At 46.8% G+C, this 72089-nt stretch overlaps 1 protein-coding gene across 3 annotated transcripts; it reads left to right on the forward strand.

The window, feature by feature from the left end:
- The first annotated feature begins 11592 nt into the window (after window positions 1–11592).
- On the forward strand, window positions 11593–37457 carry LOC137299856 (chitin-binding domain protein cbd-1-like). Of its 3 annotated transcripts, none has more exons than XM_067968806.1 (8): window positions 11593–11690; window positions 13471–13503; window positions 15311–15748; window positions 20436–21035; window positions 21252–21437; window positions 30201–30410; window positions 36012–36223; window positions 36901–37457. In XM_067968806.1, the coding sequence occupies exons 2-7, from the start codon at window positions 13485–13487 to the stop codon at window positions 36194–36196; spliced, it is 1638 nt and encodes a 545-aa protein (XP_067824907.1). In that variant the 5' UTR covers window positions 11593–11690; window positions 13471–13484; the 3' UTR covers window positions 36197–36223; window positions 36901–37457. The 3 variants fall into 3 exon arrangements, with proteins under 3 accessions (XP_067824907.1, XP_067824898.1, XP_067824917.1); XM_067968797.1 differs by lacking the exon at window positions 11593–11690 and adding an exon at window positions 11700–11830; XM_067968816.1 differs by lacking the exons at window positions 11593–11690; window positions 20436–21035 and adding an exon at window positions 11706–11830.
- The last annotated feature ends 34632 nt before the right edge of the window (window positions 37458–72089 follow it).

Below are 72089 nucleotides of genomic sequence, written 5' to 3' on the forward strand. Positions count from 1 at the left end.
GTGGTGTAGGAGAATCACTCTGCATCACAGAATCATAGAATCTTACAGCAGAGAAGGAGGCCATTTGGCCCATCGTGTCTGTTGCGGCTCTTTAGAAGAGCTATCCAAATTAGTCCCATTCCCCACTCCTTCTCGTAGCCCTGCAATATTTTTTTCCTTTTTAAGCATTTGTCCAATTCCCTTTTAAAAGTTACTATCGAATCAGCTTCCACCGCCCTTTCAGGCAGTGGATAACAGATCTGGATCTGGACTCTTGATCTGGACGTGCTTGATGAGACAACGTAGAAGATGCTTCACATCGTGGAGTAACTTCAGATATTCATACCTCATTCGAAGGGATGTCAGGTGCTGGTCTTGGCAAGACCGTTGATACTGGGCCAGTCTGGCTGTTATGTCCTTCAGGACTCGGCCAGCTAGCTTTGTCAGTGGTGGTAGGAACATAGGAACAGGAGTAGGCCATTCAGCCCCTCGTGCCTGCTCCACCATTTGATAAGATCATGGCTGATCTGTGATCTAACTCCATATACCTGCCTTTGGCCCATATCCCTTAATACCTTTGGTTGCCAAAAAGCTATCTATCTCAGATTTAAATTTAGCAATTGAGCTAGTATCAATTGCCTTTTGCGGAAGAGAGTTCCAAACTTCTACCACCCTTTGTGTGTAGAAATGTTTTCTAATCTCACTCCTGAAAGGTCTGGCTCTAATTTTTAGACTGTGCCCCCTACTCCTAGAATCCCCAACCAGCGGAAATAGTTTCTCTCTATCCGCCCTATCTGTTCCCCTTAATATCTTATAAACTTCGATCAGATCACCCCTTAACCTTCGAAACTCTAGAGAATACAACCCCAATTTGTGTAATCTCTCCTCGTAACTTAACCCTTGAAGTCCGGGTATCATTCTAGTAAACCTACGCTGCATTCCCTCCAAGGCCAATATGTCTTTCCGAAGGTGCGGTGCCTAGAACTGCTCACAGTACTCCATGTGCGGTCTAACCAGGGTTTTGTATAGCTGCAGCATAACTTCTGCCCCCTTGGACTCTAGTCCTCTAGATATAAAGGCCAGCATTCCATTAGCCTTCTTGATTATTTTCTGCACCTGTTCATGACACTTCAATGATCTATGTACCTGAACCCCTAAGTCCCTTTGGACATCCACTGTTTTTAACTTTTTACCATTTAGAAAGTACCCTGTTCTATCCTTTTTTGATCCAAAGTGGATGACCTCACATTTGCCTACATTGAATTCCATTTGCCACAGTTTTGCCCATTCACCTAATCTATCAATATCGCTTTGTAATTTTGTACTACTGAGCCACTGTTGATGGCGGACATTGAAGTCCCCCACCCAGAGTACATCCTATGACCTGGCTTCCCTCAGAGCTTCCTGCAACATGGAGGCATCCTGACTCATCAGTTTGTTGTTGTTGAGGGTGCATGGTAGGTGGTGATCAGCAGGAAGTCTCTTTGACCTTGTTTGACCTGAAGCCATGAGACTTTGTTCAGGCCAGAGTTGAGGACTCCCAGGGACACTCCCATCTGACTCTGCCCCCATTTCTGGTGAGTCTCTCCTGTCGGTGGGACAGGACATACCCAGAACAGACCTGGGGGGGTGGAGGAGGAGTTCGGGATGTTGACTGATTCTGTGAGTACGACTGTGTCAGACTGTTGCTTAACTAGTCTGTAGGACATCTCCCCCGACTGTGGCACCTGTCCCCAAGTATTGGTGGTCAATAGGACCTTCGACAGCCTCTGGCCCATTCCCAAAGCCTCTGCCCCTACCCCCTGCCCCTCCTCCTCCCCCATGCTCCCACCTTCCACCCACCAGCCTCCTCATTAGCCAGGTCACCTTCCTTGGTTCATCCCCATCTGGAGGGCTGGATGGGGAATTGTGACTAAATAATGGCCAATTTGATAAAATTGAGCCTCCCCTTCAGCATTCATTCTCAACCAGCCCTCAGCGACTGGAACACTGCTTGATTGCTCCTAGCGCATTATGGGGAGGCTCTTAATTTAACTAACGACTGGGGCCTAATGAGTCCTGTGCACAGTGTGTGGGTGGGCTTCCAGAAAGCTGCGTGCTGGGTGGGGAGTTGTCTCTCTCAGAGTCGAAATAATGGCCTACAGTCATTCAGAGAGATCGCTAGCACCTTAATACTGAAGAACACTTTGAATCTCTGTGGGTTGGCGAGAGAGGCTTTTAACACAGACATCAACATAAGCCAGTTGGAAGAAAGGATTCGCATTTATATAGCGCCTTTCATGACCTCAGGACGTCCCAAAGCGTTTTACAGCCAATGTAGTATTTTTGAAGTGCAGTCACTGTTGTGATGTAGGAAACACATCAGCCAATTTGCGCACAGTAAGATCCCACAAACAGCAATGAGATAATGACCAAATAATCTGTTTTTTTTAGTGTTGTTGGCTATGGGATAAATATTGGCCAGGACACCGTAGGAACATATGAACAGGAGGAGGCCATTTAGCCCCTCGAGCCTGTTCCGCCATTCAATGAGATCATGGCTAGGTCATGGGTTAGGTCACAGATCCCTCAACGCCTTCGGTTAACAAAAATCTATCAATCTCAGATTTAAAATTAACAATTGAGCTAGCATCAACTGTCGTTTGCGGAAGGGAGTTCCAAACTTCTACCACCCTTTGCGTGTAGAAGCTTTTTCTAACTTCACTCCTGAAAGTCCTGGCTCTAATTTTTAGGCTATGTCCCCTGGTCCTAGACCCCCCCAACCAGTGGAAATAGTTTCTCTCTATCTACCCTATCAGTTCCCCTTAATATCTTGAAAACTTCGATCAAATCAGGGGAGAACTCCCCTGCTCATCTTCGAGATAGCACCACGGGATCTTTTACGTCTACCCAAGAGGGCAGGCAGGGCCTCAGTTTAACATCTCATCCGAAAGACGGCGCCTCTGACAGTGCAGCACTCCCTCAGTACTGCACTGGGAGTGTCAGCCTAGGTTTTGTGCTCAAGCCTCTGGAGTGGGATATAGAAAGGTTACAGCACGGAAAAGGAGGCCGTTCGGCCCATTGAGTCCGCGCCGGCTCTATGCAAGAGCAATCCAGCTAGTCCCACTCCCCCGCCCTATCGCCGTCGCCCTGCAAATTATTTTCTTTCAAGTACTTGAACCCACGACTTGGACCCACGACCTTCTGACTCTGAAGAAGTTGAGCACCAGAAGTCCGTAAAGAAAGGAAGCCACAGTTTTGGGTGGTAGGACGGGGGTACAGAGATATAGGGACAGTGGGAGTCAACTTCCATCAAAAGTAGGCACTCACGTCACGTAAGGGAGCGACCGACACAACTGCGCATCAGAAGGTACCTACGGCAGAAATGGATCTGTAACAGCATCCTTCCTATAACACGGAGACCAGAGCTACTCACAGTTCTCTAGATGGGAATGAACCATTGTCCTGAATGGGCTCAGCATCATATCCCGGGATATGTACCGTGTTCCATACAACCCAAGATCCTTTTTATCTGATTTACCGCTGTCACATATTGTACAGAGGGTTTCAATGATCTGTACACCAATACCCTCATCTCCCTCTCTCGTGCTATATCCTGGCAACTAACACCATTCAGTTTATAGTTCTGATGTTTACTCCACCTCTCTACTCTCATCACTTTGCACTCGAACTTCATTTGCCATTTCTCAGCCCAACTTCTCAATCTATCCAGATCCTTCCGCACCTCATCGGACTGGAACATAGGAATCGTCGGACAAAAAAAGACCAATGTCCAACTAGTTCGCCTTCTATCATCCTGGTGATCACGAGACACCAATAATGGAGTTGATTAATCAGAACAATCAATCTCTATCAATTGGTTTACAACAGACCCAGACATGAGGTGAGGAAAAACCCCAGCGATGGAGAGCTTTAAGAATCATAGGTTCAAAATCACCTGTTCCTCCCAAGGATGCTACAATTACCACATGCCATGTCTCAAATTACTCATATACTGTATCCCAAAATATTATCTTCTGAAAGAGATCTATATCGTTTGCATTTGAATGAATCAACACTAACTGCTTCCAATGTCTCCCTAGGGAGCTTGTTCCATAGATTTACCACTCGCTCACTGAAATATTGTTCCCTGGGTTAGTTTTGAATTTACCTCCCTTCTCGCGCAGGCCGTGTCCTCTGTTTCTACTGTTCGGGACAAGGTGAAACAGCTTGTCATGGTCTACATTATCTAGTCCCCTTAGAATCCTAAAAACAGCAATCAGATCACCTCTCGACCTAATTTTCTTTTGTTGCAGGAACTCCCTCTTACCCGACGGGCTCTGTGCAGGTCCGCTCTTGGTTGTTTGCAAATCTCCCTCCATTCTGGTGGTGGCTATTGACAACATTGTCTCCGCCCTTACCCCCAGTTCATTGACGTACAAGGTGATTGATGTTCCAGCACTGATCCTCGGAGCACTCCCTGGTCACTTTCCACCCCCCACCCCGCCCCCAATCCACGACCCCCTCCATCGCCTTCCATTCAGCCAGTTAGTGACTCACGTCAGCGACTGCATTATGATCCTCTGCTTCTCTACTTCATGGACCAACCTGCCAACGTTCAGATAAACAGGCCCAGCCTTCCCCAGAGATGCCCCCTACTCCTACCTGTATTTCTGGTCCTTATAACAGTAACATACCAGGAAGTGGGGTCACATCTGGGGGGGGGCGGGGGGGGGAACGGGGAGGGGGGGAGGAATAGTTGCTCCAATCTGTGGGACAGAAACGAGCCGAGTCAGATCCGAGGGCCTCAAGCCGTGGCAAAAAGAGATGGCCGCCGCACCGCCTGCTAATAGGTTTTTTTTTTGTTGTTGCATAAATTTTTGTCTTGCCTGATGGGTCCCTGTGCGGGTCTGCACTCTGAGAAATGTTTGCAGGGGTCGGCCTCCTCTGCCGATCTCTGAACCCCAGTCGCCAGGGCCGTGACAGGCGGGTTGCGTCAGCCGCAGACACAAGCTGAGGCAGCTACCAGGATTATCAAATAGCGTTCGTGGGGACCTGGACGGAGCTTTCTTTTTCGATGCCTCAACAGATCAGGAGCTGCCATACTGCCCCCTCGCCCCCTTCGCCAGGCGACTCCAGGATCATCATCGCTTGCTGCACCAGACCAGACTTGATGGGCTGAATGGCCTGTTTCTGTACCGTAACGTTCTATGATTTGTTGCATTCGGGAGGACAACTGGTAATCAAGGCCAGAGAAGGACGCAGGAAGTGATTATGTCAGAAGGCCGTGGGTTCGAGCCCCAGCTCCAGAGACTTGAGCACACGAGCCAGGCTGATGCTCCCGGCGCAGTACTGAGGGAGTGCTGCACTGTCGGAGGTGCCGTTTCTCAGATGACGCGTTAATCCGAGCCCCCGTCTGCCCTCTCGGGTGGGTGTAAAAGATTTCAAGGCACTATTTGAAGAAGAGAAGAGAAGAGGAGTTCTCCCCGGTGTCCTGGTCAATATTTGTCCCTCAACCGACATCAATAAAACAGATTATCTGGTCATTTATCTTGTGGGATCTTGCTGTGCGCAAATTGTCTGCCCCATTTTCCTACATTTCAAAAGTACTTAATTGTCAGCGAAGTCCTGAGGTTGTGAAAGGCACTATAGAAATGCAAGATCCTTGTCTCTTTTTCTTATCTGGAACCTTCTTGCTCTATACAGTGAAGGAGCACTTACCCCAAGTTTCAGCTTGAAATTCAGTGCACCAGGACCAGAAGCAGTGACTCCAGGTAAACAGCAACGATGCACAAATCGTAGAATTATCCCATTGACATCCCAAAAGAAGTGGGAGAGGGAGGAGAAGGACAGAGGGACAGCTGTAGAGTCAGGTGGGATATTAAACAACAGCATCTGGTTTTATAAATTGAGGAGCTACTGAAGGATTCGGGTCACTGACGAGGTTGAAAAGAGTCAGGGGACGAGAGCTAATAAATGAAGGAGTGTCTGTTGTAAGAGGAGTACGCTAGTGTAGTGGTCATGTTACTGGATGAGTAATCCAGAGAACACATGTTCAAATTCTACCAGGGCATTTTGAGAATTTGAATTCATTTAAAAATAAATCTGGAAATAATTTTTTTTAAAAAGCCGGTATCAGTAAAAGTGACCGTGAAGCTGTCGGATTGTCATAAAATCCCAACTGGCTCACTAATATTTTGAAACATCCTTTCTCTGTCGGGGCCTGTGTGTGACTCCAGTCCCAAATCAACATGGTTGACTCTTAACTGCCCTCTGAAGTGGCCTAGCGAGACACTCCATTGTATCAAACCCCTTAAAGTAGTTCAATAAGAAGGCCCATCACCACCTTCTGAGGGCAACTGGGGATGGACGATAAATGCCGGCTTTGCCAGTGACGCCCACATCCTGAGAATTAATTAAAAAAAAGCTTGGGTTTTAAAAGCCAGTAGATTGTAGGAAGAGGGAACTTTAGTGAGGTTGTATGACTAATATTCAGCACAAAGATTAAGTAGTTAACGTACCTGTTACAATTCAGGAAACTTCCCAATAATCTTTATTTGCAATCTCCAAAGAAGTCCGCTTTCAGAGTCGAAAATCTGACCTTGTGATTTAAATAACATCCACAGTGAGCAGGTAGAGCATGCAAGGAAACCTCATACCACTTGTGTGTGCACTGAAAATAGCACAGGATACCACTATATACTGTATACAACTTTCTGAATTGGCAGAAACACAATGCTGACAGACCACATAGATCAGGCTAAAAAAACTACTAAAGAGTTTATTGTATTAATTAAAATTATACAGAAGCAAACAACGATGTATTAATGTTAAAGGGATCAAGGGATATGGGGATAAAGCGGGAACAGGGTCCTGAGTTAGATGATCAGCCATGATCATTTTGAATGGCGGAGCAGGCCTGAAGGGCCGAATGGCCTGCCCTTGCTCCTATTTTCTATGTTTCTATGTTTCTATTAGCAGATTGGGTAAGGAAACATTATTTATCTTTCACTGGTATGTTAATCTGTTCTCTGAGTCCAACATAATTGTTTTGAAATGATTAGAGTTTTTCTTATCAGATTGTTTTGAGATTATAAACCATACCCGGTCTCCGGGCACAATGACATTCTGACTCAGCACTGTGATAGAGATTAATGTGGTTGAATCACATGAGCTAAACCAATCACTAGCAGCTGTCACATTTATTTCCAGCCCGCGCAGACGATGGATGTCGAACTGTCAATCAAAATCAGATCACAGACATGCTGCCAGGAGGTGGCCATGTTTAATCAGCAGTGACAGGAAATTCCAGTGCTGTCACCTGGGTCACCTGCCCTTCCCCTCATCTCATCCATTATTGATTCAGATGATCTGACTTTCTGTTCCTTCAGTGAACCTGAGGGCCGTGTGTGTGTGTGTGGTGGGGGGGTCGGTGTGTGTGGGTGTGTGGGTGTGTGTGTGGGTCTGTGTGTGGGTCTGTGTGTGGGTGTGTGTGTGGGTGTGGGTCTGTGTGTGGGTCTGTGTGTGGGTGTGTGTGTGGGTGTGCGTCTGTGTGTGGGTCTGTGTGTGGGTGTGTGTGTGTGTGTGGTGGGGGGGTCGGTGTGTGTGGGTGTGTGTGTGGGTGTGGGTCTGTGTGTGGGTCTGTGTGTGGGTGTGTGTGTGGGTGTGGTGGGGGGGTCGGTGTGTGTGGGTGTGTGTGTGTGTGTGTGGGTGTGTGTGGTGGGGGGGTCGGTGTGTGTGGGTGTGTGGGTGTGTGTGTGTGTGGGTCTGTGTGTGGGTCTGTGTGTGGGTGTGTGTGTGTGTGGGTGTGTGTGGGTGTGTGTGGTGGGGGGGTCGGTGTGTGTGGGTGTGTGGGTGTGTGTGTGTGTGGGTCTGTGTGTGGGTCTGTGTGTGGGTGTGTGTGTGTGTGTGGGTGTGTGTGTGTGTGGGTCTGTGTGTGGGTCTGTGTGTGGGTGTGTGTGTGTGTGGGTGACGGAGGAATAGACAATTCCCATTTTAAACATTCCAGTGCCTGGACTAAGGAACCAATCCTTATGAAAAGTGAATTTCTTGTTAATATAAACTAGGATCTGTCACAGTATCCATTCATTTCATGGGCAGAGTGCGACATTTAAGAAACCAACACTTGTTTGTACACTCATTCGACACTGCCCTGAAGGACCTTTTAGTATTTTTAGTCCCATTGTTCGTGAAATAGTCCTATTGAAAGATTAACAAAGGTTAATCCTTTCCCAGCACCTCTTTCATTTCCAGGGCGACTCTGTTAAATTGTTTGTTTGTTTGTTGAACAAGATATGAGCTGTGTCACTTTGCACAATGGTTACCTGCTGTACACACAGGCATTGTGTTCTACAATGCCCCACTGACTAGCAGCGCTGCCGGATACTCTGATGTGAGGCCAGTTCTGTAATTCGAATATCCCTCCCAACGCTGCAGGCATCTTGAGAACCTGCACCGCCCAGAAGTGTGCAAGTACAGCTGCCAAATTAATTAGTTTAAACTCATATACAGTTCTCTCTACACTGTCCCATCAAACACTCCCAGGACAGATACAGCATGGGTTAGATACAGAGTAAAGCTCCCTCTACACTGTCCCATCAAACACTCCCAGGACAGATACAGCATGGGTTAGATACAGAGTAAAGCTCCCTCTACACTGTCCCATCAAACACTCCCAGAGCCGGTATGGAATGGGTTAGATACAGAGTAAAGTTCCCTCTACACTGTCCCATCAAACACTCTCAGGACAGGTACAGCATGGGTTAGATACAGAGTAAAGCTCCCTCTACACTGTCCCATCAAACACTCCCAGGGCAGGTACAGCACGGGTTAGATACAGAGTAAAGCTCCCTCTACACTGTCCCATCAAACACTCCCAGGGCAGGTACAGGGTTAGATACAGAGTAAAGCTCCCTCTACACTGTCCCATCAAACACTCCCAGGGCAGGTACAGCACGGGTTAGATGCAGAGTAAAGCTCCCTCTACACTGTCCCATCAAACACTCCCAGGGCAGGTACAGCACGGGTTAGATACAGAGTAAAGCTCCCTCTACACTGTCCCATCAAACACTCCCAGGGCAGGTACAGGGTTAGATACAGAGTAAAGCTCCCTCTACACTGTCCCATCAAACACTCCCAGGGCAGGTACAGCACGGGTTAGATACAGAGTAAAGCTCCCTCTACACTGTCCCATCAAACACTCCCAGGGCAGGTACAGCACGGGTTAGATACAGAGTAAAGCTCCCTCTACACTGTCCCATCAAACACTCCCAGAGCCGGTATGGAATGGGTTAGATACAGAGTAAAGCTCCCTCTACACTGTCCCATCAAACACTCCCAGAGCCGGTATGGAATGGGTTAAATACAGAGTAAAGTTCCCTGAACAGAGAAACTGTTTGCACCAGTGGATGGCCGATAACCAAAGGACACGGATTAAGATTTGATTGGACAGGTGGATGAAGGAGAAAGATGTGAGGTGAACGTGATTGGGAGTATTTGTTTGTGTGCGGGGTAAATGCCGGAACGGACTCCTTGGGTCAAATGGCCTGTTTCCGTGTTGTAAATTCTATGAAAAATAAAACATTGTTTTGATCAATTCTGAGTCTAATCCTTTATCGTCATTGCAAGTTAGCCGAAATCATGCTGTGAGCTGGCCCTGAATTCTCTCTCTGGAGTATTCTGACGCCAGTGTTCTATTATTGTCTGGATCTCGATGTCCTTGGCATTACAGACTTTTCTCCATTCCCCAAGTCATAAAAGCTGATTGGGCGTAGGAGTGAACTCTTTACCACAGATTGGTAAGTCATTTGTCCACGGTTAGATGATAACATGTGACTAGTTTGATTCTTACATTGTTGAAAATTGAAACCTTCTTATAATCTCTGCCCTTCTGGGAGTTTGTAAGGGTAATCTGGGTGAGCAGTGGGCGTCGCTGGCAAGGCCGGCATTTATTGCCCATCCCTATTGCCCTTGAGAAGGTGGTGGTGAGCCGCCTTCTTGAATTGCTGATAGCACTTTGATACACTAATTGTCTTGCTAGGACACGTCAGAGGGCAGTTAAGAGACAATCACGTTGGTGTGGGGCTGGAGATACATATAGGCCAGACCGGGTAAGGACGGCAGGTTCCCTTCCCTAAAGGACATTAGTGAACCAGTTGGGTTTTTACAACAATCCGAAAGCTCAATGGTCACTTTCACTGAGACCGGCTTTTTATTTCCTGATGATCTTTTTTTTGAAACTGAATTCAAAATTCTCAAACCGCCATGGTGGGATTTAAACTCGCTTTCTCTGGAGAGTGAGAGAGAGAGAGAGAAAGAGAGAGGGAGGAGGCATACAGAGAGAGAGAGAGAGAAAGAGAGAGAGAGAGAGAGAGGGGGCAAACAGAGAGAGAGAGAGGGGGCATACAGAGAGAGAGAGAGAGCGAGGGCATACACAAAGAGAGAGAGAGAGAGAGTTAGAAAGAGAGAGAAAGAGAGAGAGAGAGGGCATACACAAAGAGAGAGAGAGAGAGATAGAAAGAGAGAGAAAGAGAGAGAGCGAGGGCATACACAAAGAGAGAGAGAGAGAAAGAGAAAGAGAGAGGGGGCATACAAAGAGAGAAAGAGAAAGAGAGAGAGAGAAAGAGGGGGGCATACAGAGAGAGAGAGAAAGAGAGGGGGGCATACAGAGAGAGAGAGAGAAAGAGAGAGAGAGAGAGAGGGCAAACAGAGAGAGAGAGAGAGGGGGCATAGAGAGAGAGAGAGTGAGCGAGGGCATACACAAAAAGAGAGCGAGAGAGAGAGATAGAAAGAGGGGGGCATACACAGAGAGGAAGAGAAAGAGAGAGAGAGAAAGAGGGGGGCATACAGAGAGAGAGAAAGAGAGAAAGAGAGAGGGGGCATACAGAGAGAGAGAGAGAAAGGCATACACAAAGAGAGAGAGAGAGAGGGGGAGTCATACAGAGAGAGAGAAAGAGAGAGATAGAGAGGGAGGCAGAGAGAGAGAGGCAGAGAGAGGGGGGCATACAAAGCGAAAGAGAGGGGGCATACAGTGAGAGAGAGAAAGAGAGCGAGGGGGGGCATACAGAGAGAGAGAAAGAGAGGGTGGCATACAGAGAGAGAGAGAAAGAGAGAGAGAAAGAAAGAGAGCGAGAGAGAGAGAGGGAGAGAAAGAGAGAGGGGGCATACAGAGAGAGAGAAAGAGAGAGGGGGGCATACAGAGAGAGAGAGAAAGAGAGAGGGGACATACAGAGAGAGAGAAAGACATAGAGAGAAGGGCATACACAAAGAGAGAGAGCGAGAGAGAGGTGGGGTCATACAGAGAGAAAGAGAGAGAGAGAGAGGCAGGAGGGGGGGGCATACAAAGAGAAAGAGAGGGGGGCATACAGTGAGAGAGAGAGAGAAAGAGAGCGAGGGGGGCATACAGAGAGAAAGAGAGAAAGAGGGAGAAAGAAAGAGAGAGAGAAAAAGAGAGAGAGAGAGACTAGGCAAGAGTTGAGAGAAGGGTCGTCCTTCAGAAAACAACATAAGACATCTTATGATCATAAGCTGTTGCATCACTTGGCCAAAGGCAGACACCAGTAACTGAACAGTGTCGCAGATGCCAAGTCTATCGGCCCAATTCACTTCTTAATTCCTAACAATTAATCTCTTCCATCGTAAATCATTTACCTTTACCCCTCGGCAAAGGAGACGCCACAGAAATCTAAGCCTGTAATTCGAGTGAGACTCTGCGCACTGCTACTTGGCTCCTGGTAAGTTGGAACCTTCTTTGCATATTAATAAACTTTTCTCAGAAATTGATGTCCCCAATAAATACCCAAGAGACAGACAGATAAAGCAGTGATCAGCACGGAAAGCACACTGAGGATGGGAGTGCTGAGCTCGTGTTCAGGTGAGCCACTTCTCAATCTTTTTCTCCCTGTTGTACTTTTTAATTTTTCAATGTTTTGGGCAATGGTTCCTCTTCCTCTTCCTTCCCCTTCAGTGGCTCTGAGTAACAAACTAGTTAATAACACAGAGGTAGAGGAGGTCGGCAACGTGTCCACATTTGATCAACTTTGAGCAATTTGAAAACTCTGCTGCCTGTATCCTAACTCGCACCAAGTCCCGTTCACCCATCACCCCTGGGCTCGCTGACCTACATTGGCTTCTGGTCCGGGAATGCCTCGATTTTAAAACTCGTCTTTGTTTTCAAATCCCTCCATGCCCTCGCTCCTCCCTATCTCTGTAACCCCCTCCAGCCCCACAACCCTCCGAGATCTCTGCGCTCCTCTAATTCTTGCCCCTTGCACATCCACGATTTTAATCCCACCACCATTGGCGGCCGTGTCTTCAGCTGCCTGGGCACCAAGCTCTGGAATTCCCTCCCTAAACCTCTCCGCCTTTAAGACGCTCCTTAAAACCTACCTCTTTGACCAAGCTTTTGGTCACCTGTCCTAATATCTCCTTATGTGGCTCGGTGTCAAATTTTGTTTGATAATCGCTCGTGTGCAGCGCCTTGGGACAGTTTACTACGTTAAAGGCGCTATATAAATGCAAGTTGTTGCTGTTGTTGTTGTTTCACAGAGCAGGAGAGATGAGAAGGCAGAAAACTAAGCAAGGGAAAATGTATGAAAGGAACTGAGCAAGGGGAAGGTGATGGATGAGTGAGGGTAGGGAATGGAGATGTTAGTTGCCACTAAGTAGTTGCATCTTAGGAAGGATGTCAAGGCGTTAGAGAGGGTGCAGAGGAGATTTACTAGAGTGGTGCCAGGGATGAGGGACTTCTGTTATGTGGAGAGACTGGAAGAAGGTGGGGTTGTTCTCCATAGAACAGAGAAGGTTAAGGGGAGATTTAATTGAGGTGTTCAAAATCATGAAGGGTTTTGATCGAGTAAATAAGGAGAAACTTTTTCCAGTGGCAGGAGGGTCGGTAACCAGAGGACACAGATTTAAGGCGATTGGCAAAACAGCCAGAGGGGAGATGAGGAGAAATCTTTTTATGCACCGAGTTATTATGATCTGGAATTCATTCCCTGAAAGGGCGGTGGAAGCAGATTCAATAGTAACTTTCAAAATGGAATTGGATAAATACTTGATGGGGAGAAATTTGGAGGGCTGTGGGGAAAGAGCAGGGGAGTGGGACTAATTGGATAGCTCTTCCAAAGAGCCGGCACAGGCAAAATGGGCCGAGTGGTCTCCTGCTGTGCTATAAGACTTGACGATCGTATGTTTCTATGATTCTATATGTTGCGCACTCAAATGCCAGGAGATTGAAAAACAAAAAAGAGGGGACCTGGAGGCCTATGCTAAGGAAGGGAACTGTCTACAATGGAATCACACAGCCTCTGTTTAAGAATATGGACTAGAATGGGGGGTAAAATTATAGATTCTTCTGAAGAGATAGAAGGGGAAAAATGGGAGGGGGAACGTCAAAGGGTATGTTAAAAGTGACTAAACGGTAACTTAGATGGACAGAAATGAAGAATATAAAATCCTTGTGTCGAACCCCTGTCACATGTTGATACTAATTCTCATTTCCATTTATTTCAGGGTCTCTGGTCTTGATGCTACTGGGACAGCTGGGTGAGTTGTTGTGATCTTCACCTATAAGATGTCAGTGTATCTGTTAGCTCCAAACCATAGAGAGAATCCAATTCTGCTCACCGCACCTAAAACACTTGTGGGACTCGAGTACTGGGTTCACAGTCAGATAGAAAGAAAGACCTTGCATTTATTTCGAGCCTTTCACAACCTCAGGAGGTCCCAAAGGGCTTTACAACCGATGAAGTACTGTTTTGAATTGCAGTCGCAATTGTAATGTAGGAAACGCGGCAGCCAATTTGCGCATGGCAAGATCCCACAAACAGCAATGTGATAATAACCAGGTTATCTGTTTTAGTGATGTTGGTTGAGGGCAGGACACTGGGGAGAACTCCCCTGCTCTCCTTCGAAATAGTGCCATGGGATCTTTTACATCCACCTGAGGGGGCAGACTATTACAGGAAGTAAAATGTGTTCAAAAGTTTTTGAACGTGCAATGTCTGGTAAATGTAGAGCTGAGTATGTTTCAGGAAATATTAAAGATATCGATTATAACATCTTGTACAATTTTAAGAAAAAAATTAATTTGATGTGGGCGTCACTGGCAAGGACAGCATTTATTGCCTATGGTACAACTGAGGGGCTTGCTAGGTCACTTCAGATGGCAGACAAGAGTCAACCACCTTGGTATGGGACTGGAGTCACGTATATTGGCCAGACTGGGTAAGGGCGGCAGGTTTATTTCCCTAAAGGACATTAATGAACCGGTTGGGTTTTTTATGACAATCCGACAACTCCACTGTCACTTTTACTTTTTATTTTTATTTCCAAACTGAATTCAAACCCTCAAACTGCCGCAGTGGGATTTGAACTCACGCTCTCTGGATCATTAGTCCAGAGACACAAGGGTTACGGAACCAAGGCAGGCAGATGGAGTTAAGATGCAGATCAACCATGATCTAATTGAATGGTAGAACAGGCTTGAAGGGCTGAATGGCCCACACCTATGTTCCCATATCCCATAACCCCAACTCTACTGTACCCCTGATTGTATTGTCCTACTGCTGTCTGTCAGACTCACTGACCAAACCCATCATCATGCAGAGAACTAAAGATACAGATTCAAGGGTGTACAGGCCGGAGTCATTTACTATTCCACGGTCAGTGTTTGAATCCTTCAAATACTTCATAACAAAAAAAAAACAGCAGCCGGACAAGTCAATCGCGTCACGAGTCTCTCTCTTTTTAGCCTAAATGTGGTAGAATTGGATCAAGTGCTCCAGTTTCAGAGGACACAGATTTAAGATAATTGGCAAAAAAGTCAGAGGTGAGATGAGGAGAAATTTTTTTACGCAGCCTGAAAGGGCGGTGGAAGCAGATTCAATAATAACTTTCAAAAGGGAATTGGATAAATACTTGAAAAGGAAAAATTTGCAGGGCTACAGGGAAAGAGCAGGGGGAGTGGGACTAATTGGATAGCTCTTTCAAAGAGCCGGCACAGGCAGGACGGGCCGAATGGCCTCCTCCTGTGCTGTATCATTCCATGATTCGAGGTGAATTAGGGAGTTACCTTTATTTGATGGTTGCTGTCGTTTATTTTTAAAAACCCTAAAAGCTTGTGGCTGGGATTATGGGAATATCACGACAAGGTCCGCGATTGGTGGAGGTGCAAAGTGAAATTAGCTGAGGTTTCGACTGTTCCGTCTTCACCTTATCAATCCAGGAACGATGGGTGACAGGACTAGAGCTAAAACGTGGGGAAATAATTAAATTAGGGAATTCCGAATAATGAAGAGGTTTGTTTGGGCTGTTTGATGTCTGTATTGCTGATATTGAGACTCTCTTGTAGGGTCCTGTGCACCAGTTGTGACCTTTTGCAATGGCAAAGAAGTTGGGATATATGCAGATCCAAAGGACGTTGCCAGTTTCTATCAGTGCCTGGGGAATGTAACTGTCTACAGCACCTGCCAAAATAACCTGATCTTCGATTCAGGGCTGGCATGGTGCGTCAGTCCGCCAACTGCCCTACCACCACAGAGCATAGCAGCAACACCGCCGGCTCCAGCAGAAACACTGCAGGCTCCAGCAGCCGCATCGCAGGCTCCAGCAGCCGCGACGCAGGCTCCAGCAGCCACGACGCAGGCTCCAGCAGCCACGACGCAGGCTCCAGCAGCCACGACGCAGGCTCCAGCAGCCACGACGCAGGCTCCAGCAGCCACGACGCAGGCTCCAGCAGCCACAACGCAGGCTCCAGCAGCCGCCTCGCACACACCAGTAGATCTGTCAGGTAAGAAATGAAGAGATAAGCAACAGTATTATATTTATAATCAGGGTCTATCTTTTAGGGAAAAAAAATTGCTTTTTTAAATTCCTTGTATTTATATGTCTCCTCACCTTATCACATCACCAAATGGTGAATTACCTTTTGGAGTGCATGTAAGTATAGGTGTACCAGGTCGAATTGCCATAGTAATCTTTTCTTAATAGAAAATATATATCCACATATTAAAGACTCATTCTGCATTAGCTGCAAAAGTACAAGGTCAGACCTGGGGTACTGCAGACCTGACTTTATTAACCATTCATGAGAAGAGATAAGAAATATAGGAGTCAGTCAAGAAAATATAAGGGAGTCACCAGTATGACTAAACTATAAATTACTTTTATAAAGAACATCGGAAGAGATGAGACATCAAAGGCTACAGAGAGTGCAATGATGAGCACTCATCTGTGGAATGTCCAGAGTGTAATAAACAAGCTAAGACATTAATGGACATTTGCAACAAATAGCAGCAGCTAACCTTACCACTAAACGAGCTTTCACATAAACAGCATACACGCACAACCTAGTGACATATTGTACCCACGTTTGTCCGTGTGATTTAAACTATAAGAAACACAACACACTGGAGGCTCCTTTGGGGACTTTTTGATCTAGTCTTGCTGAGACGAGCATAAACAGTCAAGATGACAGGCTTGCGACCTCCTGAGGAGTCCTTTGCACGGGAGTTATAATCGATACCTAGCTCACATGCACTGCAGAAGTTTCAGTGTTTCCTAGTCCTCGAACTTGTAATAGGGGGTAAGTATGAATGCTAATATCCTGTAATACCTCCACATAAGGACAATAGGGATATATGACAATAGCATATATAAACCCAACAGTGCAGGCTGGCAGATATCCTGTGCCAGAAAAGTCCCACAAACAGCAACCAGATGAACGGCTGGTTACTCTGTTCTTTTTTGGTGGTATTTGTGGAGAGAGGAGAGTTGTCTTGGACAGTGGGAGAACTCCCTGCAGTTGTACCTGACCAATCAGAATGATGGGACCTCAGTTTAAAACTCACCTGAGGGGCCAGCACCTCGAATGGCACAGCACCCCCTCAGGTGTTGTGCTGGAATACCAGTCCAGTTGATGTATTCGAGTGCTGGCACGGGGCTGCTCCCATCTCAGGCACCCAATTATTTTTGGAATTTTGATCAATGTGAAAGTTTTTAAATATGACATGTGGTGTTCCTCAGGGATCTGTTCTGGGGCCTCAGCTTTTCACCATGTACATTAATAACTTGGATGAAGGAATAGAGAGCTGTATGTCCAAGTTTGCAAATGACACTAAGTTGGGAGACACAATTAGTTGCGTAGATGGGAGCAGGAAGTTGCAAAGGGATATTGATAGATTAAATCAGTGGGCAAAACTGTGGCAAATGGAGTTCGATGTGGGGAAGGGTGAAGTCATCCACTCTGGATCCAAAAAGACAAATTGGAGTATTTTCTAAATGGTGAGAAACTAGCAGCTGTGGAGCAGTAAAGGGATCTGGGAGTCCAAGTATACAAATTACTAAAAGTTAGCGCACAGGTACAAAAAGCAATCAAAAAGCCTAATGCAATGTTGGCTTTTATCTCAAGTAGACTGGAATACAAAGGGAAGGAAGTGATTCTTCAGTTGTACAGAGCCTTGGTCGTCGCTGGGTCAAAATCCTAGAACTCTCCACCTAACGGCACTGTGGGAGAACCTTCACCACATGGACTGCAGCGGTTCAGGAAGGCGGCTCACCACCACCTTCTCAAGGGCAATTAGGGATGGGCAATAAATGCTGGCCTTGCCAGCGACGCCCACATCCCATGAATGAATAAAAAAAAGACCCCATCTGGAGTACTGTGTTCAGTTTTGGGCACCGCGCCTCAGGAAGGATATATTGGCCTTGGAGGGGGTGCAGCACAGATTCTCCAGAATAATGCCAGGGTTTAAAGGGTTAAATTACGAGGACAGGTTGCATAAACTTGGCTTGTATTCCCTTGAGTTTAGAAGATTGAAGGATGATCTGATTGAGGTGTTTAAAACATCAAAGGGATTCGATAGGGTCGATACAGAGAAACTATTTCCTCTGGTGGGGGGAATCCAGAACAAGGAGGCACAATCTTAAAATTAGAGCCAGGCCGTTCAGGGGTGAAATCAGGAAGCACTTCTTCACACAAAGGGTGGTGGAAATCTGGAACTCTCTCCCCCGAAAGGCTGAGGATACTGGGGGTCAATTGAAATTTTCATGACTAAGATGGATAGATTTTTGTTAGGTGAGGGTATCAAGGATATGGAACAAAGGAGGGTAAATGGAGTCAAGGGACAGATCACCAATGATCTAATTGAAGGGTGGAAGAGGCTCGAGGGGCTGAATGGCCTGTTCCTGTTCCTATGTTTGCCTTGAGGACTAATCTCATTTGCCTGCCCTATCCCTTTAATAGTTTTTCCTTTACAAGTATTCATCTAAATCCCTCTTAAATATTGCGATTGATTCAGCTACAAAAGTAATTTGTGTCGGAGAAGAGTCACGAGGCTGATGCTTGGTGTCAAGTGTCTGAGTTCCCAGGAAAGCCTGCAGAGATTTGGACCTTTCAGCCTGGAAAGGAGGTGGTGTATTGAGGAATATAAGATAGTTAAGGGAATGGAAAAGGTAAGCCTGGAATATTACTCTAAATTAAGCAGTGAGAGTGGACGAGGGGATGCAGATTCAAACTAGGTAAATTTAGGACTGATGTCAATAAATTCTTCTTCATACAAAGAGTGATCAATAGTAAACGAGTAGTAATCAAGGGATATGAGGATAAGGCAGGAAAGTGGAGTTGAGTTCGAAGATCAGCCATGATCTTATTGAATGGCGGAGCAGGCTCGAGGGGCCGAATGGCCTACACCTGCTCCACTTCTTATGTTCTAATCTAATAGACTTCCACAAAAAGCAGTGGAGGCAAAATCCCTGGAATGAGAGAGGAAACAATTGGGTGCTGAAATGGGCGGGACTTTAAGGTCTTTCAGGATGGATGAACTAAATGAGCCGAATGATCTCCCTCATCTTGTGATAAGAGCATAAGAAATAGGAGCAGGAGTAGGCCACACGGCCCCTCGAGCCTGCTCCGCCATTCAATCAGATCAACTCCACTTCCCTGCCTGATCTCCACATCCCTTGATTCCCCAGAGTCCAAAAATCTATCGAATATACTCAACGACAGAGCATCCACAGAATTCCAAAGATTCACAACCCTCTGAGTGAAGAAATTCCTCCTCATCTCAGTCTTGAATGGCCGACTCCTTATCCTGAGACTGTGCCCCCTAGTTCTAGACTCTCCAGCCGGGGGAAACAACCTCTCAGCATCCACCCTGTCAAGCCCCCACATGATCTTATATCTTTCAATGAGATCACCTCTCATTCTTCTAAACTCTCTGGATAAGGGCCCATTCTGCTCAACGTTGATCTGGTGACTATGGACAGTTCACCTCTGACCATCCTTCCCTTGTTCTCATCGGCCACAGAATAGATGCTTCAGGCGATTGAGCTGAAAGGGTCGAATTCTAAACCAATGCACCAGCTACCCCACCCAAGCTCGGCTTTATTATGTAAAGCTCTGACGGAGGGGTCGTCGACCTGAATCGTTAACTCTGTTTCTCTCTCCACAGATGCTGCCTGACCTGCTGAGTATTTCCCAGCCTTCTCTGTTTTTATTTTGTTTTATTTTATTGACGTACATTCTGGAGAACCAGGACACTTTTATATCAGCAGTAATATATGAACTTAGCAATTCCTTCTATTATTTATTGACAGTCTTCAGGTAAACTCTGAATATATTAGGGGTGAAATTGACCAGTAGCGATAGTGTGAAATGATCGGGGCACTAGTGCCGCAGTGCGGCCGCCCTGGACTTCTGCTGTTGACCCCGGCAAAGGCGGGGTAAGGGAGAAGTCTCTTTGCTGGCTGACCTTTGGCTGGTGTCCCGTGACACTAGGAGCGCATCTAAGGCTCACGCTGCCTTGGAAAGTCCGACCTACGTGGCCTGGCTGTGGGAGGGGTTGGTAGTGCCAGATTCTGCCCCTCCACCGCGCCCCCCCCCCCCCCGCCTCCCCCCAAAATAGAAAAAGCTGTTGAGGTTAAATCAATTGAAAATTTCCAAAACTGAGATCGATAGATTTTTTTTTTTTGGGCAAGGCTATCCAGGGTTACGGAACGGAAGTGGGTAGATGGAGTTAAGATACAGATCAGCCATGATGTAATTGAATGGCGTAACAGGCTCGAGGGGCTGAATGGCCTACTCCTGTTCCCATGTTCCCCAGAAACTAAGTTTAGTTGCCACAAGCGGGCCACTTACAAAACGAATTGGGAGCCCCCTCTTCAGGGACGCAGAGCCTCGAACCTGCCCTGGACTCCCAGGTGGTCCCTACAAGAAAAAAAGAAGGAACTTGCATTTCTATAGCGCCTCTCACGACCTCAGTCCCAAAGCACTTTACAGCCAATGAAATACCTTTGAAAGGAAAAAAATTGCAGGGCTACGGGGATAGGGTGGGGGAGTGGGATTAGCTGGATTGCTCTTACATAGAGCCGGCACGGACTTGATGGGCCGAATGGCCTCCTTTCGTGCTGTAACAGCCATTGAGTTTGTTCAGGACATTCCCCCTGTGCTTTGCTGACACTATATGATTCTCTTGTAGGGAGTTTGTTCTTTTGCAGTGGGAGACCTAATGGATTCTATGAAGACCCACAGGACGTCGCCAGTTATTATTTCTGCTGGCTTGAAGAAACAAGCCACATCACCTGCACGCAGAATTTAGTCTTCAGCACGAGGATTGTTGCGTGTGTCCATCCAATGCCAGTCACCCCACCAACAATCATAGTCCCAACAGCAACAACAAGGGAGACTCCTGTATTGACAAGTGAGTCCCTTATAACAACAAGGGAGAACCCAATAACAACAATGGCGACCCCAATAACAACAATGGCGACCCCAATAACAACAAGGGAGACTCCAATAACAACAAGGGAGACCCCAATAACAACAAGGGAGAACCCAACAACAAGGGAGACCCCAATAACAACAAGGGAGACCCCAATAACAACAAGGGAGACCCCAATAACAACAAGGGAGACTCCTGTAATGACAAGTGAGTCCCTTACAACAACAAGAACGACCCCAACAGCAACAACGGTGACCCCTACAACAGTAAAGGAAACCCCTACAATGACAAAGAAGACCATTACATCTACAATGAAGGACCCTTCAAAGACTGTACAGATCACAACAGTCTCCCCAGGTAAAAGGAGAAAAAAATGTTTAGTGATGAATTTATACCAAGAAAACCGTTCCATCTGCTCTGGTCTTATGCAGAAAATGTACCATTTATCACTCAGCAATAGAACACTTGTCATCTTGAAATGCAGCTTTGGATGTCTGACAAAGACACCAGCTCATTGAGTTTGTTGAGGGTGTTTCCTGTGTGTGTTTGGCTGATACTGTGATTCTCTTGTAGGACCCAGCGATGTGGATCCAGACTTCTGCCTTAGGAAGGAAACTGGACATTTTCAGGACCCATTAGACAGGTCTGGCTTCTACCAGTGCGTGTTTGGACAAACCTTCCATTTGTCATGTCCTGATCAATTGGTTTTCAATCCGGGAGCAGGAATGTGTGACTGGCCAGAGAATGTTCCAATTCAAGGTAAATGGAGATACTGGTTAAAGAGGATTAATACTGAATTTATAAATAAATTCTGTTATTCAGAAAAAAGGGAACTAGATGTACACTTGAAAAGGAAAAATTTGAAGGGTTACAGGGAAAGAGCGGGGGAGTGGGACTAATTGGAAAACTCTTTCAAAGAGCCGGCACAGGCAGGATGGGCTGAATGGCCTCCTTCTGTGCTGTATGATTCTATATTCTAAGTTTTTCACCCACATTAATTGTTAACAAATGAACTCATGTAGGAAATTACATCTAGAAAAAAATGTAATCATATTTCATTGGCTGTAAATGAGTTGGGACATCCTGAGGTTGTGAAAGGCACTATATATATATATAAAAAAAACTTGTAATTATACAACGCCTTCATGACCTCAGGACGTCCCAATGTGTTTTACAACCAACGAAGTACCTTTTTGAAGTGTAGTCATTCTTGTAATGTAGGAAACGTGGCAGCCAATTTGTGCACAGCAAGGTCCCATAAACAGCACTGTGATAATGACCAGATAATTTGTTTTTTAGTGAATAGTTGAAGGATAAGTATTGGCCCAGGACACTGGGGAGAACTCCCCCTGCTCCTCTTCGAAATAGTACCATGGAACCTTTTACATCCACCTGAGAAGGTAGATGGGGCCTTGGTTTAACATCTCATCCGAAAGACGGCACCTCCGACAGTGCAGAACTCCCTCAGTACTGCACTGAAGAGTCAGGTTAGATGCAATTACTTTCCTTTCCTAATTTGGGATTATAAATCTCCAACAGGCTCCCCCAGCAGGCTGGTACTGCCCGGTGTAGCACAGACCAGTAAGTCACGGACTTGATTCCTGATCTGTGCTGAGTTAGGAATTCAGGAGAGACTTCTTTACTTAGAGAGTGGTTAGAATGTGGAACTCACTACCACATGGAGTAGTTGAGGTGAATAGCATCGATGCATTTAAGGGGAAGCTGGATAAGTAGATGAGGGAGAAAGGAATAGAAGGATATGCTGATAGGTTTAGATGAAGTAGGGAGGGAGAAGGCTCGTGTGGAACATAAACACTGGCATAGACCAGTTGGGCCGAATGGCCTGTTCCTGTGCTGTAAATACCATGTAATTCAGAGACTTTGGCCTCAAACTTCCTTGGGTCTTTAGGGAGATCAGAGAGATGATGGAGTGAGACTTCGGTCTGTCAGGCAATTTAAATATTCATGAGTGGGTGGGCAGGGGGCACTGACCCCAAGTAAAATGGGTGCAGGACAGAGGGGGAAGGAAACTTGCTGTTGCAGTGTTTAAAGGGCTGCAGCAACTTAAACACAGGAAGATAGGAAGTAGGCCAATCAGCTCCTTGAGCCTGCTCCACCATTCCATCAGATCATGGCTGCTCCGTTCCTCGACTCCATTTACTTGCCTTTGCTCCAGTGTCTGAAGCTTCGTGGAAGGAACACAGGTCGAGCAGTTCTGTCTTTGGATTCAGCACTGGATTCACTGGATTCTGTCACATGTTCAGCACCACTGGATAGCTACCTTTCTTTTTCTGAGGACTTGAAAGCCACGGTTGCCCCAGAGATTTCATGGCAAGCCCCGATAACCCCAGCCGAATCCCTGCTAGGACCATGGCCAAGTGTTGATCCTTTAATTTCTCAGATGCAGACCCTGGAGGTGTTGACTGGGACCGACGAGGATGCGAAGGGAATTCTGGCTGGGAGTCATGGGAGAAAGCCAAGAAAGCAACAACTCATCCAGGGCTTGTTTGGTGAATCTATGTTTCCCAAAGCTCTCCACCAGTGGGGGCTTTCCTCGTCTCATGTCTGGGTCTGCACCCTTAGAGAGGGTGTAGGAAGGATTTACTAGACTGGTTACAGGGATGAGGGACTTCAGTTACGTGGATAGACTGGAGAATCTGGGCTTGTTCTCCTTAGAACAGAGAAGGTTGAGAGGAGATTTGATAGACGTGTTCAAAATCATGACGGGTTTAGATAAATTAAATCAAGAGAAACTGTTCCCATTGGTGGAAGGGTCGACAACCAGAGGACACAGATTTGAGGTGATTGGCAAAAGAACCAAAGGCAGCATGAGGATAAACTTTTTTACTCAGCGAGTAGTTATGATCTGGAATGTGCTGCCTGAAAGGGCGGTGGAAGCAGATTCAATCGTGGATTTCAAAAAGGAATTGGATAAATACTTGAAGGGAAAAAATTTGCAGGGCTATGGGGGAAAAAGTGGGGGAGTGGACTAACTGGATTACTGTAACGATTCTATGATTCTATGAATTGAAGTTTCCTGAACATAGGAATTGCTAGTGGAAGAAAGACCAAGGTGCATCTAGTGCACCTTCCACCATCCTGGTAGTTCCATGATACAACAATAATGGAGTTGTTGACTATTTGCAGTAATCAATCTCTAACAATTTTTAAAAATTCATTCACGGGATGTGGGCGTCGCTGGCGAGGCCGGCATTTATTGCCCATCCCTAATTGCCCTTGAGAAGGTGGTGGTGAGCCGCCTTCTTGAACCGCTGCAGTCCGTGTGGTGAAGGTTCTCCCACAGTGCTGTTAGGAAGGGAGTTCCAGGATTTTGACCCAGCGACGATGAAGGAACGGCGATATATTGCCAAGTCGGGATGGTGTGTGACTTGGAGGGGAACGTGCAGGTGGTGTTGTTCCCATGTGCCTGCTGCTCTTGTCCTTCTAGGTGGTAGAGGTCGCAGGTTTGGGAGGTGCTGTCGAAGAAGCCTTGGCGAGTTGCTGCAGTGCATCCTGTGGATGGTACACACTGCAGCCACAGTGCGCCGGTGGTGAAGGGAGTGAATGTTTAGGGTGGTGGATGGGGTGCCAATCAAGCGGGCTGCTTTGTCCTGGATGGTGTCGAGCTTCTTGAGTGTTGTTGGAGCTGCACTCATCCAGGCAAGTGGAGAGTATTCCATCACACTATTTAGCCACAGCATTTATATGGCTGGTCCAGTTAAGTTTCTGGTCAATGATGACCCCCAGGATGTTGATTGTGGGGGATTCGGTGATGGTAATGCCGTTGAATGTCAAGGGGAGGTGGTTAGATTCTCTCTTGTTGGAGATGGTCATTGCCTGGCACTTATCTGGCGCGAATGTTACTTGCCACTTATGAGCCCAAGCGTGGATGTTGTCCAGGTCTTGCTGCATGCGGGCTCGGACTGTTTCATTATTTGAGGGGTTGCGAATGGAACTGAACACTGTGCAATCATCAGCGAACATCCCCTTTTCTGACCTTATGATGGAGGGAAGGTCATTGATGAAGCAGCTGAAGATGGTTGGGCCTAGGACACTGCCCTGAGGAACTCCTGCAGCAATGCTCTGGGGCTGAGATGATTGTAATTAGTCTATAACAGGCCCAGACATGACGTGAGCAAAACTCCAGTGGTGGAGAGATTGGGGAACCATAGGTCCAAAGTCACCTGTTCCTCCCAACATGCTATGCTTACTACAAGTCGTGCCTCAAATTAAAGGGCGTGGTGAATGATGCGGAGGGAGGTGGTAATGGCTCTGAGTCTCCCACACCCAGGATGCCTGTGCAATGCTGTGAGAAGGTCAATGATCTGACCTGGGTTTGGGGGGTGGGGGGGCGAGGCAAGAGAACTGCCACCTCCCCCTATTAACTTTGGTATAATGGGTCCCCCTCCACATCTCACCCTCATTTCGTGAATGGAATGCAACATCAACACGCAGCGAACACCGTGGCTCTCCCGCACTCTCACTCTTCCACCTGGTACCTGCGTTTGGATCTCCTCTCACAAGCCTCCCATGAACGCAGCCCCCTATTATCTTCAAGCCTTCACGTTCCAAGGGTCCTTCCAGCGCTTGTCCTCCCTGTAACACCTGGGATTTAGTGAGAAGCTAGGCTTCTCCTAACATGGGTTTTCTTATTCCAGGTGAAGATGGCACACGGTGCCCTTGAGAGGGAGGTCACCAGGGGCGGGGAGATCCCCAACACTAGCTCAGTCCCTGTGACGTGCTGGGGAGGGCATCCTGCACTGGCCGTAGGAGATAGAGAAGGGCCTGAGCCAGCTGTAGGTGCTTGTATGTAAGGGGTTGCCAGCTCTTAATCCAGGAACATAGTCTACCAACCAGCAGGGATACCCTGGAGAGTTCTTATGCACTCTCTGTGTGGTCTATGTCATTCTAAACTCTTTTCCTCTTGTTCTGCAGATCAATCACAGCATGGTAATCAGAGAAGGAGGAGGAGGAGGAGGAGGAGGAGAAGGAGGAGGAGGAGGAGGAGACTATCCCTTTGCTTCACACCCTGCATCACTTGCCCTCACTTTCACCCTCACCAGCTCAGGGACATTCACCCAGGGGGGAGAATGGCAGAGTGCGGATGAGGAATTTACACCGGGAGAGTCGCAGAGCCGGAGGGAGATGAAGGAAGGAGGCATGGAAGAGGACTCGCATAGGCTGAGGAGACGGTTGACCTTGGATGAGGAGCCAGCACACTCAAATCTCATGGGCCTTGCTCTGAAACGAAGGAGGTTTGATGAGCATCCCAGCTATGTGCATCTCCCAGGACATGCAACAGATGGCAGGGGTCACAATGCAGTCCACTGCCCTCTTATGTGGCAACATCGGGGAAGCCTTTTCCTCACTAAAGACGTCAATGGAGCCCGTGGCACCTCCACTGAAGTTTGTGGCCTTCGTCCACCTGCCCTCTTACCAGAGTGGCCCAGGAGAGGTTGGAAGGATGGACTGCTGGCCTTGGGGCCCTGGGTGGATAGGCTGGAGAGAACATTGCCTTCCGGCTCCCAGACACAGGAGTGGGTTACAAGACGCCACTCTGGGGGCTTTCAGGATCCAGAGGCAACCATTGGATCAGCCCTTCTCGCTGATCCCTGGCGCCTGGAACCTGGGCCCAGTACCAGCGATGTGGTAGAAGTCGGCTCTCTCTCAAGGTAGCTGTATGTGTGCCAACACTCCCACCAAGCCCCTCAGATGCCTACTGAAGTTGCACATAGGAGGCAGGGTCAGATTGCTCAGGCATCTGCGGTAGAGTCGCAGCCCACCACAGGAAACTTTCCAGGACTTTCGTTGCCATGGGATGAGGGTCACCTCAGTCCCAAGACACTTACCCTCAGGTTGCACCTAGAAGAAGCACTAGGACATGGAAGCACATCTAGAAACCCAGCTGAAGCACGGTAATAAGAGGTAGTGATGTTGAATGGGACTCCACAGCCAGTTATTGAAGTGATGGTGCTGTCTGAATTAACTCTGTTGGTCAATTGTCCCCTGAGTTACTGAGTCCTAAAGACAAATGTTTGCGCGTGAAAGGTTTGGATTACCCATGAACGCTGTGGAGCTGTAGACAGGGAAGAGGTGTCTGACTTATCTGCCACATGGAGGGTAAACACCGGTAGATCCGGATGGGCTGAGTGGCCCATTTCCATATTGTAACCTCTATGTAATTAGGGTTTTCTCTGGCAGCTATGACTGTAGGCTCCTTCAAGTCAGATCCTCCAGTAGTCGGCCTCTCGGTCTCTCTGCCACCGTTGCGGTCAGGCCTTCCTTCCCTCTAGTTCTATTTCCAGATCTTTAAGGGGAGTGAAGTTGTGCAGTGCACAGCAAGTGACGGCAATGCAAGAGTGTACTACAGTGCCCCCTCCAGCTCTATCAAGACAAGGAACCATCCCTTCAGTACGCCAATAGTCCTCACTATGACAACTCTGGTGACTGAATGTCTCTCTGAGTGGTGATATTCAGCTGCTGAGGTGGGCATTCAAAAGTGGAGTCATCAGTTGGGAGACGCATCAATTTGTTGATGCTGGTCACATATCAGTTGGGCATTGAGGGAGCGGAATTCTTTCCTGTTAAGGAAATTCAAGGATCATCTACTGTTCCCTGACCTTTGGGGAGTCCAGCAACTGAACAGCCCTCTCATGCTGCCGTCATAGTGTCATAAGTTCATAAGAAATAGGAGCAGGAGTAGGCCATACGGCCGCTCGAGCCTGCTCCGCCATTCAATCAGATCATGGCTGATCTTCGACCTCAACTCCACTTTCCTCCCCGATCCCCATATCCCTCAATTCCCCTGGAGTTCAAAAATCTATCGATCTCAGCCTTGAATATATTCAATGACTCAGCATCCACAACTTTCTGGGGTAGGAAATTCCAAAGATTCACAACCCTCTGAGTGAAGAAATTCCTCCTCATCTCAGTCTTAAATGGCCGACCCCTTATCCCGAGACTACGCCCTCTAGTTCTAGACTCTCCAGCCAGGGGAAACAACCTCTCAGCATCTACCCTTTCAAGCCTCCTCAGAATCTTATACGTTTCAATGAGATCACCTCTCATTCTTCTAAACTCCAGAGAGTATAGACCCATTCTACTCAAGCTCTCCTCATAGCACAACCCTCTCATCCCAGGAATTAATCTAGTGAACCTCCGTTGCACCGCCTCTAAGGCAAGTGTATCCTTCCTTAGATAAGGACACCAAAACTGTGCACAGAACTCCAGGTGAGGTCTCACCAAAGCCCTGCGTCCTTTGAAAATACATGAAGTCCCCAGATTTCCTAAAGAGATCATCCATCAGCTGAGGTACATAGGACTGGATTGCACCCTGGCATAAGTCCCCAGGAAAGGGGGATCACCAATCAGAAATGGACTGGATAGAGCCAGCGGCATAAAGTTTGAGAGGGGTACTCACCTTGACTGCCATGGGCGGAGCTGTTGGGCGGAAGGTTGGGTTTTAGAAGCTGGCACAGGTCATCCAGAGCTTATTTGGTGAATTGAAGTTTCCTGAACATAGGAATCGCCAGATGAGAAAAGACCAATGTCCATCTAGTTCACCGTCTACCATCCTGGCAGTCCCATGATACAACGATGATGGAGTTATTGACTAATCAGAACAATCAATCTCCATCAATTAGTCCACAATAAACCCAGACATGAGGTGAGGAAAAACCCCAGCGATGGAGAGATTTGGGAACCATAGGTCCAAAATCACCTGTTCCTCCCACTTATCACATGACATGTCTCCAATTATTCATATACTGTATCCCAAAATATTATTTTCTGAAAGAGATCTAATTTGTATTTGAATGAATCAATACTATCTGCTTCCACCGTCTGTTACATAGATCGACCACCCGCTCATTGAAATAATATTTCTGCATTTTTCTACATTAAATTTCCATCTGCCACCTGTCTGCCCAATTCCCAAGTATACTCAAATCCTCCTGTAACTTATCCTGATCAGCTTCGGAGTCTCCCACCTTCGTTAGCTTTGTATCACCTGCAATTTTAGCCACTGTGCTTGGGACTCCTAGCTCCAGATCATTTATGAAGATATTATGGAAAAGTGGTCCCCAAACAGACCCCCGCAGGACCCCACATATGAGTCTGTTAAAAATTTAGAGTTAGACCATTCAGGGGTGATGCCAGGAAGCACTTCACAAAGAGGTGGGGGCAATCTGGACATCTAGATTCATAGAATCATAGAATCATAGAAGTTACAACATGGAAACAGGCCCTTTGGCCCAACATGTCCATGTCGCCCAGTTTATACAACTAAGCTAGTCCCAATTGCCTGCACTTGGCCCATATCCCTCTATACCCATCTTACCCATGTAACTGTCCAAATGCTTTTTAAAAGACAAAATTGTACCCGCCTCGACTACTGCCTCTGGCAGCTCGTTCCAGACACTCACCACCCTTTGAGTGAAAAAATTGCCCCTCTGGATCCTTTTGTATCTCTCCCCTCTCACCTTAAATCTGTGCCCCCTCGTTATAGAGCTTAAGAAATAGAGAAACAAGGTGCCTCCTTTGGGTTTTCTACAGACCAACCAGACCATCACTGGTGGTAGCATATTGGACTATCCAGCCTGTCCTACTCTTATATATTGACCTTGGAGGGGGTACAGTGCAGATACACCAGGCCTTAAAGGGTTAAATTATGAGGGCTAGTTGTATAAACTTGGCTTATATCCTCTTGAGTTGAGGAGTGATCTAATTGAGATGTTTAAAATGATAAAGGGATTTGATAGGGTAAAATCATAGAATCATAGAAAGGTTACAGCACAGAAGGAGGCCATTCGGCCCATCGAGTCCACGCCGGCTCCATGCAAGAGCAATCCAGCTCGTCCCACTCCCCCGCCCTATCCCCGTAGCCCTGCAAATTTTTTCCTTTCAAGTACTTATCCAGTTCCCTTTCGAAGGCCATGATTGAATCTGCCTCCACCGTCCCCTCGGGCAGTGCATTCCAGATCCTAACCACTCGCTGCGTAAAAAAGTTTTTCCTCATGTCACCTTTGATTCTTTTGCCAATCACCTTAAATCGGTGCCCTCTGGACCTTGACCCTTCCACCAATGGGAACAGTATCAGTACAGTGGGCAGATACTGAGAAATGATTTCCTCTCTTGAGGAAATGAAGAACAAGAGGGAATAATCTTAAGTTAGAGCTAGGCCATTCAGGAGAAATGGAATAAAATGAGGGAGCACTTTTTCACACAAAGCATAGGAGCAATCTGGAACTCTCTTCTCCATAGGGCTGTAGATGCCGGGGTCAGATGGAGCTTTCAAGACTGATATTGATCGATTTTTGTTGGGTCAGGGTATCGAGGGATATGGAGCAAAGGCGGGTAAATGGAGTTGAGGTCCAGATCAGCCATGATTTAATTGAATGGTGGAACAGACTCGAGGGGCTGAATGGCCTCTTCCCGTTCCTGTGTTCCTAATCTTCTTTTAAAATGCAAGTTTCTGCAGCTTGAACAATTGAGTTTGTTGCTGATATTGTGATTCTCTTGCAGGCACTTTTAATTCAACATTCTGCAAAGAGAAAGTTGACGGAAACTATGCCAATCCCATCAATCCCAGCACGTTCTACCAGTGCTCCGCAGGAATGGCTCACCACGTGGCATGCCAGACCAGTTTGGTTTACGATGAAATAGCGAATGCTTGTGTCTGGCCGTATAGTACCCCAACAACAGCACTGCCGCAGATAACGGGAACTACCAATGGTAACTGGGGAAGTAGGAGGGGGGTGGGGGTGGGATACAGGAAATGTTCAATGTCCTACCTCACCGTCACCTCTCTTGACCCCTCCACTGCCTTTGATTTAACACACTGCTTGTCCGATATCCGGTACTGGATGAGCAGAAATTTCCTCCAACTAGATATTGGGAAGACCGAAGTCATTGTCTTCGGTCCCCGCCACAAACTCCGTTCCCCTGCCACCGACTCCATCCCTCTCCCTGGCCACTGTCTGAGGCTGAACCAGACCGTTCTCAACCTTGGTGTCCTATTTGACCCTGAGATAAGCTTCCGACCACATATCCGCTCAATCACCAAGACCGCCTACTTCCAGCTCCGCAACATTGCCCGTCTCCACTCCTTCCTCAGCTCATCTGCTGCTGAAACCCCCACCATGTCTTTGTTAGCTCCAGGCTGGACTATTCCAATGTTCTCCTAGCCGGCCTCCCATCTTCCACCCTCTATAAATTTGAACTCATCCAAAACTCTGCTGCCCGTATCCTAACTTGCATCAAATCCCGTTCACCTATCACCCCTGTGCTCGCTGACCTACACTGGCTCCCGGTCCGGGAACGCCTCGATTTTAAAATTCTCATCCTTGTTTTCAAATCCCTCCATGGCCTCGCCCCTCCCTATCTCTGTAACCCCCTCCAGCCCCACAACCCTCAGAGATCTCTGCGCTCCTCCAATTGTTGCCACTTGTCATAGAGTCATAGAGTCGTAGAGTTATACAGCACGGATAGAGGCCCTTCGGCCCATCGTGTCCGCGCCGGCCATCAAGCCCAGTCTAATCTAATCCCATATTCCAGCATTTGGTCCGTAGCCTTGTATGCTATGGCATTTCAAGTGCTCATCCAAATGCTTCTTGAATGTTGTGAGGGTTCCTGCCTCCACAACCCTCTCAGGCAGTGAGTTCCAGACTCCAACCACCCTCTGGGTGAAAAAGTTCTTTCTCAAATCCCCTCTAAACCTCCCGCCTTTTACCTTGAATCTATGCCCCCTTGTTATAGAACCCTCAATGAAGGGAAAAAGCTCCTGAGCATCCATCCTATCTATGCCCCTCATAATTTTGTACACCTCAATCATGTCCCCCCTCAGCCTCCTCTGCTCCAAGGAAAACAAACCCAATCTTCCCAGTCTCTCTTCATAGCTGAAGTGCTCCAGCCCTGGTAACATCCTGGTGAATCTCCTCTGCACCCTCTCCAAAGCGATCACATCCTTCCTGTAGTGCGGCGACCAGAACTGCACACAGTACTCCAGCTGTGGCCTAACCAGTGTTTTATACAGCTCCATCATAACCTCCTTGCTCTTATATTCTATGCCTCGGCTAATAAAGGCAAGTATCCCATATGCCTTCTTTACCACCTTATCTACCTGTTCCGCCGCCTTCAGGGATCTGTGAACTTGCACACCAAGATCCCTCTGACCCTCTGTCTTGCCTAGGGTCCTCCCATTCATTGTGTATTCCCTTGCCTTGTTAGTCCCTCCAAAGTGCATCACCTCGCACTTTTCTGGGTTAAATTCCATTTGCCACTGTTCCGCCCATCTGACCAACCCATCTATATCGTCCTGCAGACTGAGGCTATCCTCCTCACTATTTACCACCCTACCAATTTTTGTATCATCAGCGAACTTACTGATCATACCTTTTACATTCATATCCAAGTCGTTAATGTAGACCACAAACAGCAAGGGCCCCAGCACAGATCCCTGTGGTACCCCACTGGCCACAGGCTTCCAGTCACAAAAACAACCTTCGACCATCACCCTCTGCCTTCTGCCACTAAGCCAGTTTTGTATCCAAAGTGCCAAGGCACCCTGGACTCCATGGGCTCGTACCTTCTTGACTAGTCTCCTGTGCGGGACTTTATCGAAGGCCTTACTGAAATCCATGTATACCACATCCACTGCGTTACCCTCATCCACACGCCTAGTCACCCCCTCAAAAAATTCAATCAAATTAGTCAGACATGATCTTCCCTTGACAAAGCCATGTTGACTATCCCTGATTAATCCTTGCTTCTCCAAGTGGAGACTAATTTTGTCCTTCAGAATTTTTTCCAATAATTTTCCTACCACTGATGTTAGGCTCACTGGCCTGTAGTTCCCCGGTTTTTCCCTACTCCCCTTCTTGAATAATGGTACTACATTAGCGGTTCTCCAGTCCTCTGGCACATCCCCTGTGGCCAGAGAGGTTCTGAATATATGTGTTAGAGCCCCCGCAATCTCCTCCTTTGCCTCACATAGTAGCCTGGGATACATTTCGTCCGGGCCTGGGGATTTATCCATTTTTAGGCCTGCTAAAACCGCCAATACCTCCTCCCGCTCGATGTTAATATGTTCGAGTATATCACAGTCCCCCTGTCGTATTTCTCTGTCTACGTCGTCCTTCTCCATAGTGAAAACAGATGCAAAAAATTCATTTAGAACCCCTCCTACATCTTCCGGCTCCACACACAGATTGCCATTTTTGTCCCTAATGGGCCCTATTTTTTCCCTAGTTATCCTCTTACCCTTAATATACTTATAAAACATCTTAGGATTTTCCTTTATTTTGCTCGCCAGTGTTATTTCATGGCCCCTCCTTGATCTCCTAATTTCCTTTTTAAGTATCCCCCTGCACTTTTTGTACTCCTCTAGGGCTTCCTCCGTCCTTAGCCTTTTGTATCTGCCAAAAGCCCTCCTTTTTTTCCTAATCCATTCTCGTATATCCCCTGACATCCAAGGTTCCCTGGAGTTCTTGGAACCACCCTTGACCTTTACGGGAACATGTTGCCATTGTATGGTCTCAATCTCCCTTCTGAAAGACTCCCATTGCTCCGATGCGGATTTTCCTACAAGCAGCTGATCCCAGTCCATTTTGGCCAGATCCTGCCTTATCCTATTAAAATCGGCCTTCCCCCAATTTAGAACCTTTATTTCCGGCCCCTCCTTGTCCTTTTCCATGACCACCTTAAATCTCACCGAATTATGGTCACTGTCACCAAAGTGCTCACCTACTAGCACTTCTTCCACTTGGCCGGCCACATTCCCTAGAATTAGGTCCAGTACCGCCCCCTCTCTTGTAGGACTTTCTACATGCTGGCTCAAAAAGCTCTCCTGGATGCACATTAAGAATTTTGTACCCTCTAAGCCTTTTACACTCTGAGTATCCCAGTTAATATTGGGGAAGTTGAAATCCCCCACTATTATTACCCTATTATTTGCACAATTTTCTGAGATTTGCCTACATATCTGTTCCTCTATCTCCCCCTGACTGTTTGCGTGTCGATAGTACACTCCCATCAAAGTGCTTGCCCCCTTTTTGTTTTTAAGCTCCACCCATATGGCCTCATTTGAGGAACCTGCTAATATATCATCCCTCCTTATGGCAGTAATTGATTCTTTAATTAATATTGCGACCCCCCCTCCTCTTATACCTCCCCCTCTGTCTCGCCTGAAGATTCTGTACCCCTGAATATTGAGCTGCCAGTCTTGCCCCTCCCTCAACCATGTCTCTGTGACAGCAACAATATCATACTCCCATGTGTTTATCAACACCTTCAGTTCATCCACCTTATTTGCAAGACTCCTTGCATTAAAATAGATGCCATCCAGCCTTGCTCTTACATATTTGCCCTGTCTTCCAAGCTGACTTGTTATTTTCTCAATATTTGGCTGCACATCACCCCCTATTGTAGCTCCACTCTGTATCCCATCTCCCTGCCAAGTTAGTTTAAACCCCCCCCCAACAGTGCTAGCAAACCTCCCCGCAAGGATATTTGTCCCGCTCTGGTTCAGATGCAACCCGTCCGACTTGTACAAGTCCCACCTTCCCCAAAAGCAGGCCCAGTGATCCAGGAAACTGAAACCCTCCCTCCTGCACCAACTCTTTAGCCACGCATTCATCTGTTCTATCCTCCTATTTCTATACTCACTAGCCCGTGGCACTGGGAGTAATCCAGAGATTACAACCTTTGAGGTCCTGCTCTTTAATCTGCTACCTAGCTCCCTAAATTCTTGATGCAGGACCTCATCTCCTTTCCTACCTATGTCGTTGGTCCCATTGTGGACCACGACCTCTGCCTGCTCACCCTCTCCCTTGAGAATGCCCTGAAGCCGCTCAGTGACATCCATGACCCTGGCACCAGGGAGGCAACAAACCATCCTGGAGTCACGTTTACGGCCACAGAAACGCCTGTCTGTTCCCCTTACGATAGAATCCCCTACCACTATAGCTCTTCCACTCTTTTTCCTCCCAGCCTGTGCAGCAGAGCTACCCCTGGTGCCAGGAAGTTGGCTGCTGCTGCCTTCCCCTGATAAGTCATCCCCCTCAACAATATCCAAAGCGGTATATTTGTTTGAGAGGGGGACGGCCACAGGGGACCCCTGCACTGCCTGCCTGCTCCTCTTACTCTGCCTGGAGGTCACCCACTTACTTCCTGCCTGTACAACCTTTACCTGCGGTGTGACCATCTCACTAAACGTGCTATCCACGACGTTCTCAGCATCGCGAATGCTCCTTAATGAATCCATCCGCAGCTCCAGTGCCGCAATGCGGTTTGTCAGTAGCTGCAGCTGGATACATTTCCCGCACACATGGTCGTCAGGGACACCGGAAGGGTCCCTGATTTCCCACATACAGCAGGAAGAGGATAACACGAGGCTGGGCTGTCCTGACATGACTTACCCTTTAACTAATTAATTCAAATTAAATGAATCCCACCAATTTCACTTCAATTAAAAGGTATACTCAAGGGCCCTTGCTGAACAGCAGTCCCCCACTACACAACAGAGACCCGAGAATCCACAAACTCTAACCTTAGACAAATTCAGCAGGAAAATACTCACCAACCTTATTTATCTTGTGCATCCCCGATTTTAATCGCTCCACCATTGGCGGCCGTGCCTTCAGCTGCCTAGGCCCTAAGCTCTGGAATTCCCTCCCTAAACCTCTCCCCCTCTCCACCTCTCCTCCATTAGTACACTCCTTAAAACCTACCTCTTTGACCAAGCTTTTGGTCACCTGTCCTAATATCTCCTTATGTGGCTCGGTGTCAAATTTTGTCTGATAATCGCTCCTGTGAAGCGCCCTGGGATATAAACGTGAGTTGTTGTTGTTGTTGTAGTATTAACAAACTCACTCATGTTCCGTAATCCAATCAAGAACTACCGAATTGACGAGCAGATTGCATCGCGAAAGAAACCACAGCTCATCAGAATTCCGCATTTCCAGCCATTTCCACCTTCTCAAGGGCAATTGGAGATGGGCAATAAATGCTGGCCTCGCCAGCTACGCCCACATCTCATGAACGAATAAAAATAACGATTCTATAATTCGCTCCATTAATGCTTTAATACAGTAAGTCAGGCTCATCATAGTATCATAGTAGGTTACAGTACAGAAGGAGACCATTCGGCCCCATCGTGCCTGGTGCCAGATCTACTCTGGTTCAAAACTCCTGTAGTTTTGGATCTGAGTGTCTAAGAATCTGTCTGGGAACGTAAAACAACGAAGATTTAACTTCTGATCATGTAGGCTACCTGACACAGATGGCTTTGTTTGGGTGTTTCCGGTGTATGTTTGTGATGTTGTGACTCTCTTGTAGGCTCCACCACTAGGAAACCAAATATCTGCTGTGGGAAAGATGATGGATTATATCCGAATCCAAAGGATGAGTCTAGTTTCCTCCAGTGTGCATCAGAAATAACCTTCTATATGTCATGCCCCACTGAATTGGTTTTCAACCCACTAGTGAATGTGTGTGACAGGCCAACGAATGACTCTAAGTAGCAGCATAAAGCACAGTGGACCTCCACGGTGAGTTCATTGACTGTAATTGTCAACCTTTGAACACCATGTCTCTTTAATAACGAGACTGTTACGTGGAGTTTGTATCTTTGGTTGAAACTGGGCAGCAATGACAGTCCTGGATTCGAAACAGTAATCGGGAGCTCTCAACCAGTTAATGAGCCTCATAGTCCAAGCAGTCCTGCTTCTGATCTCTATTCTGTAGTGAGTTGAGCTCAGTGGGTAGCATTCTCGCCTCTGAGTCAGAAGGTCGTGGGTTCAAGTCCCACTCCAGAGACTTGAGCACAAAATCTAAACTGACAGTCCCAGTGCAGTACTGAGGGATACCACAACGGGGTTAGAAGATTATCCCTCCCACTGTCGGAGGTGCCGTCTTTCAGATGAGACGTTAAACCGAGGCCCCATCCGCCTCCCATGGGGTGGAGGTAGATGATGTTACGGAGGTGAAAATAGTCAATCTTTGTGATGGAGGAGAAATTCCAGGAGAGCATAGAGGGATTAATAGTATAAATGGGATTAATAGTATAAGAGGGATTAATAGTATAAGAGGAGAAAATAAAATTGGGAATATATGGCGTATTGAAGAATAAAAACGTTGGTTTTGATGTTCAGTTTTGGATAACCAGATGTAGCTTGTTCTGTGGCGTTTCTGTCTGTAGATTACTGATATTCTGATTCTCCTTTAGAGCCCAGTGTTGTGACTCCAATTTTCTACAGTCGGAAATCAGATAGATCACATCCAAACCCATCCGCTGGAGCTCTTGAGGGGTACCACTGCTAACATAGAGTATACCAGCTCCCGTAGGATTCTCCAGTAGGGAAAGGAGTCTCTGGTAAGGCTCCCAGACTCTATCGTGGATGCAGCTTCTAGAACCTTCTCTTCAGAAGTTGTGATTGGTCAGTTCACTCTATGTCTAATTGGATCTGACTCTGGGGTCTTGGTGTCGGGGGTCTGAAAGGTTGATTGAAATCTCAACATTAATTTTGATAGGCTGGAGAGTGTGAAGTGAGGGATAACCTTCGAACCCATTGTGGTTACCTCAGTAAACAGCACAGCTTCCAATTTAGTGGATTGAGATCTATAAATAACCTTTCTGTTGGGGAATTAAGGCTGCATCTCTATGTGCTGTGTTTTGGGTAACACTACGGGAGCTGTAATCAGGTCTGATAATTGATGATATGTCTCTGTGATTGTAAACTGATTAATCTGAAAATTATATTCAAATAAAAGATTGGTGATTGATTTGTGTGATGTAATGTGCTTCATTTCAACTCATTGAGGATACAACCGACTTATCTCAGCACCTCCTGACATAGAAACCACAGCACAGAAACAGGCTTTTCACTCAACTGGTGTTTATACTCCACACGAGCCTCCTCCCACTCTAATTACCTCTATCACCCTGCTCCCATATCCCTCTAATCCAGTCTCCCTCATGTATGCATCAAAGCTCCCCTTAAAGGCGCCAATGGTAACGGCTTCAATCACTGTCACAGCGAGTTCCATATTCTCAATACCCAATCACGGTGCGGAACTCCTCAATACCCAATCACGGTGCGGAACTCCTCAATACCCAATCACGGTGCGGAACTCCTCAGTACCCAATCACGGTGCGGAACTCCTCAATACCCAATCACGGTGCGGAACTCCTCAATACCCAATCACGGTGCGGAACTCCTCAATACCCAATCACGGTGCGGAACTCCTCAATACCCAATCACGGTGCGGAACTCCTCAATACCCAATCACAGTGCGGAACTCCTCAATACCCAATCACAGTGCGGAACTCCTCAATACCCAATCACGGTGTGGAACTCCTCAATACCCAATCACAGTGCGGAACTCCTCAATACCCAATCACGGTGTGGAACTCCTCATTACCCAATCACGGTGCGGAACTCCTCAATACCCAATCACAGTGCGGAACTCCTCAATACCCAATCACGGTGTGGAACTCCTCAATACCCAATCACAGTGCGGAACTCCTCAATACCCAATCACGGTGCGGAACTCCTCAATACCCAATCACGGTGCGGAACTCCTCAGTACCCAATCACGGTGTGGAACTCCTCAATACCCAATCACAGTGCGGAACTCCTCAATACCCAATCACAGTGCGGAACTCCTCAATACCCAATCACGGTGCGGAACTCCTCAATACCCAATCACGGTGCGGAACTCCTCAATATCCAATCACGGTGCGGAACTCCTCAATACCCAATCACGGTGTGGAACTCCTCAATACCCAATCACGGTGCGGAACTCCTCAATACCCAATCACAGTGCGGAACTCCTCAATACCCAATCACAGTGCGGAACTCCTCAATACCCAATCACAGTGCGGAACTCCTCAATACCCAATCACGGTGCGGAACTCCTCAATACCCAATCACAGTGCGGAACTCCTCAATACCCAATCACGGTGCGGAACTCCTCAGTACCCAATCACAGTGCGGAACTCCTCAATACCCAATCACAGTGCGGAACTCCTCAATACCCAATCACGGTGTGGAACTCCTCAATACCCAATCACAGTGCGGAACTCCTCAATACCCAATCACGGTGCGGAACTCCTCAATACCCAATCACGGTGCGGAACTCCTCAATACCCAATCACGGTGCGGAACTCCTCAATACCCAATCACGGTGTGGAACTCCTCAATACCCAATCACGGTGCGGAACTCCTCAATACCCAATCACGGTGTGGAACTCCTCAATATCCAATCACGGTGCGGAACTCCTCAATACCCAATCACAGTGCGGAACTCCTCAATACCCAATCACGGTGCGGAACTCCTCAGTACCCAATCACGGTGTGGAACTCCTCAATACCCAATCACGGTGTGGAACTCCTCAATACCCAATCACAGTGCGGAACTCCTCAATACCCAATCACGGTGCGGAACTCCTCAATACCCAATCACAGTGTGGAACTCCTCAATACCCAATCACGGTGTGGAACTCCTCAATACCCAATCACGGTGCGGAACTCCTCAATACCCAATCACAGTGTGGAACTCCTCAATACCCAATCACAGTGTGGAACTCCTCAATACCCAATCACGGTGCGGAACTCCTCAGTACCCAATCACAGTGTGGGGCCCCTAGGTACCCCCATTGTGGTGCAGGACCCCGAGGTAGCCCCATTGTGGTGCAGGACCCCTAGGTAGCCCCATTGTGGTGCAGGACCCCCTAGGTACCCCCATTGTGGTGCAGGACCCCTAGGTACCCCCATTGTGGTGCAGGACCCCCTAGGTACCCCCATTGTGGTGCAGGCTCCTGCCATTCACATATTAATCAAGGGGCCTCCCCCTTGACACGATGGGCCGAAGGGCCTCTATCCGTGCTGTATAACTCTATAACTATTGGCACAGACAGTGATGGAGGTCCCAGACGGGCGACTCCTGACGCTTATGGTGGGTTGTGCCCCCTCACCCAGTGTGGAATATTTAACCCAGCGATGATGAAGGAACAGATGATCCTGGTAAGTTCTCAGCACAGAATACTAAAGAATTAATAATCAATTCTGATACATCCTAGGCTTTTAAAAGAGGTGGCTGCAGAGATAGTATTTGCATTGGTTGTGATCTTCCAGAATTCGCTAGATTGTAGATTGGTCCCAGTGGATTGGAAGGAAGCAAATGTGACCCCGCTATTCAGGAAAGGAGGGAGAGAGAAAACAGGGAACTACAGGCCAGTTAGCCTGACATCATTCGTCGGGAAAACGCTAGAATCCATTACTAAGGACATAGGAACAGGGCACTTAGAAAATCATAATATGATTAGGCAGAGTCAACATGGTTTTATGAAAGGGAAACAGTGTTGAACAAACCTATTAGTGCTTTTTGAGGATGTGACTAGCAGGGTAGATAAAGGGGAATCAGTGGATGTATATTTGGATTTTCAAAAGGCATTTGATAAGGTGCCAGACAAAAGGTTGTTACACAAGATTAGGGCTCATGGGATTGGGGGTAATATATTACCATGGATAGAGGATTGGTTAATGGACAGAAAACAAAGAGTAGGAATAAACGGGTCATTCTCAGGTTGGCAGGCTGTAACTAGTGGGGTGCTTGGGCCCCAGCTATTTACAATCCATATTGATGACTTAGGTGAAGGGACCGAGTGTAATGTAGCCAAGTTTGCTGACGATACAAAGCTAGGTGGGAAAGTAAGCAATGAGGAGGACGCAAAGAGTCTGCAAAGGGATATAGACAGGTTAAATGAGTGGGAGAGAAGGTGGCAGATGGAGTTTAATGTGGGGAAATGTGAGGTTATTCACTTTGGTGGGAAGAATAGAAAAGCAGAATATTTTTTAAAAAGTGAGAGACTAAGAAATGTTGGTAGTCAGAGGGATTTGGGTGTCCTTGTACACAAATCACAACAAGTTAACATGCAGGTACAGCAAGCAAATAGGAAGGCAAATGGAATGTCAGCCTTTATTGCAAGGGGGTTGGAGTATAAGAGTAAGGAAGTCTTGCTGCAATTGTGCAGGGCTTTGGTGAGACCTCACCTGGAGCACTGTGTACAGTTTTGGTCTCCTTATCTAAGGAAGGATATACTTGCCATACAGGCAGTGCAACGAAGGTTCACTAGATTAATTCCTGGGATGAGAAGGTTGTCTTATGAGGAGAGGTTGAGTAAAATGGGCCTATACTCTGGAGTTTAGAAGAATGAGAGGTCATCTCATTGAAACCGAGTAATTATAGGTCAGTCAGTCTAACCTCAGTTGTGGGCAAATTATTGGAATCAATTCTGAGGGACAGGATAAACCGTCACTTAGAGAGGCACAGAGTAATCAAGGACAGTCTGCGCGGATTTGTTAAGGGAAGGTCGTGTCTGACTAACTTGATTGAATTCTTTGAGGGGGCAACAAGGAAGGTCGATGAGGGTAGTGCATTTGATGTAGTGTACATGGATTTTAGCAAGGCTTTTGACAAGGTCCCACATGGCAGACTGGTCAAAAAAGTACAAGCCCATGGGATCCAAGGGAAAGTGACAAGTTGGATCCAAAATTGGCTCAGTGGCAGGTGGCAAAGGGTAATGGTTGACGGGTGTATTTGTGACTGGAAGGCTGTTTCCAGTGGGGTTCCGCAGGGCTCAGTACTCGGTCCCTTGCTTTTTGTGATATATATTAATGATTTGGACTTAAATGTAGGGGCATGATTAACAAGTTTGCAGATGATACAAAAATTAGCCGTGTGGTTGATAGTGAGGAGGAAAGCTGTAGACTGCAGGAAGATATCAATGGACTGGTCAGGTGGGCAGAAAAGTGGCAAATGGAGTTCAATCCAGAGAAGTGTGAGGTAATGCATTTGGGGAGAGTAAACAAGGCAAGGGAGTACACAATAAATGGGAGGATACTGAAGGGTGTAGAGGAAGTGAGGGACCTTGGAGTGCATGTCCACAGATCCCTGAAGGTAGCAGGATGGGTAGATAAGGTGATTAAGAAGGCATGATTAAGAAACTTTCTTTTATTAGACGAGGCATAGAATATAAGAGCAGGAAGATTATGCTGGAACTGTATAAAACACTGGTTAGGCCACAGCTTGAGTACTGTGTACAGTTCTGGTCACCACATTACAGGAAAGATGTATTTGTACTAGAGAGGGTACAAAGGAGATTTACGAGGGTGTTGCCAGGACTGGAGAATTTTAGCTATGAGGAAAGACTGAATAGGCTGGGGTTGTTTTCTTTGGAACAGAGTAAGGTGAGGGGTGATTTAATTGAAGTGAATAAAATTATGAGGGGCCTAGATAGAGTGGATAGGGAGGACCTATTTCCCTTAGCGGAGGGGTCAATAACCAGGGGGCATAGATTTAAAGTGATTGGTGGAAGGATTAGAGGGGAGCGGAGGAAAAACATTTTGACCCAGAGGGTGGTGGGGGTCTGGAACTCACTGCCTGAAAGGGCAGAAACCCTCATCATCATATTTAAAAATTACCTGGACAGGCATCTGAAAGTGTCATAACCTACAGGGCTACGGACCAAGGCTGGAAAGTGGGGTTAGGCTGGGTGGCTCATTTTCGGCCGGTGCGGACACGATGGGCTGAATGGCCTCCTTCTGTGCCATAAATTTTCTATGATTCTATGATTCCAATTCGGGGGCATAGTCTCAGGATAAGGGGTCGGCCATTTTGGACTGAGATGAGGTGAAATTTCTTCACTCTGAGGGTTGTGAATCTTTGGAATTCTGTACCTGAGGGTTGTGGATGCTGAATTGTTGAGTATATTCAAGACTGAGATCGATGGATATTTCAAATTCCATATACATCATATCAGCTGCATTTCCCTCGTCAACCCTTTCTGTTACCGCATCAAAAAACTCAAACAAGTTAGTTAAACACGATTTTCCTGTTACAAATCCGTGCTGGCTTTTCCTAATCAATCCACTCTTGTCCAAGTGACTATTAATTTTGTCCCGGATTATTGTTTCTTAAAGCTTCCCCACCACTGAGGTTAAACTGACTGGCCTATAGTTGCTGGGTTTATCCCTACACCCTTTTTTGAACAAGGGTGTAACATTTGCAATTCTCCAGTCCTCTGGCACCCACTCCCGTATCTATGGATGTTTGGAAGATTATGGCCAGCACCTCTGCAATTTCCACCCTTACTTCCCACATCAACCTAGGATGCATCCCATCTGGACCGGGTGACTTATCTACTTTAAGTACTGCTAGCCTTTCAAGTACCTCTTCTTTATTAATTTTTAGCCCATCCAGTATCTCAACTACCTCCTCTTTTACTGTGACTTTGGCAGCAACTTCTTCCTTGGTAAAGACTGATGCAAAGTACTAACTTAGTACCTCAGCCATGCCCTCTGCCTCCATGCGTAGATCTCCTTTGTCATCCCTAATCGGCCCCACCCCTCCTCTTATATGCCTTTCGAACACTTTTGGATTCCCTTTTGTGTTGGCCACCAGGCTAATCTCATACTCTCTCTTTGCCCCTCTTATTTCCTTTTTCACTTCTCTGTACTTTCTATATTCAGCCTGGTTTTCACTTGTATTATCAAACTTACATCTCTTTTTCTGCTTCATCTTATTCTCTGTCTCCTTTGTCATCTAGGGAATTCTGGCTTTGCTTGCCCTACCTTTCCCCCTCGTGGGAATGTACCTAGTCTGTACCTGAACCATCTCCTCTTTAAAGGTCGCCCATTGTTTGATTACAGTTTTACCTGCCAATCTTTGATTCTAATTTACCCGGGCCAGATTTGTTCTCATCCCACTGAAATTGGCCCTCCTCCAATTAAGTATTTTTACTCAAGATTGCTCCTTGTCCTTTTCTATGACTAATCTAAATCTAATGATATACGATGATCACTGTTCTCTAAATGTTCCCCCACTGACACTTGCTCCACTTGGCCCACCTCATTCCCCAGAACCAGATCCAGCAATGCCTCCTTCCTCATTGGGCCGAAACATACTGATCAAGAAAGTTCTCCTGAACATACTTCAGAAATTCTTCCCCCTCTTTGCCCTTTACATTATTACTATTCCAGTCTTTATTAGGATAATTGAAGCCCCCATCATCACCACTCTATAGTTCTTGCACCTCTCTGTAATTTCCCTGCAAATTTGCTCCTCTACATCCTTCCCACTAGTTGGTGGCCTATAGAATACACCCAGTAGTGTAATGGCACCTCTATCGTTTATTAACTCTAACCAAATAGATTCTGTCTTTGACCCCTCAATGACATCCTCTCTCTCCAGCACTGCAATATTCTCTTTAATCAATACTGCCACCCCCTCCTTTATCCCTTCCCTTTCTTTCCTGAACACCTTGTATCCAGGAATATTTAGTACCCAATCCTGCCCTTTTTTGAGCCAGGTCTCTGTTATCACCACAACATCGTATTCCCATGTGGCTATTTGCACCTGCAGCTCACCAACCTTGTTTACCACACTTACACACATGCGCTCTAAGTCTGGAATAAAAGGGGCAGTGGCAGCATGGATACGAAATTGGCTAAGTGACAGGAAACAGAGAGTAGTGGTGAACGGTTGTTTTTCGGACTGGAGGGAGGTGTACAGTGGTGTTCCCCAGGGGTCGGTACTAGGACCACTGCTTTTCTTGATATATATTAATGACTTGGACTTGGGTGTACAGGGCACAATTTCAAAATCTGCAGATGACACAAAACGTGGAAGTGCAGTAAACAGTGAGGAGGACAGTGATAGACTTCAAGAGGACATAGACAGGCTGGTGGAATGGGTGGACACGTGGCAGATGAAATTTAATGCAGAGAAGTGTGAAGTGATACATTTTGGCAGGAGGAATGAGGAGAGGCAATATAAACTAAATGGTGTGCAGGAACAGAGAGACCTAGGGGTATATGTATACAGGTCTTTGAAGGTGGCAGGACAGGTTGAGAAAGCAGTTAAAAAAGCATACAGGATCTGGGACTTTATAAATAGAGGGACAGAGTACAAAAGCAAGGAAGTTATGTTGAACCTTTCGAAAACACTGGTTCGGCCCCAACTGGAGTATTGTGTCCAATTCTGGGCACCGCACTTCAGGAAGGATGTGAAGGCCTTAGAAAGGGTGCAGAAAAGATTTACTAGAATGATTCCAGGGATGAGGGACTTCAGTTATGTGGAGAGACTGGAGAAGCTGGGGTTGTTCTCCTTAGAGCAGAGAAGGTTGAGAGGAGATTTGATTGAAGTGTTCAAAATCATGAGGGATTTAGATAAAGTAAATAAAGAGAAACTGTTCCCATTGGCGGAAGGGTCAAGAACCGGAGGACACAGATTTAAGGTGATTGGCAAAGGAACCAAAGGCGACATGAGGAAATTTTTTTTTGACTCAGCGAGTTGTTATGATCTGGAATGCGCTGCCTGAAAGGAAGGTGGAAGAAGATTCAATCATGGCTTTCAAAAGGAATTGAATAAATACTTGAAGGATAAAAATTTGCAGGGCTACGGGGAAAGAGCAGGGTATGGGACTAACTGGATTGCTCTTACAAAGAGCCGGCACAGGCTCGATGGGCTGAATGGCCTCCTTCTATGCTGTAACCATTCTATGATTCTATATTTGGACACTAAGGGAATCAAGGGATATGGGGATAGGGTGGGAAAGAGGAGTTGAGGTCGAAGGTCAGCCATGATCTGATTGAATGGCGGAGCAGGCTCGAGGGGCCACATGGCCTACTCCTGCTCCTATTTCTGATGTTCTGATGTTCTGAGACTATTGTCATGTGATCTTTATGTGTCATATGCTACGACACCATTTGGTGGCGATGTCTTATCACATACACTCCATTCTCACTGGAATGTAAGTGTCATTATGCAAGACAATTTTGTTTGGTTATAAACTTCACAGCTTAATAGAATGATCAACTGAAATGTAGACATGTTGGCTCCAAATTAGCTACAATTCTTACACAATCCATTTGATGCTTCATAAATTGCATTAACCTGAAACCTCCTGTTTATTTAGCATTCCCTTGTAGATCAGTAATGACTTAATCTGAGCCATGTGTTAGTGTCAATCACACAGAATACAGGCTCACAACACAAAGATATTAACACTGACTTCCCTATTGTTCAGCCATTTTTCCATTTCTTTTATTCGTTCATGGGATGTGGGCATCGCTGGCGAGGCCGGCATTTATTGCCCATCCCTAATTGCCCTCGAGAAGGTGGTGGTGAGCCGCCTTCTTGAACCGATGCAGTCCGTGTGGTGAAGGTTCTCCCACAGTGCTGTTAGGAAGGGAGTTCCAGGATTTTGACCCAGCGACGATGAAGGAACGGTGATATATTTCCAAATCAGGATGGTGTGTGACTTGGAGGGGAACGTGCAGGTGGTGTTGTTCCCATGTGCCCGCTGCCCTTGTCCTTCTAGGTGGTAGAGGTCGCGGATTTGGGAGGTTCTGTCGAAGAAGCCTTGGCGAGTTGCTGCAGTGCATCCTGTGGATGGTACACACTGCAGCCACAGTGCGCCGGTGGTGAAGGGAGTGAATGTTTAGGGTGGTGGATGGGGTGCCAATCAAGCGGGCTGCTTTATCTTGGATGGTGTCGAGCTTCTTGAGTGTTGTTGGAGCTGCACTCATCCAGGCAAGTGGAGAGTATTCCATCACACTCCTGACTTGTGCCTTGTAGATGGTGGAAAGGCTTCGGGGAGTCAGGAGGTGAGTCACTCGCCGCAGAATACCCAGCCTCTGACCTGCTCTTGTAGCCACAGTATTTATGTGGCTGGTCCAGTTTAGTTTCTGGTCAATGGTGACACCCAGGATGTTGATGGTGGGGGACTCGGCGATGGTAATGCCGTTGAATGTCAAGGGGAGGTGGTTAGACTCTCTCTTAAGAACATAAGAACATAAGAAATAGGAGCAAGAGTAGGCCAATCGGCCCCTCGAGCCTGCTCCGCCATTCAATAAGATCATGGCTAATCTGATCCTAACCTCAAATCTAAATTCATGTCCAATTTCCTGCCCGCTCCCCGTAACCCCTAATTCCCTTTACTTCTAGGAAACTGTCTATTTCTGTTTTAAATTTATTTAATGATGTAGCTTCCACAGCTTCCTGGGGCAGCAAATTCCACAGACCTACTACCCTCTGAGTGAAGAAGTTTCTCCTCATCTCAGTTTTGAAATAGCAGCCCCTTATTCTAAGATTATGCCCCCTCGTTCTAGTTTCACCCATCCTTGGGAACATCTTATTGGAGATGGTCATTGCCTGGCACTTTTCTCGTGCGAATGTTACTTGCCATTTATGAGCCCAAGCCTGGACGTTGTCTGGGTCTTGCTGCATGCGGGCTCGGACTGCTTCATTATCTGAGGGGTTGCAAATGGAACTGAACACTGTGTAATCATCAGCGAACATCCCCATTTGTAACCTTATGATGGAGGGAAGGTCGTTGATGAAGCAACTGAAGATGGTTGGGCCTAGGACACTGCCCTGAGGAACTCCTGCAGAAATGTCCTAGGGCTGAGATGATTGGCCTCCAACAACCACTACCATCTTCCTTTGTGCTCGGTATGACTCCAGCCACTGGAGAGTCTTCCTCCTGATTCCCATTTACTTCAATTTTGCTAGGGTTCCTTGGTGCCACACTCGGTCAAATGCTGCCTTGATGTCAAGGGCAGTCACTCTCTCTTCACCTCTGGAATTCAGCTCTTTTGTCCATGTTTGGACCAAGGCTGTAATGAGGTCTGGAGCCGAGTGGTCCTGGCGGAACCCAAACTGAGCATCGGTGAGCAGGTTATTGGTGAGTAAGTGCCGCTTGATAGCACTGTCGACGACACCTTCCATCACTTTGCTGATGATTGAGAGTAGACTGATGGGCCGGTAATTGGCCGGATTGGATTTGTCCTGCTTTTTGTGGACAGGACATACCTGGGCAATTTTCCACATTGTTGGGTAGATGCCAGTGTTGTAGCTGTACTGGAACAGTTTGGCTTGAGGCGCGGCTAGTTCTGGAGCACAAGTCTTCAGCACTACAGCTGGGATGTTGTCGGGGCCCATAGCCTTTGCAGTATCCAGTGCACTCAACCATTTCTTGATATCACGTGGAGTGAATCGAATTGGCTGAAGACTGGCTTCTGTGATGGTAAGGATATTGGGAGGAGGCCGAGATGGATCATCCACTTTGCACTTCTGGCTGAAGATGGTTGCAAACGCTTCAGCCTTGTCTTTTGCACTCATGTGCTGGACTCCGCCATCATTGAGGATGGGGCTGTTTGCAGAGCCTCCTCCTCCCGTTAGTTGTTTAATTGTCCACCACCATTCACGACTGGATGTGGCAGGACTGCAGAGCTTTGATCTGATCCGTTGGTTGTGGATTCGCTTAGCTCTGTCTATAGTATGTTGCTTCCGCTGTTTAGCATGCATGTAGTCCTGTGTTGTAGCTTCACCAGGTTGGCACCTCATTTTTAGATACGCCTGGTGCTGCTCCTGGCATGCTCTTCTACACTCCTCATTGAACCAGGGTTGATCCCCTGGCTTGTTGGTAATGGTAGAGTGAGGAATATGCCGGGCCATGAGGTTACAGATTGTGCTGGAATACAATTGTGCTGCTGCTGATGGCCTACAGCGCCTCATGGATGCCCAGGTTTGAGCTGCTAGATCTGTTCTGAATCTATCCCATTTAGCACGGTGGTAGTGCCACACAACACGTTGGATGGTGTCCTCAGTGTGAAGACAGGACTTCGTCTCCACAATGACTGTGCGGTGGTCACTCCTACCAATACTGTCATGGACAGATGCATCTGTGACAGGTAGATTGGTGAGGACGAGGTCAAGTCGGATTTTCCCTCGTGTTGGTTTGCTCACCACCTACCGCAAGCCCGGTCTGGCAGCTATGTCCTTCAGGACTCGGCCAGCTACCGAGCCACTCTTGGTGATGGACATTGAAGTCCCCCACCCAGAGTACATTCTAGCCCTTGCTACCCTCAGTGCTTCCTCCAAGTGGTGCTCAACATGGAGGAGGACTGATTCATCAGCTGAGGGAGGGCGGTAGGTGGTAATCAGCAGGAGGTTTCCTTGCCCATGTTTGACCTGATGCCATGAGACTTCATGGGATTCGGAGTCAATGTTAAGGCCTCCCAGGGCCGCTCCCTCCTGACTGTATAGCCGATTCTGGTGGGTCTGTCCTGCCGGTGGGACAGGACATACCCAGGGATGGTGATGGAAGAGTCTGGGAATTTGGCTGAAAGGTATGATTCTGTGAGTATGGCTATGTCAGGCTGTTGCTTGACTAGTCTGTGGGACAGCTCTCCCAATTTTGGCACAAGTCCCCAGATGTTAGTGAGGAGGACCTTGCAGGATCGACTGGGCTTGGTTTGCCTTTGTCATGTCCGGTGCCTAGTGGTCCGATGCCGGGTGGTCCGTCAGGTTTTATTCTTATTATGACTTTTTTTAAGCGAGATTGTACAACTGAGTGGCTTGCTGGGCCATTTCAGGGGGCAATTAAGAATCAACCACATTGCTGTGGGTCTGGAGTCACATAGAGTCCAGACTGGGTAAGGACGGCAGGTTTCCTCCCCTAAAGGACATTAGTGAACCAGATGGGTTTTTACGACAATCGGATAGTTTTACGGCCACCATTACTGATACTAGTATTTTAATTCCAGATTTTATTTAATTAATTGAATTTAAATTCCCCAGCTGCCGTGTCGGGATTTGAACGCATGACTCTAGATTATTCGTCCAGGCCTCTGGGTTACTCGTCCAATAACATAACCAATACACTACTGTACCCTGTCGGGACAAGGCCGACATAGACCATCCACTCGACACTTCTGGTTGAAGATGGTTGCAAACGCTTCAGCCTTGTCATTTGCACTCACGTGCTGGACTCCGCTATCATTGAGGATGGGGATGTTTACAGAGCCTCCTCCTCCTGTTAGTTGTTTAATCGTCCACCACCATTCACGACTGGATGTGGCAGGACTGCAGAGCTTTAATCTGATCCGTTGGTTGTGGAATCGCTTAGTTCTGTCTATAGCATGCTGCTTCCGCTGTTTAGCATGCATGTCGTCCTGAGTTGTAGCTTCACCAGGTTGGCACCTCATTTTTAGATACGCCTGGTGCTGCTCCTGGCATGCTCTTCTACACTCCTTATTGAACCAGGGTTGATCCCCTGCCTTGTTGGTAATGGTAGAGTGAGGAATATGCCAGGCCATGAGGTTACAGATTGTGATTGAATACAATTCTGCTGCTGCTGATGGCCCACAGCGCCTCATGGATGCCCAGTTTTGAGCTGCTGGATCTGTTCTGAATCTATCCCATTTAGCACGGTGGTAGTGCCACACAACACGTTGGATGGTGTTCTCATTGTGAAGACGGGACTTCGTCTCCACGAGGACTGTGCGGTGGTCACTCCTACTAATACTGTCATGGACAGATGCATCTGCGACAGGTAGATTGGTGAGGACGAGGTCAAGTAAGTTTTTCCCTCGTGTTGGTTCTCTCACCACCTGCCGCAGGCCCAGTCTGGCAGCATGTCCTTTAGGACTCGGCCAGCTCGATCAGTAGTGGTGCTACCAAGCCACTCTTGGTGATGGACATTGAAGTCCCCCACCCAGAGTACATTCTGTGCCCTTGCTACCCTCAGTGCTTCCTCCAAGTGGTGCTCAACATGGAGGAGGACTGATTCATCAGCTGAGGGAGGGCGGTTGGCGGTAATGTATAGGCTGGGATTGTTTTCTTTGGACCAGAAGAGGAGGCTGAGGGGAGATTTAATTGAGGTGTACAAAATTATGAGGGGCCTAGATAGAGTGGATAGGAAGGACCTATTTCCCTTAGCAGAGAGGTCAATAACCAGGGGGCATAGATTTGAAGTAATTGGATTAGAGGGGAGCTGAGGAAAAAGAATTTCACCCAGAGGGTGGTGGGGGTCTGGAACTCACTGCCTGAAAGGGCGGTAGAGGCAGAAACCCTCAACTCATTTAAAAAGTACCTGGACAGGCACCTGAACGTGCTGTATCCTACAAGGCTACGGACCAAGTGCTGGAAAGTGGGATTAGGCCGGGTGGCTCATTTTCAGCCGGCGCGGACACGATGGGTCGAATGGCCTCCTTCTGTACTGTAAGTTTTTTATGATTCTATGATTCTAACGAGGTGGCACGGTCTCAGGATAAGGGGTCGGCCATTTTGGACTGCGATGAGGAGAAATTTCTTCACTCTGAGGGTTGTGAATCTTTGGAATTCTGCACCCCGGACGGCTGTGGATGCTGAGTCGTTCAGCATATTCAAGACTGAGATTGGTGGATATTTGAAATTCCATATATACATCAGCTGCATTTCCCTCATCAACCCTCTCTGGTACCTCATCAAAAAACTCAATCAAGTTAGTTAAACACAATTTGCCTTAAACAAATCCGTGCTGGCTTTCCTTTATTAATCCACACTTGTCCAAGTGACTACTAATTTTGTCCCCGATCATTGTTTCTAAAAGCTTCCCCACCACCGAGGTTAAACTGACCGGCCTGTAGCTGCTGGGTTCATCCTTACACCCTTTTTAGAATAAGGGTGTAACATTTGCAATTCTCCAGTCCTCTGGCACCACCCCCGTATCTTTTTTTTTTATTTATTCGTTCACGGGATGGGGGCGTCGCTGGCGAGGCCGGCATTTATTGCCCATCCCTAATTGCCCTCGAGAAGGTGGTGGTGAGCCGCCTTCTTGAACCGCTGCAGTCCGTGTGGTGACGGTTCTCCCACAGTGCTGTTAGGAAGGGAGTTCCAGGATTTTGACCCAGCGACAATGAAGGAACGGCGATATATTTCCAAGTCAGGATGGTGTGTGACTTGGAGGGGAACGTGCAGGTGGTGTTGTTCCCATGCACCTGCTGCTCTTGTCCTTCTAGGTGGTAGAGGTCGCGGGTTTGGGAGGTGCTGTCGAAGAAGCCTTGGCGAGTTGCTGCAGTGCATCCTGTGGATGGTGCACACTGCAGCCACAGTGCGCCGGTGGTGAAGGGAGTGAATGTTTAGGGTGGTGGATGGGGTGCCAATCAAGCGGGCTGCTTTATCTTGGATGGTGTCGAGCTTCTTGAGTGTTGTTGGAGCTGCACTCATCCAGGCAAGTGGAGAGTATTCCATCACACTCCTGACTTGTGCCTTGGATATGGTGGAAAGGCTTTGGGGAGTCAGGAGGTGAGTCACTCGCCGCAGAATACCCAGCCTCTGACCTGCTCTTGTAGTCACAGTATTTATATGGCTGGTCCAGTTAAGTTTCTGGTCAATGGTGACACGCAGGATGTTGATGGTGGGGGATTCGGCGATGGTAATGCCGTTGAATGTCAAGGGGAGGTGGTTAGACTCTCACTTGTTGGAGATGGTCATTGCCTGGCACTTATCTGGCGCGAATGTTACTTGCCACTTATGAGCCCAAGCCTGGATGTTGTCCACGTCTTGCTGCATGCGGGCTCAGACTGCTTCATTATCTGAGGCGTTGCGAATGGAACTGAACACAGTGCAAGCATCAGCGAACATCCCCATTTCTGACCTTATGATGGAGGGAAGGTCATTGATGAAGCAGCTGAAGATGGTTGGGCCTAGGACACTGCCCTGAGGAACTCCTGCAACAATGCCCTGGGGCTGAGATGATTGGCCTCCAACAACCACTACCATCTTCCTTTGTGCTAGGAAGGATTGGAAGATTATGGCCAGCACCTCTGCAATTTCCACTGCAACCTAGGATGCATCCCATCTGGACCGGGCGACTTATCTACTTTAAGTACAGCCAGCCTTTCAAGTACCGCCTCTTTATCAATTTTTAGCCCATCCAGTATCTCAACTACCTCCTCTTTTACTGTGACTCTGGCAGCATCTTCTTCCTCGGTAAAGAAAGATGCAAATTACATATTTAGTACCTCAGCCATGCCCTCTGCCTCCATGAGTAGATCTCCTTTATGGTCCCTAATCGGCCCCACCCCTCCTCTTATATGCCTATAGAAGACTTTTGAATTACCTTTTATGTTTGCCGCCAGTCTAATCTCATCCTCTCTCTTTGTCCCTCTTATTTCCTTTTTCACTTCTCTGTACTTTCTATTTTCAGCCTGGTTTTCACTTGTATTATCAAACTTACATCTCTTTTTCTGCTTCATCTTACTCTCTATCTCCTTTGTCATCCAGGGAGCTCTGGCTTTATTTGCCCGTCCTTTCTCCCTCATGGGAATGTACCCAGACTGTACCTGAACCATCTCCTCTTTAAAGGCCACCCATTGTTCGATTACAGTTTTACCTGCCAATCTTTGATCCCATTTTACCCGGGCCAGATCCATTCTCAACCCACTGAAATTGGCCCTCCTCCAATTAAGTATTTTTTAATATTATTTATTTAACTCTAGATTGCTCCTTGTCCTTTTCCATAACTGTAATAAACCTTAGGATACTGTGATCACTGTTCCCTAAATGTTCCCCCTCTAATACTCGTTCCACTTGGCCCACCTCATTCCCCAGAACCAAGTCCAGCAATGCCTCCTTCCTCGTTGGGCCAGAAACGTACTGATCAAGAAAGTTCTCCTGAACACACTTCAGAAATTCCTCCCCCTCTTTGCCCCTAATATTATTCCTATCCCAATCTATATTGGGATAGTTGAAATCCCCCATTATTACCAACTTATACTTCATGCACCTCTCTGTAATTTCCCTGCAAATTTACTCCTCTATAACCTTCCCACATTTGGTGGTCTATAGAATACACCCAGTAATGTAATGGCACCCCTATTGTTTCTTAACTCTAACCAAATAGATTCTGCCTTTGACCCCTCCAGGACATCCTCTCTCTCCAGCACTGCAATATTGTCCTCAATCAATACTGCCACCCCACCCCCCCCACCTTCTTTCCTTCCCTATCTTTCCTGAACACCTTGTATCCAGGAATATTTAGTACCCAATCCTAGCCTTTTTTGAGCCAGGTCTCTGTTATCACCACGACATCGTATTCCCATGTGGCTATTTGCACCTGCAGCTCACCAACCTTGTTTACCACGCCTCGGGCGTGTATACACATGCGCTGTAAGTCCACCTTAGACCTTCTCGTATTATCTCTCAGTCTGATCCCACCTAATACTGTACTATTTGATAAAGTGCCACATAATAGGCTTGTCAGCAAAATTGAAGCCCATAGAATAAAAGGGGCAGTGGCAGCATGGATACGAAATTGGCTAAGTGACAGGAAACAGAGAGTAGTGGTGAACAGTTGTTTTTCGGACTGGAGGGAGGTGTACAGTGGTGTTCCCCAGGGGTCGGTACTGGGACCACTGCTTTTCTTGATATATTTTAATAACTTGGACTTGAGTGTACAGGGCACAATTTCAAAATTTGCAGAGGACACAAAACTTGGAAGTGCAGTAAACAGTGAGGAGGATAGTGATAGACTTCAAGAGGACATGGACAGGCTAGTGGCATGGGTGGATACGTGGCAGATGTATTTAATGCAGAGAAGTGCGAAGTGATACATTGTGGCAGGAGGAATGAGAAGAGGCAATATAAACTAAATGGGGTGCAGGAACAGAGAGACCTGGGGGTATATGTACACAGGTCTTTGAAGGTGGTAGGACAGGTTGAGAAAGCAGTTAAAAAAGCATACGGGATCCTGGGCTTTATAAATAGAGGCATAGAGTACAAAAGCAAGGAAGTTATGATGAACCTTTGTAAAACACTGGTTCGGCCACAGCTGGAGTATTGTGTCCAATTCTGGGCACCGCACTTTAGGAAAGATGTGAAGGCCTTAGAAAGGGTGCAGAAAAGATTTACTAGAATGATTCCAGGGATGAGGGACTTCAGTTACGTGGATAGACTAGAGAAGTGGGGTTGTTATCCTTAGACCAGAGAAGGTTAAGAGGAGATTTGATAGATTTGTTCAAAATCATGAAGGATTTAGATAAAGTAAATAAGACCATAAGAGACCATTAGAGACAGGAGCAGGAGTAGGCCATCGGCCCCTCGAGCCTGCTCTGCCGTTCAATGAATTCATGGCTGATCTGATTTTTACCTCAACTCCACTTTCCCGCCCTTTCCCCATATCCTTTGACTCCCTTGCTAATCAAAAATTTGTCTAACTCAGCCTTGAATGTATTCAATGACTCAGCCTCCACAGCTTTTTGGGGTAAAGAATTCTAAAGATTCACGACCCTCTGGGAGAAGAAATTCCTCCTCATTTCCGTCTTAAACGGGCGACCCCTTATTCTGAGACTATGCCTCCTAGTTTTAGATTCCTCCATGAGGGGTAACATCCTCTCAGCATCTACCCTATCGAGTCCCCTCAGGATCTTGTATGTTTCAATAAGATCGCCTCTCATTCTTCTAAACTCCAATGAGTATAGACCCAACCTGTTCAATCTTTCCTCATAAGACAACCCTTCCATACCCAGAATCAACCTAGTGAACCTTCTCTGAACTGCCTCCAATGCAAGTATGTCCTTCCTTAAATAAGGGCACCAGAACTGTACGCAGTACTCCAGGTGTGGTCTCACCAGCACCCTGTACAGTTGTAGCATGACTTCCCTGCTTTTATACTCCATCCCCCTAGAAATAAAGGCCAATATTCCTTTTGCCTTCCGGATTACCTGCTGCACCTGCATGTTGACTTTTTGTGTTTCATGTACGAGGACACCCAGATCCCTCTGTACCACAGCATTTTGTAGTATTTCTCCATTCAAATAATATTTTGCTTTTGTATTTTTCCTCCCAAAGTGGATGATTTCACATTTTCCCACATTATATTCCATCTGCCAAATTTTTGCCCACTCACTTAACCTGTCAATATCCCTTTACAGACACTTTGTGTCCTCATCGCCACTTGCTTTTCCACCTATCTTTGTATCATCAGCAAATTTGGCCACAAGACACTCTGTTCCTTCATCCAAGTCATTGATATATATTGTAAATAGTTGAGGCCCCAGCACTGAGCCCTGCGGCACCCCACTAGTTACAGATTGCCATTTTGAAAATGACCCTTTTATCCCGACTCTTTGTTTTCTGTTAGTTAGCCAATCCTCTATCCGTGCCAGTATATTACCCCCAACACCATGAGCTCTTTTATGTGGCACCTTTTGGAAATCCAAATATACTGCATCCATTGGTTCCCTTTTATCCACCCTGCCCGTTACTTCCTCAAAGAACTCTAATAAATTTGTCAGACACGATTTCCCCTTCATAAAGCCATGTTGACTCTCCTTGATTGTATTATGAGTCTCCAAATGTCCTGCTATTACTTCCTTAATAATGGATTCTAGCATTTTCCCAATGACAGATGTTAAAGAGAAACTGTTCCCATTGGCAGCAGGGTCAAGAACCAGAGGACACAGTTTTAAGGTGATTGGCAAAGGAACCAAAGTTAACATGAGGAAAATCTTTTTTTACACAGCGAGTTGTTATGATCTGGAATGCACTGCCTGAAACAGTGGTGAGAGGCAGATTCAATCAGGGCTTTCAAAAAGGAATTCAATAAATACTTGAAGGGTAAAAATTTGCAGGACTATGGGGAAATAGCCAGGGTATGGGACTAACTGGATTGCTCTTACAAAGAGCTGATTGAATGGCGGAGCAGGCTCGAGGGGCCACATGGCCTACTCCTGCTCCTATTTCTGATGTTCTGATGTTCTGAGACTATTGTCATGTGATCTTTATGTGTCATATGCTACGACACCATTTGGTGGCGATGTCTTACCACATACACTCCATTCTCACTGGAATGTAAGTGTCATTATGCAAGACAATTTTGTTTGGTTACAAACTTCACAGCTTAATAGAATGATCAACTGAAATGTAGACATGTTGGCTCCAAATTAGCTACAATTCTTACACAATCCATTTGATGCTTCATAAATTGCATTAACCTGAAACCTCCTGTTTATTTAGCATTCCCTTGTAGATCAGTAATGACTTAATCTGAGCCATGTGTTAGTGTCAATCACACAGAATACAGGCTCACAACACAAAGATATTAACACTGACTTCCCTATTGTTCAGGCATTTTTCCTTTTTTTAAAATTTGATGATGTGATGTGGGTGTCGCTGGCGAGGCCGGCATTTATTGCCCATCCCTAATTGCCCTTGAGAAGGTGGTGGTGAGCCGCCTTCTTGAACCGCTGCAGTCCGTGTGGTGAAGGTTCTCCCACAGTGCTGTTAGGAAGGGAGTTCCAGGATTTTGACCCAGCGACGATGAACGGCGGTATATTTCCAATTGTAAACAATTTTACAACACCAAGTTATAGTCCAGCAATTTTATTTTAAATTCACAAGCTTTCGGAGGCTTCCTCCTTCCTCAGGTGATCGTTCACCTGAGGAAGGAGGAAGCCTCCGAAAGCTTGTGAATTTAAAATAAAATTGCTGGACTATAACTTGGTGTTGTAAAATTGTTTACAATTGTCAACCCCAGTCCATCACCGGCATCTCCACATCATGGATATATTTCCAAGTCGGGATGGTGTGTGACTTGGAGGGGAACGTGCAGGTGGAGTTGTTCCCATGTGCCTGCTGCTCTTGTCCTTCTAGATGGTAGAGGTTGTGGATTGGGGAGGTGCTGTTTAAGAAGCCTTGGCGAGTTGCTGCAGTGCATCCTGTGGATGGTGCACACTGCAGCCACTGTGCGCCGGTGGTGAAGGGAGTGAATGTTTAGGGTGGTGGATGGGGTGCCAATCAAGCGGGCTGCTTTGTCCTGGATGGTGTCGAGCTTCTTGAGTGTTGTTGGAACTGCACTCATCCAGGCAAGTGGAGAGTATTCCATCACACTCCTGACTTGTGCCTTGTAGATGGTGGAAAGGTTTTGGGGAGTCAGGAGATGAGTCACTCGCCACAGAATACCCAGCCTCTGACCTGCTCTCGTAGCCACAGTATTTATATGGCTGGTCCAGTTTAGTTTCTGGTCAATGGTGACACGCAGGATGTTGATGGTGGGGGATTCGGCGATGGTAATGCTGTTGAATGTCAAGGGGAGGTGGTTAGACTCTCTCTTGTTGGAGATGGTCATTAGCTGGCACTTGTCTGGCGCGAATATTACTTGCCACTTATCAGCCCAAGTCTGGATGTTGTCCAGGTCTTGCTGCATGTGGGCACAGACTGCTTCATTATCTGAGGGGTTGCGAATGGAACTGAACACTGTGCAATCATCAGCGAACATCTCCACTTCTGACCTTATGATGGAGGGAAGGTCATTGATGAAGCAGCTGAAGATGGTTGGGCCTAGGACACTGCCCTGAGGAACACCTGCAGCAATGTCCTGGGGCTGAGATGATTGGCCTCCAACAACCACTACCATCTTCCTTTGTGCTAGGTATGACTCCAACCACTGGAGAGTTTTCCCCCTGATTCCTGCACAGGAGGGGAGGAAAAAGAGTGGCAGGGCTATATTGATAGGGGATTCAATTGAAAGGGGAACAGACAGATGTTTCTGCGACCACAAGCGTGACTCCAGGATGGTATGTTGCCTCCCTGGTGCTCGGGTCAAGGATGTCACAGAGAGGCTGCAGGGCATTCTGGAGGGGGAGGGTGAACAGCCAGTAGTCGTGGTCCATATCGGTACCAACGACATAGGTAAGAAAAGGGATGAGGTCCTGCAAGGTGAATTTAAGGAGTTACGAGATAAATTAAAAAGCAGGACCTCAAAGGTAGTGATCTCAGGATTACTACCAGTGCCACGTGCTAATGAGTATAGGAACAGGAGAATAGACCAGATGAATGCGTGGCTGCAGGAATGGTGTAGGAGGGAGGGATTTAGATTCCTGGGACATTGGGACTGGTTCTGGGGAAGATGGGACCTGTACAAATGGGACGGGTTACACCCGAGCAGGACCGGGACCGATGTCCTCGCGGGGGTGTTTGCTAGTGCTGTTGGGGAAGGTTTAAACTAGAATGGCAGGGGGATGGGAACCTGATCAGGGAGACAGAGGAAGGGGAAAGACAAAGTGAAGGAATGTCATAAAAAGACAAGTCTCAAGGCATTGTGTCTTAATGCGCGGAGCATTCGCAATAAGCTAGATGAATTAACAGCGCAGATAGATATTAACGGGTATGATATAGTTGCGATTACGGAGACATGGCTGCAGGGTGACCAAGGATGGGAACTGAACATCCAGGGGTATTCAATATTTAGGAAGGACAGGCAAAAAGGGAAAGGAGGTGGGGTAGCGTTGTTAGTAAAGGAGGAAATCAATGCAATAGTGAGGAAGGATATTGGCTCGGAAAATCACGATGTGGAATCTGTATGGGTGGAGATAAGAAACACCAAGGGGCAGAAAACGTTGATGGGGGTTGTCTATAGGCCCCCAAACAGTAGTGGAGATGTAGGGGAGGATATTAAACAGGAAATTAGAGTCGCATGCAAGAAGGGTACAACTATAATCATGGGTGACTTTAATCTACATATAGATTGGTCAAACCAAATTAGCAATAATACTTTCCCCGGAGCGGAGAAACTACGCCATGTTCTCCGCAGCCTTCAACATGTCATCAATGACGACGAACACCTCGCTATGGCCATCCCCACACCTCCTTTAAACTGCCACCCAACCTCAAACAGACCATCGTTCGCAGCAAATTACCCAGCTTTCAGGAGAACAGCGTCCACGACACCACACAACCCTGCCACGGTAACCTCTGCAAGACATGCCAGATCATCGACACAGATACCACCATCACACGAGAGGACACCACCCACCAGGTGCATGGTTCATACTCCTGTGACTCGGCCAACGTTGTCTACCTCATACGTTGCAGGAAAGGATGCCCCAGAGCATGGTACATTGGCGAGACCATGCAGACGCTGCGACAACGGATGAACGGACACCGCGCAACAATCGCCAGACAGGAGGGTTCCCTCCCAGTTGGGGAACACTTCAGCAGTCAAGGACATTCAGCCACCGACCTTCGGGTAAGCGTACTCCAAGGCGGCCTTCGAGACACACGACAACGCAAAATCGTCGGGCAGAAATTGATAGCCAAGTTCCGCACCCATGAGGACGGCCTCAACCGGGATCTTGGGTTCATGTCACGCTACACGTTACCCCACCAGCGAACAAATGTTATCTGTTTTTAATATAACGGGTCAGTTGCTGTCTTTTCTATGTTTCTACCTCTCTATCTCTGTTTTTTTTTTGTTTGTTGTTTTTTTTGGTGATTTGTATATTCTGAGACCTTGCAGGTAACACCTGTCTGTCTGCACACTGATTGCCTTGGCAACGGGCAGTTGAAAAAACTGTCTGTAATCACCAAGCATTGTTCTGTGAATTATAAATGCGATTTCATTTCAAGGATTTCATTTCCACATCGTTCACCTGAGGAAGGAGGTAGCCTCCGAAAGCTTGTGAATTTAAAATAAAATTGCTGGACTATAACTTGGTGTTGTAAAATTGTTTACAATTGTCAACCCCAGTCCATCACCGGCATCTCCACATCAATAATACGGTGGGGGAGGAATTCTTGGAGTCTGTACATGATGGTTTTCTAGACCAATACGTTGAGGAACCAACTGGAGAACAGGCGATCCTAGACTGGGTATTGTGCAATGAGAAAGGATTAATTAATAATCTTGTTGTGTGGGGTCCCTAAGGGAAGAGCGACCATAACATGATAGAATTCCTCGTTAAGATGGAGAGTGAAATAGCTGAATCCAAAACTAGGGTCCTGAATCTAAATAAAGGAAATTACGAAAGTATGAGGTGCGAGATGGCTATGATAGATTGGGGAACTTTACTAAAAGGGATGACGGTGGATAGGCAATGGGTAATATTTAAAGAACATGTGCAGGAATTACAACAAATATTCATTCCTGTCTGGAGCAAAAATAAACAGGAAAGGCGGCTCAACCGTGGCTTACAAAAGAAATTAGGGATAGTACTAGATCCAAAGAGGAGACATATAAAATTGCCAGAAAAAGCGGCAAGCCTGAGGATTGGGAGCAGTTTAGAATTCAGCAAAGGACGACAAAGAGATGGATTAAGAGGGGAAAAACGGAGTATGAGAGTAAACTAGCAGGGAACAGAGAAACTGACTGTAAAAGCTTCTATAAATATGTCAAGAGAAAAAAATTAGTGAAGACAAATGTAGATCCCTTACAGTCAGAAATGGGGGAAATTATAATGGGGAACAAATAAATGGCAGAACAATTAAACACATACTTTGGTTCTGTCTTCACAAAGGAGGACACAAATAACCTGCCAGAAATGCTAGGGAACCAAGGGTCTAGTGAGAGGGAGGAACTGAAGGAAACCAGTATTTGTAAAAAAATAGTGCTAGGGAAATTAATGGGGCTGAAGGCTGACAAATCCCCAGGGCCTGATAATCTACATCCCAGAGTACTAAAGGAAGTGGCCCTGAAAATAGTGGATGCATTGGTGATCATCTTCTAAAATTCTATAGACTGGAACATTCCTACAGATTGGAGGGTGGCAAATGTAATCCCACTATTTAAAAAAGGAGGGAGAGAAAAAACAGGGAATTACAGACCAGTTAGCCTAACATCAGTCGTGGGGAAAATGCTCGAGTCTGTTATAAAAGATGTGATAACAGAACACTTGGAGGGCATTAACGGGATTGGACAAAGTCAGCATGGGTTTATGAAAGGGAAATCATGCTTAACAAATCTACTGGAGTTTTTTGAGGATGTAACTAGTAGAATAGATCAGGGAGAACCAGTGTATTGGATTTTGGATTTTCAGAAGGCTTTTGATAAGGTCCCACACAAGAGGTTAGTGTGCAAAATTAAAGCGCATGGGATTGGGGGGAATATACTGGCATGGACTGAGAATTGGTTGACAGACAGGAAACAGAGAGTTGGAATAAACGGGTCTTTTTCCGGGTGGCAGGCAGTGACTAGTGGGGTACCGCAGGGATCAGTGCTTGGGCCCCAGTTATTCACAATACCAATGATTTGGATGAGGGAACGGAATGTAACATTTCCAAGTTTGCAGACGACACAAAGCTGGGGTGGAATGTGAGCTGTGAGGAGGATGCAAAGAGGCTCCAATGTGATTTAGACAAGTTGGGTGAGTGGGCAAGAACATGGCAGATGCAGTATAACATGGATAAATGTGAGGTTATCCACTTTGGTTGTAAAAACAGAAAGGCAGATTATTATCTGAATGGTGATAGATTGGGAAAAGGGGAGGTGCAACGAGACCTGGGTGTCCTTGTATACCAGTCGCTGAAAGCGAGCATTCAGGTGCAGCAAGCAGTTAGGAAGGCGAATGGTATGTTGGCCTTCATTGCAAGAGGATTTGAGTACAGGAACAGGGATGTCTTACTGCAGTTATACAGGGCCTTGGTGAGACCACATCTGGAGTATTGTGTGCAGTTTTGGTCTCCTTATCTGAGGAAGGATGTCCTTGTGATGGAGGGAGTGCAACAAAGGTTTACCAGACTTATTCCTGGGATGGCAGGACTGACGTATGAGGAGAGATTAGGTCGACTAGGCCTATATTCACTAGAGTTTAGAAGAATGAGAGGTGATCTCATTGAAACATATAAAATTCTAACAGACTAGACAGACTAGATGCAGGGAGGATGTTCCCGATGGCTGGGGAGTCCCGAACCAGGGGTCACAGTCTCAGGATACGGGGTATGCCGTTTAGAACCGAGATGAGGAGAAATTTCTTCACTCATAGGGTGGTGAACCTGTGGAATTCTCTACCACAGAAGGCAGTGGAGGCCAAGTCATTAGATGTATTCAAGAAGGAGATGGATATATTTCTTAATGCTAAAGGGATCAAGGGATATGGGGACAAAGCAGGAACAGGGTACTGAGTTAGATGATCAGCCACGATCATTTTGAATGGCGGAGCAGGCCCGAAGGACCGAATGGCCGACTCTTGCTCCTATTTTCCATGTTTCTATGTTTCCCATTGACATCAATTTTACTCGGGCTCCTTGGTGCCACACTCGGTCAAATGCTGCCTTGATATCAAGGGCAGTCACTCTCACCTCACCTCTGGAATTCAGCTCTTTTGTCCATGTTTGGACCAAGGCTGTAATGAGGTCTGGAGCCGAGTGGTCCTGGCAGAACCCAAACTGAGCATCGGTGAGCAGGTTATTGGTGAGTAAGTGTCGCTTGATAGCACTGTCAACGATACCTTCCATCACTTTGCTGATGATTGAGTGTAGACTGATGGGCTGGAAATTGGCCGGATTGGATTTGTCCTGATTTTTGTGGACAGGACATACCTGGGCAATTTTCCACATTGTCGGGTAGATGCCAGTGTTGTCGCTGTACTGGAACAGCTTGGCTAGAGGCGCAGCTAGTTCTGGAGCACAAGTCTTCAGCACTACAGCCGGGATGTTGTTGGGGCCCATAGCCTTTGCTGTGTCCAGTGCACTCAGCCGTTTCTTGCTATCACATGGAGTGAATCGAATTGGCTGAAGACTGGCTTCTGTGATGGTGGGGATATCGGGAGGCGGCCGAGATGGATCATCCACTCGACACTTCTGGCTGAAGGTGGTTGCAAACGCTTCAGCCTTGTCTTTTGCACTCACGTGCTGGGCTCTGTCATCATTGAGGATGGGGATGTTTACAGAGCCTCTTCCTCCCATTAGTTGTTTAATTGTCCACCACCATACACGACTGGATGTGAGAGGGCTGCAGAGCTTTGATCTGATCCATTGGTTGTGGAATTGCTTAGCTCTGTCTACGGCATGCTGCTTCCTCTGTTTAGCATGCATGTCGTCCTGTGTTGTAGCTTCACCAGGTTGGCACCTCATTTTTAGGTACGCCTGGTGCTGCTCCTGGCATGCTGTTCTACACTCCTTATTGAACCAGGGTTGATCCCCTGGCTTGTTGGTAATGGTAGAGTGAGGAATATGCTGGGCCATGAGGTTACAGATTGTGCTAGAATACAATTGTGCTGCTGCTGATGGCCCACAGTGCCTCATGGATGCCCAGTTTTGAGTTGCTCGATCTGTTCTGAATCTATCCCATTTAGCACGGTGGTAGTGCCACACAACACATTGGATGGTGTCCTCAGTGTGAAGACGGGACTTCATCTCCACGAGGACTGTGCGGTGGTCACTCCTACCAATACTGTCATGGACAGATGCTTCTGCGACAGGTAGATTGGTGAGGACGAGGTCAAGTAAGTTTTTCCCTCGTGTTGGCTCGCTCACCACCTGCCGCAGACCCAGTCTGGCAGCTATGTTCTTCAGGACTCGGCCAGCTCGGTCAGTAGTGGTGCTACCGAGCCACTCTTGGTGATGGACGTTGAAGTCCCCCACCCAGAGTACATTCTGTGTCCTTGCTACCCTCAGTGCTTTCTCCAAGTTGTGCTCAACATGGAGGAGGACTGATTCATCAGCTGAGGGTGGGCAGTAGGTGGTAGGGGTACGGCAGCATAGTGGTTATGTTACTGGACTAGTAATCCAGAGGCCTGGATTAATAATCCAGATTCATGAGTTTAAATCCTGCTACAGCAGCTGGGGAATTTAAATTCGATTAAATGAAAAAATCTGAAATTAAAAAAACCGGTATCAGTAATGGTAACTTTGGTGATTGTCATAAAAACCCATCTGGTTCATTAATGTCCTTTAGGGAAGGAAACCTGCCGTCCTTACCCGATCTGGCCGATATGTGACTCCAGACCCACAGCAATGTGGTTAATTTTGAATCGTCCTCTGAAATGGCCTAGCAAGCCACTCAGTTGTACAATCTTGCTATAAAAAATGATAATAAGAATAAAACCGGACGGACCACTAGGCACCGGACACGACAACGGCAAACCAAGCCCAGTCGAACCTGTAAAGTTCTCCTCACTAACATCTGGGGATTTGTGCCAAAATTGGGAGAGCTGTCCCACAGACTAGTCAAGCAACAGCCTGATCATAGCCATACTCACAGAATCATACCTTTCAGCCAACATCCCAGACTCCTCCATCACCATCCCTGGGTATGTCCTGTCCCACCGGCAGGACAGACCCACCAGAGGTGGCGGTACAGTGATATACAGTCAGGAGGGAGTGGCCCTTGGAGTCCTTAACATTGACTCTGGACCCCATGAAATCTCATGGCATCAGGTCAAACATGGGCAAGGAAACCTCCTGCTGATTACCACCCACCGTCCTCCCTCAGCTGATGAATCAGTCCTCCTCCATGTTGAGCACCAATTGGAGGAAGTACTGAGGGTAGCAAGGGCACAGAATGTACTCTGGGTGGGGGACTTCAATGTCCATCACCAAGAGTGGCTCGGTAGCACCACTACTGACCGAGCTGGCCGAGTCCTGAAGGACATAGCTGCCAGACTGGGCCTGCGGCAGGTGGTGAGTGAACCAACACAAGGGAAAAACCTACTTGACCTCGTCCTCGCCAAGGGGAGATTTAATAAAGGTGTTCAAAATTATGAGGGTCTTTGATAAAGTAGATAGGGAGAAACTGTTTCCACTGGCAGAGGACACAGAGTTAAGATAATTGGCAAAAGAGTCAGAGGGGAGATGAGGATTTTTTTCTGCAGTGAGTTGTGATGATCAGGAATTCACTGCCTGAAAGGGTGATGGAAGCAGATTCAAAAGCAACTTTCAAAATGGAATTGGATATCGAATCATAGAAATCATAGAAAATTTGTGGCACAGAAGGAGGCCATTCGGCCCATCATGTCCGCGCCGGCCAAAAATGAGCCACCCAGCCTAATCCACTTTCCAGCACTTGGTCCGTAGCCCTGTAGGTCACGGCACTTCAGTTACATATCCAGGTATTTTTTAAATGAGTTGAGGGTTTCTGCCTCTACCACCCTTTCAGGCAGTGAGTTCCAGACCCCCACCACCCTCTGGGTGAAAAATTTTTTCCTCAGCTCCCCTCTAATCCTTCCACCAATCCCTATCTACTCTGTCTAGTCCCGTCATAATTTTGTACACCTCAATTCAATCTCCCCTCAGCCTCCTCTTCTGGTCCAAAGAGAACAACCCCAGCCTATCCAATCTTTCCTCATAGCTAAAATGCTCGAGTCCTTGCAACATCCTCATAAATCTCCTCAGCACCCTCTCTAGTGCAATTACATCCTTCCTGTAATGTGGTGACCAGAACTGAACGCAGTACTCAAGCTGCAGTGGGTAAAATTTTGGAGTCTATTATTAAGGAGACAGTAGCGGAACATTTAGATAAACATAATTTAATAGGACAAAGTCAGCATGGCTTTACGAAGGGGAAGTCATGTCTGACAAATTTGCTTGAGGGTGGATAAAGGGGAACCAGTGGACGTAGTGTATTTAGACTTCCAGAAGGCATTCGACAAGGTGCCACATAAAAGATTATTGCTCAAGATAAAGAATCACTGGATTGGGGGTAATATTCTGGCATGGGTGGAGGATTGGTTATCTAACAGGAAGCAGAGAGTTGGGATAAATGGTTCATTCTCGGACTGGCAACCAGTAGCCAGTGGTGTTCCGCAGGGGTCAGTGCTGGGTCCCCAACTCTTTACAATCTATATTAACGATTTGGAGGAGGGGACCGAGTGTAACATATCAAAGTTTGCAGATGATACAAAGATGCGAGGGAAAGTAGAGAGTGAGGAGGACATAAAAAACCTACAAGGGGATATAGACAGGCTGGGTGAGTGGGCGGAGATTTGGCAGATGCAATACAATTTTGGAAAATATGAGGTTATGCACTTTGGCAGGAAAAATCAGAGAGCAAGTTATTATCTTAATGGCGAGAAACTGGAAAGTACTGCAGTACAAAGGGATCTGGGGGTCCTAGTGCAAGAAAATCAAAAAGTTAATATGCAGGTGCAGCAGGTGATCAAGAAGTCCAACGGAATGTTGGCTTTTATTGCTCGGGGGATAGAATATAAAAACAGGGAGGTATTGCTGCAGTTATATAAGGTATTGGTGAGACCGCACCTGGAATACTGCATACAGTTTTGGTGTCCATACTTAAGAAAAGACATACTTGCTCTCGAGGCAGTACAAAGAAGGTTTACTCGGTTAATCCCGGGGATGAGGGGGTGGACATATGAGGAGAGGTTGAGTAGATTGGGACTCTACTCATTGGAGTTCAGAAGAATGAGAGGCGATCTTATTGAAACATATAAGATTGTGAAGGGGCTTGATCGGGTGGATGCAGTAAGGATGTTCCCAAGGATGGGTGAAACTAGAACTAGGGGGCATAATCTTAGAATAAGGGGCTGCTCTTTCAAAACTGAGATGAGGAGAAACTTCTTCACTCAGAGGGTAGTAGGTCTGTGGAATTTGCTGCCCCAGGAAGCTGTGGAAGCTACATCATTAAATAAATTTAAAACAGAAATAGACAGTTTCCTAGAAGTAAAGGGAATCAGGGGTTACGGGGAGCGGGCAGGAAATTGGACATGAATTTAGATTTGAGGTTAGGATCAGATTAGCCATGATCTTATTAAATGGCGGAGCAGGCTCGAGGGGCCGATTGGCCTACTCCTGCTCCTATTTCTTATGTTCTTATGTTCTTATGTGGCCTAACCAGTGTTTTATACAGTTCCAGCATAACATCCCTGCTCTTATATTCTATGGGAAAGCATTCCGTATGCCTTTTTAACCACCTTATCTACCTGTCCTGCTACCTTCAGGGATCTGTGGACATGCACTCCAAGGTCCCTCACTTCCTCTACACCTCTCAGTATCCTCCCATTTATTGTGTACTCTATTGCCTTGTTTTCCCTCCCCAAATGCATTACCTCACACTTCTCCGGATTGAATCCATTTGCCACTTTTTTCTGCCCACCTGACCAATCCGTTGATATCTTCTGCAGTCTACAGCTTTCTGCCTCACTATCTACCACACAGCCAATTTTTGTATCATCGGCAAACTTCTTAATCATGCCCCCAACATTTAAGTCCAAATCATCAATATATATCACGGGCCCTAGTACTGAGCCCTGCGGAACCCCTCTGGAAACAGCCTTCCAGTCACAAAAACACCCGTCGACCATTACACTTTGCTTCCTGCCACTGAGCCAATTTTGGATCCAATTTACCACTCTCCCTTGGATCCCATGGGCTTGTACTTTTTTGACCAATGTGCCATGTGGGACCTTGTCAAATGCCTTGCTAAATCCATGTAGACTACATCAAATGCACTACCCTCATCGACCCTCCTTGTTGCCCCCTCAAAAAATTCAATCAAGTTCGTCAGACACGACCTTCCCTTAACAAATCCATGCTGACTGTCCTTGATTAGTCCGTGCCTTTCTAAGTGACAGTTTATCCTGCCCCTCAGAATTGATTCCAATAATTTGCCCACCACCGAGGCTAGACTGACCGACCTGTAATTACTCGGTCGATCCTTCGTTCCCTTTTTAAACAACGGTACAACGTTAGCAGTCCTCCAATCCTCCGGCACCATGCCTATATCCAGTGAGGATTGGAAAATGATGGTCAGAGCCTCCACTATTTCCACCCTGGCATCTCTTAGCAGCCTGGGTTACATTTCATCTGACCCTGGTGATTTATCTACTTTCAAAGGATGTATACTTGAAAAGGAAATATTTTCAGGGCTATGGGGAAAGAGCAGGGGAAGTGGGACTAATTGGATAGCTCTTTCAAAGAGCCGGCACAGGCATGATGGGCCGAAAGGCCTTCTTCTGTGCTGTAAGAGTCTATGATTCTAAGATGTAAAATTTAGCCATAAAAATCAAAGCTTTGTGCCTCTTAACAACGAGTTCCTGATTTACCACATCTCTCCTTTCTTTTCAATCTTGCCTTGGTGACATTTTACATTATTCAACTGTGTTGCTCAATACCAAAATACAAATAAAAAAATTCTCAAATGCTAATTACTATAATAATTTTCATATCAATATGATCTCTCCCCTCACATCATTGAGTTACTGCCTGGCCTATTTTGGACTGGATGGTGGCTTTTCGACTGGATTGTCCAAATATAATTTTTTTTAAAGTCAGTTTTTTTTCCCCTGTAGAATTCCAGTGCCTATGGCCCTGGTACCACCTTGGCATTTAATGGTCCCTCTAGGAACTCTCTGAAAACTCTGCATTCCTCCAACTCTGGTTTCTCGTGTCAGGAATGGGAGATGGAGAGGCGGAGAGGTCTAGGGAGGGAATTCAAGAACAGGGGGCTTGGATGGCTAAAGGAACGTCCTTCAATGGTGGGACAAAGAAAGTGGGGGACGTGCAAGAGGCCAGAGTCAGAGGAATGCAGAGTTCTCAGAGAGTTACAGGGCTGGAGGAGGTTATAGAGAAAGGGAGGGGCGAGGCCATGGAGGGATTTAATCATGAGGATGAAAATTTTAAATTTGAGATGCTAGGGGACCGGGAGCCAGTGTAGGTCAGCGAGCGCAGGGGGTGATGGGTGAACGGGAGTTGGTGCGAGTTAGGATACGGGCAGCAGAGTTTTGGATAAGCTCAAGTTTACGGAGGGTGGAAGAAGGGAGGCCGGCCAGCAGAGTATTGGAATAGTCACGTCTGGAGGTTAGCAAACGCAGTGATGAGGGTTTCAGCAACAGATGAGCTGAGGAAGGGGTGGAGATGGATGATGTTACGGAGGTGGAAGTAGGCGGCCTTGGTGATGGAGTGGATATGTGGTCGGAAGCTCATCTCAGGGTCAAACAGGACACCGAGGTTGTGAACAGTCTGGTCCAGCCTGAGGCAGTGAGTTAGCAAGAGTCACCCAAAGAAACTGATGGAGTTTGCCAACAGTATTGCATCACACTGAACCAAGTATTTGCTGAGTGGTGCAGTTCGTGATCTTTACATTTTTTGTGTGCTGGACAAATTCCTTTACTTTTTGCCGTCTGTACTTCTGCATGCCAGTGTTCTAAAAATAGCTTCCATTTCATTCCCTGCTGCCACAATCTCTTCCCAAAATAGGCATTGTGAGTAATTAAAGATTAAATATGTCCCTGACGTATTTCTCGGTGAGGAATTAAGCAATCAGCAAGAACTCCCTGAACAGAGAGTTTGCACGGACTGTCAGCCGTGGCTCAGTGGGTAACACTCACACTTCTGAGTCAGAAAGGTGTGGATTTAAGTCCCACTCCCGAGACTTGAGCACACAGATTTAGGCTGACCCTCCCGGTGCAGTCCTGAGGGAGTGCTGCACTGGTGGAGGTCCTGTCTTGCAGATGAGATGTTAAGCTGAGGCCCCATCTACCCTCTCAGGTGGACGTAAAAAAACCCCATGCCACTGATCAAAGAAGAACGGGAGAGTTCTCCCCAGTGCCCTGGCTAACATTTATTCCTCAACCAACATCTCTGAAACAGCCTATCTGGTCATTATCACATTGCTATTTGTGGGATCTTGCTGTGTGCAAATTGGCTGCCCTGTTACATTACAACAGTGACTACACTTCAAAAAGTACTTCATTGGCTGAAAAGTGCTTTGGGACATCATGAAGCTGTGAAAGGTGCTATAGAAATGCAAGTTCTAAATTCTATACTACTAGATTAAGTTAAAAACTAACCTTAATTTAGGGTTAGGGGCCTCCATAGCAAGTATGGTGAGACGGGACCTCAGGAAGGATATATTGCCCACGTAGGGGGTGCAGCGCAGATTCACTAGAATTATACTGGGGCTTAGAGGGTTAAATTATGAGGACAGGTTGCATAGTCTTGTATTCCCTCAAGTATAGATGATTAAAGGGTGATCTAATTGAGGTGTTTAAGATGATTAAAGGATTTGATAGAGAGAAACTACTTCCTCTGGTGGGGGGAGTCCAGAACAAGGGGGTGGAACCTTAAAATTAGAGCCAGGCCGTTCAGGGTGATGTCAGAAGCACTTCTTCACACAAAGGGGAGTGGAAATCTGGAACTCTCTCCCCCAGAAAGCTGTTGAGGCTGGGGGTCAATTGAAAATTTCAATGCTGTGATTGATAGATTTTTGTTGGGTAAGGGATACGGAACCAAGGTGGGTAAATGGAGTTAAGATATAGATCAGCCATGGTCTAACTGAATAGCAGAACTGGCTCGAGGGGCTGAATGGCCTACTCCTGTTCCTATGTTCCTAAGGATAAAGCTTACATTAACAATCAGAAATCAGGCAAACTGAAGTAATATCGAACATTCAGTTGTGACCTCTGTTTGCTGGAAACACTTGGGACCTCCTGCATCCAGGAGCTACAGAGTACAGCCGACCCTGTAAGACTAAAGGGCCATGACATGATCCTGCTAGGCACTCCCATGAAGGAGATACTTTCACCCAATTCTACAGGGAGTTCATCTATCTCCACTCCCAGCTGTGGGCACTCGAGCAGGAGCTGTCTGAGGTGCTGAAACTCCAAGTGTTCCAGCAGGAGTCTGGCTGAGTCCGTAATTAACGTATGGGGGTTAACGCACTGCAAATCCAAATCGGCCCCGTACATCAGGAGAAGTTTGGACATTCTTGGAAGGTTGAGCTGCAAGGCGTAGTACAATGGAGTGCAACCATATCTATCTTTGACATCTACCCCAAGGTAATTGCCCTTAATGAGATATCGAACCACTGCCGTGTTTCCAAAGCACACTGCTCTGTGCAGGAGAGTTTGCCCCTGCTCATTCTTGGAATTCATGTCTGCTCCCAGATCTATTAAAAGCTTAACAGTCTCTAAATCCCCTCTGGTGCAAGCCAACCAAATTGGAGTGACCATGTTCTCTACGCAGTTATTGACAGTAATCTTGATAGATTCGGACTCTAAGGTGATGCTCCTCAGCCATTGAGTGTCTTTGAACTTCACAGCACGATGGATGTCCAACAAGGAAGATTGAAGCTTTACTTTGGCGCTCAATGCTTCCACCACATCGTGGTATCCCAACGTCTCCGCCAATCGCACAGCATTCTTACCAGTAATACCTTCCACTAACCCACTGTCCATTGGCTTTCGTTGAAGCATCTTGACAGGCCATTTTGGGCACCAGGGAGGTTCAATGGTCAGATCTACCAGGCATTCCCAAGAGTCGGAGAGATACCACAGAAAGTCTACCATCTCTGGTCGGTTCGCACAGGCAGCCTGGTGAAGAAGTGTGAAGCCATTCTCATTCCTCACAAATGCATCCAAACGTATCTCACTATCTCCTGGGTTGGAATCTGTCTCACTAAAGTATTCCTTGTTGAGAAAGGAGAGGAGCATTTTCCAATCGTTCTGAGCTACCGCTTTGAATAACTGCTGGGCTGCGGCATCTGTTCAACATAAGGAAACAGATTGACCATTACAAGGACGGTCAGGGGAAAACATGACAACAAAATCACAGGGAAATTAATTAGCAAAAAGTAGTCAAGTTAAATTGCTGAGTAAAGCCACACCAAGCACAGATCAGCTTTATTCTCCACATGTGATGGGTTACCTTATATTAGCTGGTGTGCTACAATTGACCTTTGTACCCTTAAGGCTGGGAAAATTAGAAAAAGAAACAGCCAGGATTCCTACTCCTAGTCGTTCGCCAGTGCCTCCCGCATGAAAATGTCAGACAGGACAAAAAACAGCTGGTCCATCCAACCTGTCTCATGCCTTATGGGTCATGGTTCAGACAATGCCACTCAACAGGAGCCGTGTA

Source organism: Heptranchias perlo, chromosome 2, assembly GCF_035084215.1.
Source record: "Heptranchias perlo isolate sHepPer1 chromosome 2, sHepPer1.hap1, whole genome shotgun sequence".
NCBI lineage: Eukaryota > Metazoa > Chordata > Chondrichthyes > Hexanchiformes > Hexanchidae > Heptranchias > Heptranchias perlo.

Coding starts and splice junctions, on each gene's coding strand:
- LOC137299856 (XM_067968797.1), top strand. CDS start 11,806: ATGGGAGTGCTGAGCTCGTGTTCAG. Junction 11,831..13,470: donor AGTGCTGAGCTCGTGTTCAG/GTGAGCCACTTC, acceptor CATTTATTTCAG/GGTCTCTGGTCTTGATGCTA. Junction 21,438..30,200: donor AGAGAATGTTCCAATTCAAG/GTAAATGGAGAT, acceptor ATTCTCTTGCAG/GCACTTTTAATTCAACATTC.